A 72,089-nucleotide genomic window follows, 5' to 3' on the forward strand; every position below is an offset into this window, starting at 1 on the left:
TGTCACAGGGCAAAAAACGCAATGTGATCATGAGCCAAAATTTTGATGAATTTGATATTGACTTATTGACAGGGCAATATTCCACTAGAAAAGCCTTCCCTGCTACTTAGAGTGTACAATAGATTATGACTTGTTGGCTTAGTCAAGTGTTATGTTTGTGTTGTTGTTTACTTTTCTGCTGCAGAAATGACTGCCCTGTGTAAATGAAATGTGTTTATTACAACTACTTAAATAAATAAAAAAAGTTTAATTAGTTTTCAAATCATAGAGCCCCAACGGTTTACACCTATTTAAGCCAACATTTCGTGTAATCAATGTTTGTTATTGTTTTAATGGTTATATTATGTTGAGCTTTAAAAAGTGATATTGTGGTCCTTTCATTGATACCTATGTTTCGTAAAAGCTCTTGTTGATTAAAGTGATAATCCATTTCTATTTTAATATAATTCCTTTTTAGTTCGGCCTGAAGTTTGTGTCTAATGAGTTGTATTTGACGCTTAAAGCTATAACACACTTTGGAAAAGGTTTGCTAAATCACGTGAACTTTGTTTAAAGATCTCTAATGATGCCTTGATGCCTTTGTCTTTGTCTGAGGAGGTAATAGTTATCACCAGCAAGTTGTATAAAAATGGAAACTTCTGAGCTTTCAGTTACTTGCTAAGGTGTTTTAGCCCAATAAAGAGAACTGGTCCACCTGTTTTTGATTCATATTGTAGTAAGTGGTTGTGGATTGTCCATCCAAAAACTTAACTAAGCCTTATCCTTAATAGATACCCTTTGAGCTCATCTTAACAAATTAAGTGATGAGTGGGCATTAAGTGATTCACATAGGTGTCCCTTCCTTCATCCAAAATAAGTGATTATGTTGATTTTCTAATATAACTGTTGTAGCTTTTATGGTTAAGTGGCTGTTTAAGTGGCTGTTTAGGTGGCTGTCCACAAAAAGGTAAATTCAAATGTTTAATGTGGCTGTTTTATGTCTGTTTCAGTGGCAGAATTTGTCAAAATCTGTTATGGGGCTGTTTTAAGTATGTTTTAAGCTATTTAAGTGAGATAATTTCCTGTTCAATAATGGTGATAAATTCCTAACATTGTTGTCTTGAAGGTTGTCTCTATGGGTCGCTCTCTTTTCAAAAAGTTGCTTTTTGACGACTCAGACGAGGATGAGATAATGAGGCGAATTCTTAAGGGTTCAACTAAACAACGTAAACGTCGTCGGTATGTCGAACGTGATCGTTTGGCAGGCCATAAAAGACTTTATCTCGACTACTTTTCCGACACACCAGTGTATCCTCCTAATTTATTTCGGAGGAGATTTCAGATGAGTCGGAATCTTTTTCTTCGTATTCAGCATGAGGTATAGGCATATGAATCTTACTTTATCCAAAAAAGAGATAATGCCCAAAAATGGGGTTTATCCTCTCTTCAAAAGATAACAGCTGCACTTAGGATGCTTGCGTATGGAGTTACAGCTGATTTTATGGATGAGTATGTGCGAATTGGAGAATCCACTGCAATGAAAAGTCTGAAAAAATTTGTTAAAGCGGTGGTTGATATTTTCTCCAAGGAATACTTGAGGTCTCCAAACAACGAAGACATTGCTAGACTTTTAGCCAATGGGGAAAGACGTGGATTTCCAGGGATGCTAGGGAGCATTGATTGCATGCATTGGAAATGGAAAAATTGTCCGGTTGCATGGAAAGGTCAGTATTCTGGTCACATTCGTGAGCCAACCATTGTTTTGGAAGCAGTAGCATCATTTGATCTTTGGATATGGCATGCATTTTTTGGGTTACCTGGGTCAAATAATGACATTAATGTATTAGAACGGTCTCCTATATTTTCTGAGCTCGAACACGGACGTGCTCCTGCAGTTAATTACTCAATCAATGGTCATGAGTTTACAATGGGATACTACCTTGCCGATGGCATATATCCGAAGTGGTCAACATTCGTTAAAACAATTCCATCTCCACGAGGACACAAACACAAATTATTTGCAAAAGCCTAAGAGGTGAATAGGAAAGATGTAGAGCGTGCATTTGGAGTGCTTCAAGCAAGATTTGCAATTGTGCGTGGACCTGCAAGATTTTTCCATAGTGAAACACTTCAAGACATCATGAAAGCATGTGTAATTCTTCATAACATGATCGTTGAGGATAAACGAGATGTAAATGAAGCGGTGGAATTAGATTATGAGCAAGTTAATGACAATCCTACTATACAACTGTCACGAGAGAACACAAATACATTTACGGAGTTCATTGAAACCCATCAATGTATTCGAGACCATAAAAATCATTTTCAACTCCAATCAGACCTCATTGAGCATTTATGGCAATTACAAGGGGAGTTGTAGGAATTTAGTAAGTGTGTGAGTTATGCGTGTGGTGTTTTATTGTAATTTGATATATGTATGAATCTTCTAAAGACAACATTGGTAGTTATGTATGTGGATTCTATCTATATATATGTATGTGGATTTTTGGCAAGTTGTATGTATATATATGTATGTGAATTTAGGTTGAGTATATTGATATTTGGCAAATTCTTTCTATAAAGAAAAATTGGCAGGTTCTATATGTGTGTGTGTGGATCATTGACAGGTTCTATATGTGTGTGTGTGGATCAGAAAAATTGGCAGGTTCTATATGTGTGTGTATGTATTTGGCAGGTTGAATTTGACAGGTTCTATATGTGTGTGTGGATCAGAAAAATTGGCAGGTTCTATATGTGTGTGTATGTATTTGATAGGTTCTATATGTGTGTGTGGATCAGAAAAATTGGCAGGTTCTATGTGTGTGCATGTATTTGGCAGCTTGTTTGAATAGTTGTTGAATTTGACAAAAAAAAAAAAAAAACATTTGCTGGAAAGAAATGATGAAGGCCAGGGAAAGATATTTGATATGTTCTTTGGAATAGACGTTGAATTTGACCCCAAAAAAAAAAAATGGTTTGCTGGAAAGAAATTATATAAATGGTTGTGGTGCTTTAAAATCCCTACCAATGTCCAATTGTACATGTCTGGAATATGCAACTATTGAGAGTTGTAGTTCTTTGATGTTCATTTCAAAACGCCAGCTACCTCCAACTTTGAAAAGTCTAGTGATAAATGATTGCAAGAATTTGCAATTTTTGATAGACGAGGGAGAGGCTTCTTCTTTATTATTGAAAGAGGAGAGTATTAACAGTAATGCATCTCTTCTTGAGCACTTGGTTATTTAAAGGCCAAGAAAGAAATGTGATTGCTGGAAATCTCATAATTGTACTGTTGAAAAAAATTGGCTGTTGGAACTTGGAAAGCCCAGGAAAGAAATTGGCAGTTGGAAAGAAAGTGACCGTTGGAATCACCAAAATCTGAAAAAAAAAATTGACAGTTGAAAGAAATAATAAAGTAAGTTTAAAAAAATAATATTTTAATACAAATAGAAGTTTGGGATGCGAAGAATTGACAGTTGAAAGAAATAATAAAGTAAGTTTAAAAAAATAATATTTTAATACAAATAGAAGTTTGGAATGTGGAGGTATTGTAAAATAAGATGGTATAAATGATAAAGTGGTTTTTAGAATTGTAAAATAGAATAGCATTAGCATTTTCCAATGCTAATGCTCTTACATGCCACCAACATTGGGCAGCTCTGTGAGGGCCCTCCAGACCTCTGAATCAAAATTATTGATGATGTAGAAAGAACTATGTATATATTATGATTAAATGTGCTAGTCTTTAATGGGAAATACTAGTAAAAAGGCTTAAGTTGTTACAAATCTAAAGTGCAGGTGTTAAATTGTTCAAATAAAAAATACAAGGATCAAATTGACAGTGAGTTTTAAATCCAGGTTGACATTTGTATAAACCTCCTTATTTTAATAGGAGTAAACCTCAAGAATTGGTTAAATGAATTCTAAGGAGGCTATAGTTTATGTTCTAGAGATGGTCTATTGATCTCTAATATCTGATTCGAAATTAACAGTGGGCCATTCAATACTACAAATATGTTCCCCTCCTGACCAGAAGGATTGAGCAAATGACATCTATCTTCTTATTTTTGCATAATTATAAATAACTTTGTTTTTTTAAAGTATCAAACCAAGATAACAGTTCCATTAAGGTCTAACAAATGTAAACAAATGCAATCTGGCATTGAATTTCCTTCATGACTAATATCCTAAGCCCTAGAATTAAAGCTTTACTAGTATGATGAATAAACATGATCATCCTACAAAAAACTAGCAAGCTACGGTAGAGAGGCTTGACTAATAACCTGACATGCAAATTTGAATAGCAATGATAAATAGGTTTATCTATATCTATATCTATATATATATAATTGCAGAAACTGAGAGAAAATGAGTTCCTAGAATTAAGGAGGTAACGACAAATAGGAAAAGTCCCTACCTAAAATTTAGACATGTGTAACTTTTAGGTATGTGTAACTTTAAAAAGCGATACATTATATTGTTTGACAACGCTATAACACCGTTTAAAAGTAATAAATTGTAATTTTTCGCTACATTAAAACACTGTTTGGAACCCTTATTGGTATAAAAGGAAATTAACTGCTTAAGACATAAAAAAGGAAGATAGCTACACGGAAAAAAAAAGGAGAAAGAGAGACCGAGAGACAGAGAAATAGAGAGGCAGAGAACGCAGAAGGAGAGAGAGATCGAGAGATCAAAAACTACACGCTCTAAAAATTGAAACTCAAAACACACAATCATCCATTCTTTCCATTTGTTAACACAAACGGCCAAAAGAAAAGATTTTCCCTGCCAATGAAAAAGAAATAACAGAAGCCCATTGACATATTTCCACGGTTTGCAATCAAGAATGAAAAGAAGTCTCTCACTTTCCTGTCAGATTTCTTCATCTAACTATCCATTAATTTCTTTCACCGGTGAGTTTTTATCTTCGATTTAAGTTTGTTTATTAATTATGATTAGGTTTTGATATTTTGTTTGGATTGTTTTCAATTTTGGTATTTTAATTAAGTTTTTCTATTCGCTTTTCAGTTTGACATTCTCATCTGCACGCCCTCAAGTTCAACCAGGTACCAATTTCGAATCGATCAGATTCCAGATCGTTTAGATCTACTTTGATTTTTTTTCGTTTTTGTCAGATCTAGGGTTTGTAATCTGCTCTTTGGATGAATATATTGCTTTTGTTTATTGGTGGTATTAGTACTCTACTTTGAATATTCCGATTTCAATGTATTTCTCCCTGAACTGTTCACATTCTAGATTTCGGAATCGGAATGATTGTGTTAGTGAAATAAGCTGCATCACTTCCCAATGAAAACTTCAAAGTCACTGTAACTGAGACATGCTCTTCCACCTTGTTTCGTTTCTTCTCTGTAACTCCATACACACATGGTCAGAATAGCGTGGTTAATTTCCCTCTTTCGAATACTCTCTCTGATGATTTGGCCCACTTTTTAACTGTTTGCATGTTCCGTTCCAGACCAATAGACAGAGGAAAAAAGAAAATCCAAAAGGTTTGGCTACCTTTTTCCCTAATTTCCCATATAGTTGCTTTATAGATAAAATAGAAAAATTTATTATTGAAATCCATGACAGTTTGGCCATGTAATCCATAGAAAGTTTGGTGGTAAATCACTATTTCTATCTCCTCATAATCATTTTTTCTCTTCTTGGAAGAATATGAAACTTAATCTTAAAATGAACTTTTAGACTCTAATTCTTATAGGGCTCCCAAGTTGGAACCCTTCTATATTTTTCTCTATAAAATTGAATGACAATGGCCTTTAAGATTATGTATTTGAAAGTTAGGGGAACTATTATGTACTCTATAATGAATAGGAACTATTTGTGGTGCTTTCTGATAGCTTAAGCTTCTAGAGATAGTTGTGTAAAGCTTATTTGATTGCTAAAAAGAGTTTCTTAAATTGCCAGAATGTGTTTTGAATTTGTTTCTCAATATTGCTTCCTGAACATCTACAGGGCTTGATGATTAGTGAATAAAATTGAAATGCATCTTACATGATATTATAATGAATATGGATAATTCAAGTCATTTTGCAACAACGTATGTGAAATCTAACAGCATCTGATGTCCATAACTAGATTCTATAAGCAGCAAACCATACATTTGATTGGATTTGTGAATGCTAAATATGTGCTCTTTAATGAACAGGAACTAGATTCTCTCGACATTATTAGACTTTTCACTTTTGTTAGGTGCAAACTGGAATTTTGTGTATGGACATGATGCTATAGATTTCTGGTGGGCATCAGTATAGCCAATTCATATTTCATGGGGCTGGTATCTCACCCTTTCAATTGCCAGGTGCTCTATACAAAGGTCTGTTGTAATAAAGCTTTAGCATTTTTTTAAAAGCATGTTGAGTATGTTACTTTTGAGAAAACTGGTAGTAATAATGCCTTTATTTGTTTAATGACAGGCATATATTAATTTTGAAATATCAAAGGGTGTGGTTGAATGGATCAGAGAGCTTGATGAGAGACTTATAGACATATTAAAGCATTTGAAGGTCTGGATAAGCCATAAAAAGTTGGAGGTTACTTTTAACTTTGTGCCAAGATAGAGTAAACCACTCAAATTTCTTATATTGGTGTACTGTTTTAAGAGATTTGAGCTTTTATAGGACTTTGAACTTCTGTTAATATTCATGTATTACTTAAGGTTTTTTTTTTTTGTATGGAAACTTCCATATGGATCTAACATTTCTTTATTGTTATATTTTTTTTAATTATGTTTTAATTACTTGAATTTTTTCCTTGAATTAGAAGCATATAAGTTTGTGAACGTATAAGAAATCTTACTTTGTTCTGTATAACCAAATTTGTAGTCCAACTTGCAACAGATTTTGATTGCAAGGAGATATGGGTACACTTTTTGCAATTTCATATTCTGCCTTGCTGTTACAACTCCCCATACACTTTCAATAACGCAATGAATCTATGTAAAAAAAAAAAAAAAAAACAATCGGTGTATTATTTACTGGAGATTATGATCAAACTTTATGGTTTATATGCATTTATGATTTTTTATTTATTTAAATTTTATAGTTTCTTATCAAGCTTCTGAGATACATTTACTTTGTGCAGTATATAAGTGTTGGGGTTGAATGAAATCTACAAAGGTCTATATTTATTCCTCACAAAAGGGACATGATAGGTGAAAAATAAGAAGGGAAAAAAATATTTGGTTGATTGGAAAGGAGCAAGAACAAAAAGAACAACTGAGATATGAAAAGAGCATTAAGCACATAACCACACAAAAAACAATGTAGAGGCACATTGGAATTCAAAAGGAAAAAAAAGTTAGCTGATGCTGAATCAACATCTTCAAATGCACTTGGTTGGATTGTTTTAGATTTAGATATTTGAGTTAGATTTGGTTAAATTAGTTTTTGGTATCTGCCTATGGTGTTTGTAATTAGATTTGTAAATGGAGATATGTGTTAGGTGTGTAGTACGTGGTAAAAGTGTATTTAAATATTATTAAAAAAAATTTCTTTCTAATAAATATAAATAAAAAGTTTCCCGCACATAGTGCGGGTTAAAAAGCTAGTTTATATAAAGAAACAGCAGCCAATTACTATGTTATACTGAAATATTCCCAAACAAACACAGCTCAGAAAATGCTGCATAACATCCAAATACTGTGACTTTCCATTATCCCTAAACAGCAAATCACTCCCCATCTACTTCTTTGTCAGCCTTCTGTTCCAGGGTAGCCTTAGTGTCACTTTGTTTTGGGATTTCCTGTATTCTCACATATGGTTTCCTGGTCAATGTTTCTCCTCTCAGAGCAGCAACATAACGGTCGTTTGTGTCCTCTTTGCGCTGCAGCTCTCCAAGGTATTCTGCCAGTCTCTCTTGATTCACTTTCCCCATCATCTGATTGATTTGCAATTTCAAACAATTGAATTGTCATGATGTTCTTCCACTTTGGAAAGAAAATGCTTCAATGAAACAACCTCAAAATTGAGAACCTCATTGACTAAACAGTTGCAGTGAGAACTTAAAGAATGCACAATCCTTTAAGTATATCAAATTAGAAATGAATTGGGAGAATATCACCCACATACAAATACACTTAAAGCAAAAGACACAAATTAACTCCCAGCTATATTATTAAAAACTACTTATGTAAATCATAGTCGATTATAATACTTGTGTTCCTAATCTATAAGTCAAGAGAAGATGAATTAATTGACACAAAACTTAGGTACAATTCCTTAAATTCTATACCCAAGGTTCCTCAACGTTGCATTTACCAACCAATACAAATAGTGTTATCGTTTTCCAAGGAAAATTAAATTCAATGATTTAACTTATTGGCCAATGCAACCACATGGGTTGAATTTAGTTGGGTATTACAACTAAGTTTTACCTCAGACATGAAAACCCATGTAATGAATCTTACGTTATAGATCCATGTAAGTTTTTATTATCCCAATCCCTAAACTCAAATAAATCTTATTTTGCAAGGTGTGTCTGATAGTATCCAATACAAGATGTATTGAAATGTTGTAATACAAAATTTAAAAAGGAAATAAAGTTAACATTTGGGATATGTTTGACAAGTATTGCATTTGGTAGGAAACAAAGATTACTGGACAAATATACATGCATGAAACATATAAGGGTTGGTTTATAAGTATCAAATGCTCCATTGAATCTCAGCCTCCACAAAAAATCGGGATGGAGCTCAAGGCCAATTAACCCCCATAAGATTTTTTTTTCCTTAATGATTTCAATTTTGAAACTTTTTTTTTTTTTTTTAATTTTAATTTTTGATAGGTAACAACAAATATTTTATTAAGAAAAAACTAGCCAACCTGAGCACATTGGGGATGTACTGTGGGGGCAAAAATCAAGGACCAAAATTACAATGATCAAGTAAAGCCAAAAGGGAAAAACAAGAAAATGCGACAAAGCCACACTCCAAACAAGGAGAGTATGCAAGAAAAAAGACTTAATCTCTAACAAGAACCGTTCACATCCCTCAAAGTATCTAGCCTTCCTTTCTCTCCAAATATAGCACATCAAGCAATGCGGCACAAGTCTCCAAAAAACTAATTGCGATGTCGCCCGAATTTACCTTGCTAAGACTCAAACAACTCAAATACTATAAGAGGCATAACCCAATGGAGTCCAAACACCAAAGACTACAACTTAGAAGCTATGGGGCACTAAAGCAGAAGATGATCCGCCAACTCCCTATATCTCTTACACATATAGCACCAATCAAGAACAATAATCCCTCTTATCAGATGTAAGAATCTTACCTAAAGAGGCTGACCATGAAAAGAAAGTCACCCTTGTAGGGACCTTCGATTGCCACACCAACCTCCAAGGGAAGGAGAGAGTAGGAGGGTAGAAAGAAAGATAGAAAAAATTATTCATAACTAATAACTAATGTGACATTCACAATCCCTCTCATTCTCAGACACATCAAAATCATAAATCTAAGAATTTTGATTTTTTTTTTTTATTTATTGGCACCAGATGTCCAGAGCAAAGCCCCGACTAATCATGGGGATGCCCAGGCCCTCAGCAAGGAGTTTCTCGGAAGTGCACCTCGGGTAATTCAAGGGGCAATTAAATAAATCTAAGAATTTTGATATCAAACGATAAAAAGCCCAACAACCCAAAAAGCAAAACGATTAATGAAATGATGGGCATAGAAAGATTTCAAAGAGAACAGAAAGCGTATTATGATCCTAAACTTAGGTATAGTTCAATAGATACTGCACCTTAGGTTCCCCAATATTGCAATAATCAATGCAATACAAATAATGTTTTTTTTTTCTCCCCCAAGAACAATTAAATTCAATGATATAACTTATTAGCCAATGCAAAATTGTAACCACATGGTTGAATTTAATCAGAGAACCTAAGGTTCTACACTTACAAAACGTACCCAAATTTTACCCAGGTCGATAAACCCCATGCAAAGAACCTTTTGTTTATAGACCCATGTAAGTTCTTCATCCCAATTCCTAAACCTTAAAACAAGTCCTATTTTGCAAGAAATAAAGTTCACATTTGGGATATGTTTGACAAGTATTGTATTGGGTTGGTTTTAGAAGAACCAAAATGTTACATTGAATCTCAGCCTCCACACAAAATCAGAATCTAAGAATTAATGTCACAACCCAACAAAAGCATAAAATCTAAGAATTTCCCATACCAAATGATAAAAAAGCACAACAACCCAACAAGCAAAACGACGAATTGAAATGATTCAAAGAGAAGAGAAAGCGTGCGTACGAGAGAATCGGGGCGAGCGGTCTGGCGAAGACGAGCTTCGAGCTCAGGGTTGTGTTTGTTGGTGAACTGCATGACTCCGTAGCCGATGACTCCAGGAACGACGCCGCATATGGTAGCGAAGGCTATGAAGAATGGCTTCGACTCCCTCGTCCTCCTCACCAACCACCTCCACGACGTGCTCTTCTCCCACAGTAACGACATTTCTACCAAATCTGTCTCTGTCTCTGTCTGTCTCTCAATTTTCTCGACCTATTCCGACCAATTACTACATGGGCTTTCTATTTTTGTTTTGGGCCCCCCTTAGATTTGGTGGGCTGATATTTGGGCCATTAGGCTCCTTTGATCAGGCCCAATAGGACTAGTCTTTCTAGCCTCCCACAATACATTACAAATCTAAAGGTTTGTTCAATATCATGTAATTTAAAATTTTATATGATGTCATACTTTATACATGATTAGAATATAAAAAATAAAAACTAAATGGTGAGAATATTTCTAGTGCAATTGATAGATTTTTTTTTTTTTCCTTTTTTCTTTTTTTGTGTGTTTTGGATGGAATCTGCATTTGAGAGAAGGGAGAGAGTTACCTCCTATTAATTATTTATTTTCAGGAAAAAAACAAAGTGGGTTATATCCTTGACACTATATATATATATATATATTACAGAGAAGTAATTTAAACCTTGAACATTTTCGTGGAAAATTATAAGAGATAAATTGAAGTACAAGATTAATGGCATATATAGGTGTGTTGTTAGGGTTATTTAAAATTATGTTTTTACAATCTCATTTGTATGAGATTTACCAAAGATATTAGATATCACACACCTTGACAGTCCACATGGCATCTAATAATATGTTAGATGACTCGTGGTGTATGATTGGTGGTACTGCATACACTTTTTCTACTGGCATATAAATTGGACATTCGTGTAATATTTTTATTGAGGTTCAATTAAATACACTTCCAATAGTTTTTCATTTCATTTTATTTTTTGATTCTCTCTAAGGGCCCGTTTGGATTGAGTGGAGAAGGAAGGGAAGTAAAGTAGAATACTAAAGTTAGCTAAAAATAGACTAATTTAGGCCAAATCTATTTTACTCTACTCTACTTCCCCTTCCTCCTCCTCAATCCAAACAGACCATAAGTTTTCTTTAATGTTTGACAAGATATGAAAACAATAGTGTCCCAGTGCAGTATGGCCTTGGATTTCCTTCATGACTGGTGTCCTAATTCTCAGGCCTAGAATTGAAACTTTACTCGTGTGATGTATAACATGATCATCCTACAAATACCAACAAGCAAACAACAGAGAATTGTTTTGATTAATAAAACAGATATGCAAAATTTGAATAGCAACAATCAATAAATAAATTTATTTATAAAAAAAAATCAATAAACAGATTTGGCTATAACCATTATTCCTAAGCAATCAATCACTCTATTACACTGAAATATTAGCAAACAAACACAGCCCAGAAAATGCTGCATAACATCCAATAACATTGAAACTTTCCAATATTCCTAAGCAATGAATCACTCCAGGTTAATATGTGGGTTCCTAGTCAATGTTTCCCCTCTTAGAGCATCAAGATAACGGTCGGTTATGTCCTCTTCGCGCTCCAGCTCTCCAAGGAATTCTGCCAGTCTATGTCGATTCACTTTCGCCATTTTCTGATTGATTCACAAATATCAAGCAATCAAAAATTGACAGTAATAGGGATTATGGCAAAATTTAAGTATAATTTCTTATATGCTTCCCCCCACCCCCCCCCCCCCCCCCCTCCCCCTCCCCCTCCGAAGCAATTCCTTAATTATTGTACCTTTTTCTTAAGAATAAAGACACTTCTTTTTTATTTAATTAATAACAAGAAAATTTGCAACATAACAGTCATGAAAGTCTAGTAGAACAAACTCCATCCAAACAAAAATTAGAAAAGAAATCCTAGCTCTCTTGCCTAAGGCATGAGCTAAAGCTATTGTACCTTAGGTTCATCGATGTTATATTGACTAACACAATACAAAGAATGTTATTTTTTCTAAGAAGAGTTAAAACCCATGAAATGAACCTTTTGTTAAAGATCCACGTAAGTTTTTTATCCCAATCCCTACCTTAAAGAAGTCTCATTTAGCAAGGTGTTTCCAAGAGTATCCAATCCAAATAGTATTGAAATGTTGTAATACAATATTTGGAAAATGAAATAAAATTAACATTTGAGATATGTTTGACAAGTATTGTATTGGGTAGTTAACAAAGATTACTAGCCAAAATAACATATGGTCATAAAAGTACCTAATGTTACATTGAATCTCAACCACTTGTTTAATAACAATGTCACAATTTTACAATCAGAAAAAATCCCTCTCAATCTCATCAGTCTGAGACACAGAAAAATCAATGTTATATTGTATTATATATCAACTGATTAAAGCCCAAAACCCAACAAGCAAAGAGAAACGTTGAATGAATTGATTTTGGGATAGAAAGAGAAAAGCGTACGAGGGAATTGGATCGAACATTCTGGCGGAGATGGGCTTCGAGCGCAGGGTGGCCTGTGCTTGTGAACTGCATGGGCCTCTCCCTTTTAATGGTGGTTTTTCAATTTTTGTTTTGGGTTTATGAGCCATTCACAAGTTTTATAAGTCTTGTTTTGGGCCACAAAATATATAGACCTCAAATCCAATTCATCGCAAGTGAATATCTTTGGTTGGTGTTTTTTTTTTTTTTTTTGGTAACAAGGAAATTTCATTAATATTTTAAAAAATATATTATTTCTCTTAAATTATATCTCTTGTAATCATATGGGATTTAAAATTGAAGCCATATCTAGATTAAAAACGAAAAAGGATTATCTATCTAAAATTGATCCATTTTATAGTAAAAATTATATATTATAAATCTAAATTGTATCTAATGCCACATCATTTAAAATTTTAAATAATGTCAGAGTTTGTAAACTGTTTGAATCAATAAATAAAAACTAAATGGCGAGTATATTTTTAGTCTAATGGAGAAAATCTTGTTCTGCCATAACTGCATTTGAGTGAAGAGAGATAATTACTTATTATTTGCTATGTGTTTTCAAAGGATTAAAGGAAAAAACCAAGTGGTTTATAGCCTTGATTATATATAATTCAATAGTTGTAGATGATGGATTTAAACTCTAAACATCCACTACTGTTGGCTGAGTTTCTCCTATGTCAAGAGATTAATGAAGCCTGCCTGCCTAGTTGAGCTAAAGAGATATTTGAACACAATAAGTTTAGGGGCAATATTTTTTTCTCAGTATTAACATGGTTTATTGTGATTAGTACATAATAAAAATGACAACGATAGACCTAAATGTAGGTGACGTTACACCAATCACAAAAGGTCATTACAACATTTTTTTTTTTTTTTTTTAATTTGACAATTACAACAATGAAAGAGAATGATTTAAACTTTGGACATTTCCATTGAAAGCACTAAGAGGTGTTTGTTAAGCAACAAGACTCTTGGGTTCATATGTGTGTGAGTGTATATATATATATATATATATATATGGAAAAAGATACACCAAACTTCTGGTTGAGTTTCTCATATGTCAAGAAAATTATGTAGCCCACAAAAATGAATAGTCTCTACCTAGTTGAGTTGAAGAGTTTTATCCATATATTTGAAATAATAAGTTTAGGGACACAATTTTTTATTTTTATCTTATTTAACACTTGTTAATATAATCTATCATGATTAATGCATAATAAAAATAATATTGATGGCGAAACAAAAAAAAAATAATGTTACTTTATTCACATCAAACCATATCAACAATAGTAAAACAATTGTCCCTAACAACACTTTGATTGAAATGGCTTTGCACTATTGTATCAAATTGTAGGTGCAATACAAAGGCACTTGGTTTTCTCTATGGGGGAGTCTGTGGGAGAGATGGATGAGGCAAAGAGTTGAAATTATGGGCCAAGACCTTAGGCCCCATAGCTTAAAGATGGATTCTAGGATCAAACTGATTCAGCCAATGATTAAGTCTCGGAGGCCTTCAATAAAAAGCATTATTTAGACTTAAAAAAAAAAGAAAAAAAAAGAAGGTTTGTGTAATAAATATAACGAGCAATGGCCAGTGGAGGACCGTCGCTGGAGCTTGAAAAGACTTAAAAGTAAACAGGATAAGCTTTATTTTCAATCTGGTTATTAAAATGACTGCTATAACAAAGATCATTGGGCTTAAAAAAAACACAAAAACAAAAATAAAGATCTTAGCATTTTTCTTTTCAATTAGATAGAATAGAATTTTAAAATATAGTATTCGTTATAAGCGTTTTTTTATCGAGAGACTTTATCGTAAATAACATTTTTTTATTTTAAGTGACTTAATTAGTATATATCACACAATATGTTGGCCAAAGTTGAAGTTTACACTTAAATGTGACTTTTCCTTTTCCTTTTTTATAATCAGACTTGAATGTGATATTCACACAATCCCTCTCAAATTTCAGACACATAGCTAAAACTTCATATAAGAATTTATACTTATCAAATGATAAAAAGCCCAACAACCAACAAGTAGAATGATAAATTGAAATGATGGGCATAGAAAGATTTCAGTGAGAAGAGAAAGCATACTCGGGAATCATAGCTAGCATTCTGGCGAAGACGGGCTTCAAGCTCAGGGAGGTAGTCGCTATTGATGAACTTCATCGCGGGGTATCCGATCACTCCCGACATGGCGGTTAACATCAACATCCATCTCTTCTCCCCTAGTAGCGACATTTTCTCAATTGATCTCTCTCTCTCTCTCTCTATTTCCCCAGAACTGACTCACTGCATGGGATGGTTTCTAATTTTGTATTAGGTATTTTTGTGAGCCTTTGTTTGACAAGTTCTCTATAGGCCTTGTTTTGGGCCACAAAATATGTAGCTCTATTCCACTGCATTATAACAAGTGGATTTCTTTGGTTAGTCAACTTTTTTGGTTAGAGCAATAAGCATTTACATCGGGTCAACATAGATTTATCCAAATTTATTTTAAAATTATACTTTTAATAAATTTACATGATTGATTGTAATTAGAGAATCTAAAGAATAACACTTAAAAAAAACTTACAATTTTCAATGAGATAATTACTTTTTTTTTAATCCATAAACATTCAGCCATAATTCAATAAACCACCACCAAGTGACCTATTCATTTTGTACCCCACGAAGTTCAAACAAAAAGTACTATATATATATATACACACACTATAAACTAATGTATTAATTTTGAAACACGTGGGTTCTGTTAAATTTCCAATCCTATTGTATCTATTAAAATATCTCTTTAGCATAAAAAGATAATTTAATAAATTTATTTATCAGTCATTTTCTAGTTTAAATTATAAAAGATTAATGCAATCATGTAGGAAGGGATACACCACACTGCAGGTTAAGTTTCTCCTATGCCTAGAACATGATGCAGCCCACTAAAACTTTGGTCCCGGCCTAGTAAGTTGAGCCCAAAGAGCTTTAAACAATGATATTTTTTTTTTTTTAACATGGTCTTACAGTCTTACATAGGTACAATAGAAAAAGGCACTTCCTTTCCTCTCTAGGGAAATGGATGAGACAAACAGTTGAAATAATGGTTTATGATGGATTCTAGGAGCAAAATTGTTTCGGCTAATTTTTAGGTTTTGGAGGCCTTCAAAAAAAAGCTTTGTTTAAACTTAATTTTACTTTCTTTTTTTAAATATATTATTTTTATAGATGTACGACTGTTGCTAGAAGCTTGTAAGGAATAATAGGATACACATGATAAGCTTTATTTTCAATCTGGTGATCAAAATGACTGCTATAATAAAGATGTTTGTCAACAATATCATCCAATATGTTGGCCAAAAGTTGAAGTTCACTTCGGAGTAAGCTTGGTTTTTAATGTTGTTGAGGATTTTGTGGGATTATGTTTTATGTTGAATTACTTTCTTTATTGTAGCACTCTCTGGAGGCCTATTTAAAAAAAGTCTCCAATAAACATGTAAAGGAGATTTAATGAATGAAATTTGAAATTGGAAAATTTTCAATTTGCTGGATGATGAATCCTAGCAACTTTGGTGCTGAGTGATTCCTAAGCTTTCTTTGCTTGGTTTTGATTTTAGAAAATGCGTAAGTGCTGATTCTTAGTGTTTATCATTTTTCTTATTGTTCAATTTTCCCTTCATCCTGCATTTGATATTGTTTGGCGCATCAAAGCCATGTACTTCTTCATACTTTTATAAGTTTTCATAGTTGTTTGCAACTAATCCTTTCATCTCAAATTGTTTAGTCTCTATTCTATTTTGAGATGTCCTAAAATAATATCCTATTTCCTATTTGAAATGTCATACCAAAATAAATAAATTTCCTAACATACCCTTCACTATATTTTAAAAAGTCAATATCTTTATTTTACTAAAGTTTTTTTGTTAAGGAGAGTAATTTTGGAAATTTGTACATTTTTATCTAAAAGATAATGCATTAAAAGATGTTCTATTAAAAAATTGAATTTTCTAAATTAAACCGAACAAACTAAATGGGATGGAGGGAGTATATTTTAAATTATTAATTGATACATTTCTCACTTTCTATTCATGAATAAGTTCTTTTGATGCATATATTTCATGCCTATGTTTATATGTATATAAAGTCCTCGCATATATAATGATATAAATTGGTTGAGCCTAAGAAAAAAAAATCTTGGATTCTTTTAGCAGGTTTTGCTCTAGGGAAAAATGTTAAATCTTTGTATAGGATTTTTCCCTCTTTATGTGACACTCATCATAGCGCAGTTGGAAAAACTTTCTCTACAAAAATTTGTCTCCATACTCTAGAGCATAGCTTTAATCATTTCTGCATTAATCTTCTTATCTATGTAGTTAGATAAGATGTATGTGACACTTGATTTATTACGTTGTTTATGTCGGGAGCTCAAAGGCCAACATACCTTTGATTCGCCATGATGTTACATTATACCATAATATATATTACATTATTAAAATCTTACATTAACATAATCTTAATAAAACAATAAATATTATATTATTTAAGAAGATGGTGAGATTAAGATGATGTGATATAGTTTGTAATTTTAGATTATGGTAATGTTATAAAAAATAAAATAAATCAAAATTTTTAATATCACATCATTATAATGTAAACTAAACGCCCTCTTACTTGTGTGTGAGTTCGAACTTTTATTTAGCACTATTTCCTTTATGTTATTTGCATCCCACGGATTTAGGTTAAGTTTCTTGTTTTCAAATACAGTCAAGTCAGGGAGGCCTAGACTAGACCTTGACCTCCAAAACTCAGTTGTGCGCTGGTCCAACTTGCCAAAGTGCCAATAATAAAGCATGAGATAAAGCATCTATTGGGAAAAAAAAAAAATCAAGCTCAAGACCAAGGGCAAATCAGGAATTTAAATATATAAAAAAAAAAAAAAAAAAAACACTAAACTGTTGAAGCCAAATGACAGATGTGACCTCAGAACAGAACCCACATGAAAGCTACATCTCATAACCTGGAATGAAAGAGGAATCTGAACATTTGTCTTTTGTGCACAAACTAAAATAATAGACAAAGCTGACATTTGGGAATCTAATGCTCTCTATAGCCAACTACCACTACTCTACAGTCTTCCCCATCAGCCCCTCCCACTATAACCCTCTTTGCTCTTTTGAACTTTATTTACTTTATATTTTCCATCCTCTAAGTTCGTTTGAAAGGTTGCATGGCTTTAGAACCCCCATTTAACACACACACATCTCTCTCTCTCTCTCTCTCTCTCTCTCTCTCTCAAAAATTGAAAATGATTAAACCCCATGTGAGTTATAGAGCTGGAATGGCAAACAAAAGTTAGTCTAGCTCAATGAGGTTCATATAATGTAGGTACTACGTACTACTAATTAGAGCTTAGAATCAAGTTTGCTTTTTTTTAGGAGAGTATGTATGTGATTTGTCATTTGATTGGCGAAATGGATGAGTTTGGAATCTCTTTATGCAAATCAAAAGCTCTTCCCTTCAGGGTTTCACATAAGGATGAGAATGTTGTTCTTAGGAAATGAAAATTGTCCAGGACGGTTGGGAAAAAGGATGCATGATAAAAAGGGATAAAAGAGTCTTTCGGCAAAAGATCCTCCGAACAAAACTCTTTGATGATCACTCTCTTTCCATCTCTATATGTAATTGGTCTTGCACAACTTAACACCTCTCATGTTTGAGGTGTAAAAACCATAAAGCAAGCCAAAGACACGCAGTAAAGGTCATAGAATGTGGCTGAGCTACTGTTGAATATGCTGTTGCCTTTATCTTAAATAGATAGAAATGGTAGTTTGTAAATGACTCATTTGATGAAAACAAAATATACATAACGATCTTCTTATAAGATATCCTTAAATGGGTGAAAAGGGAAGTTCAAATTTTGAGGAAATTTTTTTAAAAAAAAATGTTAAAAATACTACCAATTTGATTAAAAATAGTTTACAAATTGACATAGGTAATGTGATTGGTACCACATTATCAACAATAAATAAATTTTTATAATTATTTTTATTTTGTGTTCAAAGTAATAAAGTTGATACAGTAATTTATTTAAAAAATTTAAAGATAGCTATACAAATTAAAATGGATAAACTCCTTTAATTATTTAAAATTTTCATACATTATTCTGGAATAGTTTTTTTTTTTTTTTTTTAAAAGCACTCAATCTAAGGAATCTATTAGAGGGAAATCATTTATAAAAAGGGATTGCAAGGTCACTTCTTGATAAATGGGGGCTCCCATAACACCTAGGACCAGAAAGTACAGCTATCCAATGAATTTTATATACTACTATTTTGTTAATTTATAGAGATATTCTAATCTATATAATCCCTAGTTCTAAACACATGTCAAGTTTCATCAGCAAACAGCTGCTAAAGTTGTTAATGTAAGACTAATCAATCATTATACATTCCATCAATTAATGTTGTTCTAGAAAACAGTAGCAAATGTTGTACACTACATAGTATAACATATCATGAGAGAGAGAGAGAGAGAGAGAGAGAGAGAAAACCAGTCAAAGATTTTGTATAGTAATCATTAAAGGTTAGTATGTCTTTACCCAAATCAAAAAATGATATTTTAAGAAAAGGCAAAGGAAACTAAATAGCAACCAAAACAAAAAAAGAAAAGAAAAGAAAAGAAACAGTAAAGAAAAAGTAACTGGGGAATTTGGATGGCATGGCAAGGAAAAAAGAAAAAGGAGACTGTGACAGTGAGCCAAGTAGATTGATGGGCCCATCTTCAAGCCATCAACTGTTGAATGATAAAGTGTGCTTTTTTCTTTGGGGACGAAAATATAGAACAGAATAAAATTCTATCATTCTTGGCCCCATTTACTCATTTTTCTGATACGTTATGTCTTTGATTGAATGCCCACGATCCGATTAGAAAGGCATGGTTATGTAATCTACAACTATCTTTTCTTTTCTTTTCTTTTTTAAGCAAAGGTTTATGTCAAATTTGTCTAAATGAAAATTGAAGGCACTTAATCTACTTTCTTATATAAATGTTAAGATTAGTCTAGTTGAAAAACTTAGGAAGGGTGTTTAAAATAAAGGTTATAATATTAACTTGGTCCACTAACATTGGGCTAAAGTTCAATGTGGTCCCTTAACTATCAATTTAGTGAATTTCATCATCTAAATATATATATAAAATTATGTTAATTTAGGTCATTAACTTTCAAAATCAAGTCAATTTCAATTTCGTTTGAATTTTAACACAATTAATATTAATTATGAAGAAATAAAGCATATGTTATCGTGGAAAGAATACCTAACGATAACGATAATAATGACATTGATTTTTTATTTATTTATTTTTATATAGTTTGATAGTTACAAGGATATTGACTTAATTTTAAAAGTTGAGAACCTAATTTGATAACATTAATAGTTGAGGGAATGAATTAAAATTTTGTCCAATAATTAAAGAACTAAATTGATAATTTAACCAAAAGTAAAAAATTAGTTCTAAATTGTATTGAATATTTTTTTTAAAAAAAAATTTATATTGAGCTTGTCTAAAGTCATCCAGGTTCATTTTATCTTAATTACTTTATTCTTTACTGATCAAGTTTTATGATATGTCAAACACCTCGTTAAAGATTTATATATACTGTGAGGTTTCTTTTGAATGGTCAAATAAAGATGATGGTTTGGAAGTTTGTGAGAGACACAAGTGCTCCTTTGCACAGTAGTGGCAAACAAAGGCTTAATTTGGATTTGATTTTTTAAACTAATTTGGATTTGATTGTTTTCTTTTTGGTCCATTCTATACAAGACAGATGTAGTCACAGGCAAATTTATATTTTTTTTTATTATTCCTTTTTTTCTTGCCTATGCTGAACGCGGTATTGGATAAAATAATCAAAATTTTATAATCAATTTTGATTGAGTATTCAAAGATCAATCTAATTTAAAATGGATATATTTTGGAACATAGAGAACCATTCACTTTTTGGAAATGATGATCGGTCCCCTGTAGCTAATCGAATCATGTGAACGTAGAATGAATTATTCCAATATTCATACTTGAAACATTCTACTGCATGTGTCTTCAATACGTATGCCAACCGTCATGGAAAAAACTCAAAAAGCAAGTTATGAGTAATCGTATATATTACAAAAAGGATAACACGTTTTTATATTATTTCGCAAAAATATTATAATAAACCTCTTTTGAAATAAAAAAACGTAGTGGATGTTTCCTTTAATTTTTGTTTGATTGTTAAGATATCATAATTATTTATAATCTTTCCTGCATTTATTTATCTTGTTCCTTCCGATCTGTACAACGATTACCTAAAATACCTTTCAACTTAGGACTAACATTTCTCCTTTTGATATGTGAACTTATTGACGTATAAACTAAGGTCGGTTATGGATATCTAAAGATCTAATAGGAAATTCAAAGGAACTTGTTGATATGTAAACTTGTTGATGTAAAAAGTTAATGCAAATTCAAAGGAACTAGAATGTAATCAAAGAGTAAGAAACTAATAAACTACAAGTTATATACTTGTATGAACACCTTACAAAGATCCTACCAACTAAAAAGGAAATAAAATTACAAGAGATAATTTTCAATACAAGTCCTTTGTGAGTGGAGAGTTGTGCTCTTCTTAAATTGAGTCATCCATTTATATTTGAGGTTTTTGACGGTTATCGATGGTTACTCTTTTTGAATGGCACTCGTTATGCCTCGATACCACTTGTGCTTCCAAGCACTGCTTGAAACCTCTAATAACTACTTTGTTGGCACTTGTCCTTGTTTAAGGTGTTATACCAAATTCTAATAAATTGCTCTCTACGTTTTTCACGTTTTTCTCGTGTCTATTTGTTGGTCCCAATAGCATGAATGGTAATCCTATTAAGGTGGGAATCACTAACATAAAATAGAGAGAATAATTCAACATAAAAATTGAATGAAGAATCCCAACATTTAAACTCCTTCAATATCCTTTGATAAGAGACACATCTCTATGTTAAAAGATAATAGTAATCCTAAAGACAACTCTTTATTTAATAACTGACCTAATGTTAAATATATATTTCTACTGAAATGTTGATGAAGCAACATTATCTACCAAGTAAGAGTTATTACATAAGTGATCGTTCACAATGATGTGGTGTGATCACCGGTCACTTTTATAAACTAACACTATCACTTTACAAGTGTAACCAACAATGTGGACTCAACATTCTATTAGTGTAAGGTAGACTTAATATATAGTGTTTTAACTTAAATGAGAGGATAATTACTGAGACAGATTTATATTCAAAATTGCTTGATTTGATATATATTTCATAATAATTTAGTATGTATCAATTTTTTTATATACAATAGAATTTCAATCTATGGTATCTATTTATTGAACTTTATTTACACCAAAAACCAAATAATGTCTTGCTTAATGATAAAGATCAATTATTATAAAGTGGCAAATCTTTTATTTAATAACAAAAAACTTTATCAATTAAGCTAACTACTATAATCCACCCAAAAAATTTAAATTAAGGGGAGTAATAAAATTTAATCATTTTATAACTATTATTCTAACACATGAAGCAACTCAGCTGAGCTGGAAAAAATTCAGAACCAATATAGTTTATGTTGATGTATTGTAATTGGACTATGATCACCTTATATAAATGCCCTAATCATACATATTACTAAAAAAAAAAAAAAATTCATTATTTTTTTCTGTGGTAAAGTCATTTCCACTTTATCTAATCTCTATTTATATATCTTTGTTCAAATTTAAAAATGCTTAATGATAATTAGGGCCTACCATATTACCAAACAATATCTTTGGAGCTCGGACTTGGAACATAAGATACTAGGAGAATGAAAATTTGAACTGCAATCCCTAGGCTAGCCACAAAAACATTATCAACAAAATGGACACAGGAGATGAACAAGTTTGTAAGTGCATTAATTTTCATGCTTCAACACATCCAAACTTGTCAAGTAATTTGGATCCAACTGGAAGTTTTGTCTATCATTTTCTATTGTACTTTATTTTTCCTTTTAACTTAATTTTCTTGTGTTCTCTAAACATGCATAAGGCAGATAATATTATTGTGTTAAACCAGTTCACAATGGCACATGACATACCAATACAGAAGATTCTATACCATGTTCCTCTGCAAAGAATATAAGGAAGGAATAGCAAAAAAAGCCATGACGTCATGAATGATATATAATGTTATATTTAACTATATAGTAATACATACAATATGATAATAAATATCATATCGTATACTACTACATTATTATTTTGAAAGAGTGATTAAAATAAGTAGGAGGGCCTAGTATTGCGTGTTGTAGGGTATGGAAGGTTAAGTGTCCTACACAGCCTTTTGAGAGGGCTTGTGTTTTTTTGTTAGTTTATGAGCAGACAAATTAAAGCAGAAGCTTCTCATACTCCCTCTAGGTTTCACACAATACCTTACACATAGAATCTCACCTAAAGCTAGCCAAAGTAGTACTATTATATCTTATATGATATTCCCAATCGATCTCTTTTTTTTTTTTTCTTTTTTTTCTCACAATTCTTTTACATAATATTTACTGAATCTACTGCACCTTGTTAATACTATTTGATCACTTAAAGCAAAGTTGTTAAGGACAAAAGAGTGTTAGAAAAGACAAGGATTGGTTTCAGAATCTGACAAGTAACAGAGAATGGCAGTGGTGTAATAAATTGCAAAGATCAGGCAATTAATTTCATGGCTTGGATCCTAACTGTGGCCTATATAGTTCAATAGTACAAGCCATTTTAGTTCATGTTCTGTGCTCTCTCTTTTCAAATTTGGTCTCTCTCTCTCTCTCTCTCTCTCTCTCACACACACACACACACAAATCAAACAGTGTGCAATGGCACCCATGAGTCTTCCTCCAGGTTTTAGGTTCCATCCAACTGATGAGGAGCTTGTTGCTTACTATCTACATCGAAAAATTAATGGCGGCACGATTGAGCTTGAAATTATCCCAGAAGTTGATCTCTACAAATGTGAACCATGGGATTTACCAGGTACATAAATAATTCTTTTCTATATGAAATCTTTTCTCTTTGTCTACTGTATCAATGTATTCTGGGACTAAGGCTCATTTGTTGTTGTATTAATTAACAGAGAAATCATTTTTACCAAGCAAAGATATGGAGTGGTATTTTTATAGTCCAAGGGATAGAAAGTACCCTAATGGATCAAGAACCAACCGAGCAACACGAGCCGGTTACTGGAAAGCCACTGGTAAAGACAGGCCAGTGCACTCTCATAAGCACCCAGTTGGCATGAAGAAGACTTTGGTGTATTATAGAGGTAGAGCTCCCCATGGCATCAGAACTAACTGGGTGATGCATGAGTACCGCCTTATCGACTCCATGTGTAGCAGTTCTGCATCATCAAGTTTGAAGGTATGTAGTGCTTGCATCTTAGTTCAACAAATTTTATATAAATGAATAATTTTAGAATATCGAATTGAATTTTCAAACAAAAAAAGAAAAGAAAATGTTCAATTGATATAAACTCAACAATGTCAACATGTAACAATTTGATTATATGACCTTTATTCGTTAACTGTGCCAAAAGTTGGGAGGTGGGAGGGGTGTGCTAAATTCACTGTGCTAAAGTTGGATCTGCAGTTTTTGATGAAATTCAACTATTCCTTGATAAAGATGAGTCGTTATTCAAAGTTAAAACATAAACGAAATATATTAACATTAGGGTTTAGAGAGATTTATGTTCTAGGAAATGATAAAGGGAGGGATAATATGTTTTTTGAATGTCATTTTTGTGTTAGAGAAACGTGCACACTTTTTGATTGATGTAGATAGTCTTTGGTGATTGTAAACAGTGTTAATGAAGGAAACCCTAGAAACCCTAAAATTTACAGCCCCCAAAAAAGAAAAGGTTAAATCATAGATGCATGGAGTTCAGTGAACGAATTCTTTATTACAGTAGCTGGAGTGAAATGAGGAACAGCCTAAGATTGGACTCTTCATGTGAGATTTTGTCAAGTTTATAAGAGCTATCATTGGTTATGTGAATATCTTTATGCAATCAGACATAAAATAAAGCAAATCTCATATGTTCTTCCTTTTCTTCCTTGTTAAATTTTCTTTTCCTTTTGAAAGTTATAGCTTATATCAACATCATGATGAAAGAGTCTTTGGTTATATGACTTTAGTTGTACTTACTATTATCTTTCCATCTGTTTCTAGTTCTTTTTTTTTTCCCCTTCTCTTTCCAAACTCACTTTTCTAGATCTTTGTATTATACTCTTTTCTTAGGTATGTGATTTAATCATGGAAGGTTAAGCTGTGTATGGTAATTTTGCATTTCAGGACTCTTATGCATTATGTCGCATTTTCAAGAAAACAATACAGATTCCCAAAGCCAAAGAAAAAGAACAGACTGAGAATTTAGAGAATGGTAATTCAGTCTCAGCCTTGGATGAACAATTATTGGGGGATGATACAAGTGGACCTGAAACTTTCCAAGGGAGAGAAGCTGAGGATGAGAATTTCATTCAAGACTACTCTAAGTTTCCATCAGACACTTCCTCTTCAGATCTCACTCAAGGCACACCTGCTGAAACTGGCATAGCTGATGATTTACAAGCTCCATTTGCTTCAGATGAAGCAAATAGTGCTGCTAATTTGTATTCTCTTGGTGTGGACTACCCCTCAAATCTAATTCAGGTAAAACAATGAGAAAAATGGTCTTAATTAGAATTCGTTTCTAACATGGCATGAGATTAGATATACATACATAGGAGATGTTAATTAGCATGAGGTAAATTCTAATATGTGGTGCATCATAATGATTATTATAAAAAGGTTGTAGTCAAATACACAAAATTCCAACTTATATAAGCTTTGGAAGAGGTATTTTTTGGTAGTCTTACCGTCAAAAAAAATTTTTAGGACCTGGTTAATTCTCGAACTATATTAATGATTATTATATATAATAAGAATAATCTGCTTTTACCCACTTCCTTTGTTCAGGTATGATTATATACTTTGCTAAGACTACATTTCCAGCGAAATTCTGCTTTATTCCTGCTTTGTCACTAGGGCTTCATGTTCACACCACTTTTTGATTTTTAACAACAGTTTTACATTCTTTCATAAATCATCATATGGCAGCATATCCATGCATGCACCAACGATGGTACAAGTTGGAACTGGCCCACAAGACAAGCCCTTTGAGTTTCTCTTTTGATCTTAAAGTAACAAAAGTTGGAAGCAATGAACTCGCTGTCTTTTTCTAAAGCTAGCTTCCTTCCAAAATCTATTAAGACTGACTTCAATGACTTTCTTCACCATCTTCCATAACTTCTTTTGACTGACTCAAACTTCGTTCAAAGTTCAAACATCTTTCTTCCCTGTTTTCCTCATGGTGACCCCAAAACATTTCTAAAACCTATGTCTCCGCCTGACTTTCTTTTCCCGGGTCTCAGTAATGATTGACATATTTCCCATTCTCAAAATTTTTAGTTTTTCTATTCTATTCATTTAAAAAAGCTTTGGAAAAGAAGCTCCATTGGTCTTTTACTTTTATCATTTAAAATTTTAGCCATATTAGCCAACAAAAAGAAGTTCCAAGTTTTTCAATTTTCCTATTTGATTATGTTTTTGGGAAAAAACTAAAGCAAAAAGAGAAACTGTTCTCTTACCTACTCTACGACCTTGTAAGTTGTAGTTATCCGGAAAAACTTCTTAGTTGTCACTAACAAATTGATTAGACACACATGAGTCAAGGCATGATGTGCGCTAATATCATCTGATAACTGATAATATATTCGAAAGAATAATTACCTTCTATAAAATGAATACTACTCTTTGTTCGGTATATATATACATATACTTTAGGTTCTTATATGTATATAAGAACCTAAAGTGTATGTATTTACTCTCTCTCTCTCTCTCTCTCTCTCTCTCTCTCATATACACACATATATGCAAGCCTTTATACACAGCTGATTGCTACATAGTGTTTATGTTTACTTGTATATTTGTGTTGGTTATTATTTATACTATGTATTTATTAATACAGGATATGCAGATACAAAGTTACACAAGTTTGGATTATCAACTTCCTTACCCACCTTTAGAACTTGAAGATTTTCCACAGATAAATTTAACAGAGACGAAGCCTGTGAAACCTGAAATCATCGACGAATACATGTCATATGACAAGATCCGGGATTGTATGAATGGAACATTAGAAGAAATTTTCTCTTTATGTTCCTCTTTAGACAACCCTGTTGCCCTTTCCTTGCAAGAGTGAGTAAACTAACTAATATGACATCCGCAAATATTGTATTACTAAAATTCATTGACACAAAGGTAGAATATTGTGTTTGGATAAAATAACCAAAAATGGGGGATTATTTTGCCAACCATGAAGATGATATGGATCGATATATCATGCACTACACTATAGAATGATGACTGAAGGCATATATATGAGTATTTTTCTTTTTCTTTTTTCTTTTCCCTTTTCTTATTGTTTTCTTCATTTTTCCCTATTACACATTGGTGTTGGAATATCTTGTGAGTTTTGGAAAAGAAATGAAAAGCCTAATTTGTTATGGCGTCGTTTCATCTGACTTAAATACATGTATCCTTTTTGTATGAACATTATTATGGATCGATATATCATGTACTACACTATAGAATGATGACTGAAGGCATATATATGAGTATTTTTCTTTTCTTTTTTCTTTTCCCTTTTCTTATTGTTTTCTTCATTTTTCCCTATTACACATTGGTGTTGGAATATCTTGTGAGTTTTGGAAAAGAAATGAAAAGGCTAATTTGTAATGGTGTCGTTTCATCTGAATTAAATACATGTATCCTTTTTGTATGAACATTATTTTCTCTTTCAACCATAATTGAAATTTATTATTAAGGCAAAGTAGAATCGGTGCTAAGGTCACGATCCTCCAAACTTCTTGCAATACTTTAAATTTTTCTGACATTAAGGAACAAGTTTTACTAAATTAGATAAATTTCCCCCAAAAAAATTTATCTAGACTCAAGGCATAGGCCACTCTTAGACTTAGGCCTAAGCCCCGATTATAAAAAGGACTTGTACCATTTATAAAAATGCTCTATCCCCATTATAAAATTACCAAAATTTTATAATAATAAGGGTATTCACTTCAATTTGTGCAAAAATTTCTGCCTATTTTTGCACAAAAGATCTACTTTTTTCTATTTCACATGCTCACTTTTCAGAATATTTTATATCAGATAATCTATTTTATACTAAAATATCAATTTTAATATCTTGATTTTTTAATTGTTTCTCTTTCTTTATACACAACAATTACCGTCTACTCTTTCTTTATTTTTAGGATACATAAAGAAATAAAAGCTAAATGCAAAATAAATAGTATTAATGTAAATTTACATATATAATTAGTGTAGTAATTATGTATTTTTACACAACTTTGCTTCACCTAATGTGGATAAATTTTGGGTTTTGTTAGCTAAAATGTGGTCATTTTTTATATTATACAAGTAGTGATGCGATAAGTAATTTAAAAAATAAAATAAAATAATGGTTGTTCACCATTTTTACCTTAACCAAAAACGTCTCCAATATTAGATCAATAGAAACTCAACTCAATTGAAATCTTAAAATGTTTTGGGGAAAAAATGTTGTAATTAATGTGTCAAATCATCAATGACAATTAATTTTTCCTAATGATTTAAGGTTACAACTTTTTATAATTAATATAATACAAAATTAAAAATTAGATTACAACTTAACCAGCCTTAACCAAGAAAAAGAAAACCTCATTTAAAAAAAATAATGAAATTTCATTTATTTATGATAAATTTTGTACCCGAGCCATGATATTTGATTCTATATTTGAAGTTAATCTTAATTTGGTTAATAATAATTCATGAAATGAATCCTGATTTGGTTAGTACAATTAAAGTTGGGCAATGCATGAATGCCGTAAATGTAAAGCTCACCACACCGATGCTTAATTATAGTCAGCCTGGATGCCTTGAAACCTAGTCTTCATAGTGATATGACACCGGATCCTAGTGCAGCCGCATCAGCAAGGTCTTTAATCCCACAGAATCTGATTCTACAGCTCTTAGCAACATTATCTTCGCCTAGATGGTCTCTCACTAGAATTCCTAGTCCCATGCTCAGCTTATCTACTTGATAGGGTCCCTGTTATAGTAATAGTTGAGTACTCATACAGCCAAGAATTAAAATTTTCAATCTAGTATGCGATTTACAAGAGCCATGAGGTACATGTGTTTTCAACTAATGTTGTAGATGAAAGACTTGAACAAAATCACAAAATGTGCCAATTGATCAGGTTCTCTTGAATGTTAATGATTTCCCTAATCTTTGAGTGGGAAGGAAATCCTTATTTAAGTCATCTTCGCTAAGAGAATTGCTTTAGGATATCATGGTAAGCTAAAATATCTCTCTCATTAGTCATAACATCACACGAACGTGGTGTTGATCGATACCTATAGGAGAATGGGTAAAATCTTTAACACACGGTGTGTTTTCATAAACTGAAAACATGAGTTAACAGTGCGGCCTATTTGGATGTCTTTTAGCTGTTTTGGGCTTCTAAAGTTTGTCTCCTATTGGGCCTCTACACTTTGTCTTTCATTGGAGGCTGAATTAAAAGTCTAAAAGGAAAAATATAGATGACTTGGAGTATGGCTGTGTTTATATTTGAGCCCGAATGTTAATTGGTCATGGTTACTGATGATGCCGAAAAAATCACCAGTAAGCTACACGGTTCCAACACGCTCGATACCAAACCTGCCCAACACAGAAAAAGACCTTACAGAGAGTACCAATGTGGTACCGGCCAAAGACACTCCGAAGGTTAAGTCAGAAGAGAGCTCTAACAATGTTAGAAAGTATGAGCTTTAGAGAAATTGTGTGTATCTTCTTCTTGAGGGTCTTTGGGTTTTTACAGTCGCATAGGGCCAGACTCCTTTGCTTGCGGAACAAGTCTTTTCCTTATGGGAAAGATACTCATTAATGCGTGTATATTCTAGAATTCTACTCATGTTGGGATTCTACAAACCAGGGCTAATCGTGTGTTGCAAGTATTTTCCATTTAAGATTTCTAGGAGACCACATAATAATGGGCTGGATGCCACGTGGTCGTTCAGTCTGCACATGCCACGTCTGTCCGTGCCACCTCCATCCAAATAGCTTTGTCATGCATAATTTTTCCTCTTCAGTTGCCCCCTTCATCCTATAGGTCCGTGATCTCGGAGTGGAAGGACCCGTGAGGTGACGGTTCGATTTGGATCCTGAGAGACTTGTCAGTCTTTGACAGACTGGCCAGAAATTATTTATGGCACAGCAGACTTAAATTTTGACCAAGGCCCTTTTGGGTGACATGGCTCGTCTGTCCTCCCGTAGGTAGGAAGATTTCGAATTTTCACCAAGGCACTCGTGGGCAACTTAGATGGTCCTTCCACCCGTAGGTAGTAGGACTTAAAATTTTCATCAAAGCACTCATGAGTGACTTGGTTCCTCCTTCCACCTGTAGGTAGAAGGACTTAAATTTCAACTAAAACACTCGTGAGTGACTTGGTTCGTCCTTCCACCCGTAGGTAGGACTTAAATTTTGTACCAAGGCACTTACTGGTGGCTTGGTTAGTCCTTCCACCCGTAGGTAATAGGATTTTAAACTTCAACCAAGGCACCCGTAGGTGACTTGGTTCGTCCTTCCACTCGTAGGTAGAAGGACTTAAATTTTGACCAAGGCATTTGATATGGCTTGGTTCATCCTTCCACCCGAAGGTAGGAAGACTTAAATTTTGACCAAGACACTCGTGAGTGACTTGGTTCGTCCTTCCACCCATAGGTAGAAGGACTTAAATTTCGACCAAGACACTCGTGAGTGACTTGGTTCGTCCTTCCACCCGTAGGTAGAAGCATTTAAATTTTGTACCGAGGCACTTGCTGGTAGCTTAGTTAGTCCTTCCACCCGTAGATAGTAGGACTTTAAACTTCGACCAAGACACCCGTAAGTGACTTGGTTCGTCCTTCTACCTACAAGTAGAAGGACTTCAATTTCGACCAAGACACTCATGAGTTACTTGATTCGTCCTTCCACCCGCAGGTAGAAGGACTTAAATTTTGTACCAAGGCACTTGCTGGTGGCTTGGTTAGTCCTTCCACTCGTAGGTAGTAGGACTTTAAACTTCGACTAAGGCACCCATAAGTGACTTGATTTGTCCTTCCACCCGTAGGTAGAAGGACTTAAATTTTGACCAAGACACTTGTGAGTGACTTGGTTCGTCCTTCCACCCGTAAGTAGAAGAACTTAAATTTTGTACCAAGACACTTGCTGGTGGCTTGGTTCGTCCTTCCACCTGAAGGTAGGAAGACTTAATATTTGACTAAAGCACTCATGAGTAACTTGGTTTGTCCTTCCACCCGTAGGTAGAAGGACTTAAATTTTATACCATGGCACTTGCTGGTGGCTTGGTTAGTCCTTCCACCCATAGGTAGCAGGACTTTAAATTTCGACCAAGGCACCCGTAAGTGATTTGATTCGTCCTTCCACCTGTAGGTAGAAAGACTTAAATTTCGACCAAGACACTTGTGAGTGACTTGGTTCGTCCTTCCACCCGTAAGTAGAAGAACTTAAATTTTGTACCAAGACACTTGCTAGTGGCTTGGTTCGTCCTTCCACCTGAAGGTAGGAAGACTTAATATTTGACTAAGGCACTTGTGAGTAACTTGGTTCGTCTTTCCACCCGTAGGTAGAAGGACTTAAATTTTATACCAAGGCACTTGCTGGTGGCTTAGTTAGTTCTCTCATTCGTAGGTAGTAGGACTTTAAATTTCGACCAAGGCACCCATAAATGACTCGGTTCGTCTTTCCACCTATAGGTAGAAGGACTTAATTTCGACCAAGACACTCGTGAGTGACTTGGTTCGTCCTTCCACCCATAGGTAAAAGGACTTAAATTTTGTACCAAGGCACTTGCTGGTGGCTTGATTCGTCCTTCCACCTGAAAGTAGGAAGACTTAAATTTTGACCAAAGCACTCGTGAGTGACTTGGTTCGTCCTTCCACCTGTAAGTAGAAGGACTACATTTCGATCAAGACACTCGTGAGTGACTTGGTTTGTCCTTCCACTTGTAGGTAGAAGGACTTGAATTTTGTACCAAGGCACTTACTAGTGGCTTGGTTTGTCCTTCCACCCTAAGGTAGGAAGACATAAATTTTGACCAAGGCACTTGTGAGTGAGTTGGTTTGTCCTTCCACCCATTGGTAGAAAGACTTAAATTTCAACCAAGACACTCATGAGTGACTTAGTTCGTTTTTCCACTCGTAGGTAGAAGGACTTAAATTTTGTACCAAGGCACTTGTGAGTGGTTTGGTTCGTCCTCCCACCCTTAGATAGGAAGACTTAAATTTTGACCAAGGCACTTGTTGGTGGCTTGGTTCGTCTTTCCACCCGTAGGTAGAATGACTTAAGTTTTGACCAAGGCACTCGTGAGTGACTTGGTTTGTCCTTCCACCCATAGGTAGAATGACTTAAATTTTGTACCAAGTCATTTGTAAGTGACTTGGTTTGTCCTTCCACCCGTAGGTAGAAGGACTTAAATTTTGTATCAAGACACTTGTTGGTGGCTTGGTTCATCCTTTCCACTTGAAGGTATGAAGACTTAAATTTTGACCAAAGCACTCGTGAGTGACTTGGTTCGTCCTTCCACCCGTAGGTAGAATGACCTAAATTTTGGATGAGAATCAGGTGCCGTTGGCATCCTTGATCATCGGTACCCTTGGTTGTCTATCCATCCCATTGGGATGAGGATTAGGTGTCCATCGGCTTCCTTTTGTAGTGTTTAGCCCTGAGGTCTTGCTGCAGCGTTGGCATTTGTCGTATGCTTATACGTAGGATTGGGCATCCTTCTACACGGTAGGCCATTGATACACTGCCCCCGGGACGCGTCATGCCCGAACTTTCAACCTTCGGGACGCATTGTAGTCCTCTATTAGCGTCTCATTCTTGAGGTATTTTGTCCATCTACTTTGGGTTGTGGACTTGCTGACGTGACTGAGTGTTACCGCGTCATCAATTTTTTTTTTTTTTGTCCGTCCACTTTGTTCATGGACATGCATCGTCAATTTTTTTTTTTTTTTTTTTTTGGTGTCTGCCTACTTTTGTTCATGGACATGCATCCGTCCTTTTTTTTTTTTTTTTTCTTTTTTTTGTGTCTGTCCACTTTTTTTTTTTCATGGATATGCATCCTTTCCTTTTTTTTGTTTGTTTGTTTTTTTTTTTGTTCGTCCACTTTTTGGGTTGTCATTTTTGGTCTCGGATTTGTTGAGGTGACTAAATTTTACCTCGTCACCTTGTTGGTCGTTCGCTTGGGGTCGTGGACTTGTTGAGGTGACTAAGTGTTACCTCGTCACCTTGTTGGTCGTCCACCTTAGGTCGGGGACTAAGTGTTACCTCATCACCTTGTTAGTTGTTCACTTGGGGTCGTGGACTTATTGAGGTGACTAAATGTTATCTCGTCACCTTATTAGTCGTCCACCTTGGATCGTGGATTTCTTAAGGTGATTAAGTATTACCTCATTACCTTTTTGGATGTCCACCTTGGGTCATGGACTTGTTGAGGTGACTAGGTGTTACCTCGTCACCTTGTTAGTCGTCCACCTTGGGTTGTAGATTTGTTGAGGTGATTAAGTGTTACTTCGTCACCTTTTTAGTCATCCACTTGGGGTCGTGGACTTATTGAGGTGACTAAGTGTTACCTTGTCACCTTGTTGGACGTCCACCTTGGGTCGTGGACTTGTTGAGGTGACTAAGTGTTACCTCATCACCTTGTTGGTCATCCACTTGGGGTAATGGACTTGTTGAGGTGACTAAGTGTGGCGACCGTCCACCCATAGTCGTCTTTGGTCATGCGTTTACCTGTAGATGACTTAGCGTAGTGACCGTCCATCCGTAGGCGACTTTGACTACGTATCTACTCGTAGGTAACTTAGTATAGTGACCGTCCACCCGTAGGCGACTTTGGCCATGCGTCTACCCGTAGGTAACTTAGTATAGTGATCATCCACACGATGCGTTGTACAAATATTCCTCGTCTATTGCCCCCCCTTCCATGTTTGCCTTTGCTACTTGAGTTGATCATCTCTCAGATTGTTCGTCACCTTGGCGACTTTGATGATTGGTACTACCTCGGAGATATTGTAGAAGGGTAGGCAGTATTGGTTGTTCGCTTTTTTTTAATTGCAAGTAGAGTAAATATTCTTCAGGCATTCGGTATTCTAAGGGTGAGGTAGCTTATGCCCATCAAGTCTCTCTTGTAGGGTGGTTGTCGTCCAAAAGGCACATTTTTCGTGGAGAATTGGTCTTCCGTCTTGTTCGGTTGCTCCAGTTCGCTGCAACTTCCCTTGGCCTATAAGGATCTCTATTTGTTGTTTCAGATCATAACACTCCTTTGTGTCATGTCCATGTTCATGGTGGTAATGTCAATATTTGGTTCTTTGATCGCTTGCTTGGATCCCCATTCATCCTTCTTGGCCATTCCAACATGGGGTTGTCTTTGATAAGTGTAAGTATATGGTTGATAGGAGCGTTTAGTGGGGTGGAGCAAATGGGTCGGCTATTAGAGTGTCTCGGCCTCTTGCCTTCTCTTTGGCAAATCGTTCATCGTCCTACAGTATTGTAGTCGTCAGTCTTCTCTTCTATTTACTGTTCCCTTCTGTAATATTTCGAAGGGGTGGATAGTGATTATGACCACTTCTACGTTGATCATGCAATAAGACTTGATATTCTTGCGGATGCTTAATTTGTACTTCCAACGCTTGGTTTTGTAGCATAAGAGCTTTATTTTGTTGAGTAAGTCGCTCAATCACAGCCGAGAGTGTTTGCAGTTGCCATTCTACAACAATGGGGGGATTTCCAGTTTCTTGGTTGGCTGATGCCATCGATCGAGTTTGGACCGTACGACCTTTTGTCTCAAGGATAAAACAATGACTGATTACTCGTATTTCCCACAGATGACACCAATTGATAATGCCGAAAAAATCATCAGTGAGCCACCCGGTTTCAACACGCTCGATACCAGACCTGCCTAACACAGAGAAAGACTTTACAGAGAGTACCAGTGTGATACTAACCAAAGACCCTCCAAAGGTTAAGTTAGAAGAGAGCTCCAACAATGTTAGAGAGTATGAGTTTTAGAGAAATTGTACGTACCTTTTTCTTGAGGCTCTTTGGGTTTTTATAGTTGCGTAGGGCCAAACTCCTTTGCTTGCGAAACAAGTCTTTTCCTTATGGGGAAGATACTCATTAATGCGTGTATATTCTAGAATTCTATTAATGTTGGGATTCTACAAACCAAGGCTAATCGTGTGTCGCAAGTATTTTTCATTTAAGGTTCCTTGGAGACCACATAATAATGGGCTGGATGCCATGTGGCCGTTCGGTCTGTACATGCCACGTCTATCCGTGCCACCTCCATCTAGATAGATTCGTCATGCATAATTTTTCCTCTTCAGTTACTATATGGTAGTTCCATGATTGTGTTTAGCTTAATTCTTTTTGCAAGTGATTTCTATAGGAGTTTGACAAGCTTGTGGTGTCCAATTTGCTAAATGTGTGCGTCACAAAATTATGTAGTAAAAAATAAATACATCCAAGCATGAAGTTATCGAGACTTGACCACTTTCTACGCTTCAAAACATAGAAATGTCCAAGTCAATTACATAGCATCATGTCTAATTTAGTGACAAACTCCAAATTCATTTGTCACTAAATTAATTAAATAAAATAAATTGAGTGTTGAATATCCCGTTGGCAAATTAAAATTTGCCACATATCCCTTGGGCCCATAAAATAAATATAAAATTTTTTATAATTATATTTATTAAAATAAATATAATTAGAGACAATTATTAACAAACAACAAGTCTGATGGGGACTCTTTAATTTTGGGCCAATTAGAATTCACCATTTATTCTCAAGAAGATCAATTTAAAGTGGAACTTATTTTGAGAAACCACTATTGATATACAATTCCCATAATTTGTTCTTGACCAATTTTTCTATATGTCAAAACTTTGAAGAAATTCTCCCTCAACAATAGATGAAGATTATACAAAAAAATTCATTCGAATAATTTTTCCAAACTTTGATTTGAAGTAAACCTAATTGAACTAAACAAGCTCAAATTGCATCATCTAAAAGTAAATTAAATTGCAACAGTCGCAATTAAAGCCTAAGTCATCATTCTAAAATAAAATTGATTTCAAGAAAGAAAGAAAAAAAAAATCAAACATTAAAAAAAAAAAAAAAAACCTAAATATTGCATCAAACTTAACAAATACTTGATTAAACAAGTGTTACGAACCATATAATAATTGTTGTAATCCATTTAATTAGTTTGTTAGGATTTGAGCACATTTATAGCTCATTTAGTGGGCCAATGAGATTGGAGCTAGTCTCCTATAAATACATAATTGTAATTCAGCATTAGATATTGAAGAATAAATCAATTTATTATTTAGTGCATTTCCTCTCTTTCTTAATATTTCTCTATGGAGGGTGACTATCTCGAATTAGGTCGATTCTCGTACATTCCCCTACTATTCCCATTAGGAACCATCGGGATCCTAACAACAATATTCTCCAAAAAAAAAAAAAAGTTCCTAACAATAAGATAGCAAATACAAAGGAAGTAACTTACAAGCAAATAGTCATTTACAAAGCATAAGAACTACTAGATATCCTAAAAACCTAAGCACAAATGGCCTCAAAATTGTTCTCTAGTGTGTTCTCAATGGTAGGTTGTGTCCTTCCTAGTAAAATAAGCCTCTATTTATACTTGAAACTTTGGTAGTTATGCCTAATTCAACTTTCTACGTGTTGCTTTTTTTAGGGAGAGAAACACAATTGGAAGACTTCAATTGAGTGGTTAATATAATATATAAAGACACCAATTGACCCAAAAGGCTTAAATGCAATGGGTGAGCTCAATTATGGTTTATTAACCATTCATTATTCTTATTAATATCCAGTGTGAGATTTCACTATCCAATGGGAGTCAACAATACACAATCACCTTGACTCACCACTTGTAGAACCCTTACTCAACCATGAGAGAAGGCATAAGAGACTTTCTTATTCTACTTGGTGGGACCCACTAACGAGCACTTGCCCTCAAAGCATCAGTTTTAATACCACTTGTTGGGAAGATAACACATTGAAGAGACTTCTTGAGTAATTAATAAAGCACATAGAGACACCACTTTACACAAAAGATTCTAGTTGTGTTTGATGATTCAGTTTATGACTTGACCTGACTTGGAAGCATGACGGTTTTAAATGGGAAATTCTCTAAAGCTTAGTCCATGGAGAGGAGAGTGCTCATGGATATTTTGGCACCATTGTTTTAAGGAATTTATTTGTTCCTTCAAATTAGGGTTCACTATTGTATCAAAAAATTGTACTACACAGAAACTGCATGTATGTAAGCAAACCGTTGAAGCATCTAAATGTTGTGTCATGTGATTGTTTCTCTTTGCGCATATTTTCTATGTTTTTCATGTCTCGCAAATTCTAGGAATTAGGTTAAATTCCTAATAGACTCCAGATTAATTTTCTCTACCAAAGTGTCTCGCTGTTAACAGAGCCTGGTAACCCTTTATAACTGCTTTAAGGCAATTGTCACCTTTCTGCTTGTAGCTAATTGGCACGTGTCTCTATTTCCGGCTTCGTTTTCTAAATGCTCAAGGTAACTATCAGTAACTCCTTAAGGTAACTGTCCATTAACTCACTAAATACCCTCGAAACCACAACATTAATGTCACTTGTCATCCATTGAGCTTATTCCTTACTATAATTAAATCCAACTGAGAAATTGTTTTATTGCCACTTTTCCAAATGGATGTGTCACATTTTTCCATGTGTTTTAGTCATTAAATTAATTTTTTGACCTTTTTTATAGAAAAATTAATTACTTGGCCTAGTTATACTTCTTGAGTGTGAATGTAATTTTTTTTTTTTTTAACCTTTTTAATAAACAATAAGAAGTGGAATTTGTCTCTTTTCTTGTTTCACTACAAAACGCGGGGGCCTTGGGCCGCGTTTTTTAAGCTGTGGCTATAAAAAACGCGGCCCAAGATGGACTGAAGCCGCGTTTCATAAAAACGGGGCCATAGACATTTCCTTAGGCCGCGTTTTTTAAGCGTGGCCATAGACGGGCTCTTAGGCCGCGTTTTTTTGAGCTAGAAACGCGGCCTAAGGACCTCTGTACTTTATTTTTTGGCAAATTTTTTTTTTCTTTTCCTTAACTGTGGCCGCATTTTAAAAATGCGGCCATAAACAGGTTCTTAGGCCACGTTTCTTAAGCGTGGCCATAGACGGGTTCTTAGGCCGCGTTTTTTTGAGCTAAAAACGCGGCCTAAGGACCTCCATACTTTTTTTTTGGCAAAATTTTTTTTTCTTTTCCTTAACTGTGGCCGCATTTTAAAAATGCGGCCATAGACAGGTTCTTAGGCCACGTTTCATAAGCGTGGCCATAGACGGGTTCTTAGGCCGCGTTTTTTTGAGCTAAAAACGCGGCCTAAGGACCTCCGTGTTTTATTTTTTGGCAAATTTTTTTTTTCTTTTCCTTAACTGTGGCCGCATTTTAAAAATGCGGCCATAAACAGGTTCTTAGGCCACGTTTCTTAAGCGTGGCCATAGACGGGTTCTTAGGCCGCGTTTTTTTGAGCTAAAAACGCGGCCTAAGGACCTCCATACTTTTTTTTGGCAAATTTTTTTTTTCTTTTCCTTAACTGTGGCCGCGTTTGAGAAGCGTGGCCATAGACAAGATCTTAAGCCGCGTTTTTTTGAGCTAAAAACGCGGCCTAAGGACCTCCGTACTTTACTTTTTGACAAACTTTTTTTTTTCTTTTCTTTTCCTTAACTGGAGCCATTCAAAAACATTTCAACCCAAAAGAAACCCAAAGCCACAAACATTTCAACCCAGAGCCATTTCGGTCAAAAAAAAAAAAAAAAAAAAACACAAACCACATACACCGTCGCCGTTGAGCTCAGCCGTCGCCGATGAAGCTCAACGGCGACGCCGATCGCCAGCGCTGAAGCGTCGATCGTGTCGCCAGCGCTCAACGGCGTCGATCAGCGTCGATCGTGTCGCCGATCGCGATCAGCGTCGATCGTGTCGCCGATCGCGATCAGCGTCGATCGTGTCGCCGATCGCGACGCTCAAGCGTCGCGATCAGCGTCGATCGCGACGCTTGAGCGCCGCCGTTGGCGATCGACGCCGAGCGTTGGCGATCGGCGTCGATCGCGACGCTTGGGCGCCGCCGTTGGCCTACTGAGTTTCTAGAACCTTTTCATCTCCTCTATTTGTCTGGTTAGTATCTCTTGCCCTATTTTCTTTTGTTTGATTGTGTTTTGATTAATTTTTTGTTTGAGCATATGGACTTTTTTGGTTGTGTTTTTGTTATGGGGATTTTTGTATTTTTGAGCTTGTGCTTTTGTTTTCCTTCAATAGTTTGTGTTCAGTTTGGGTTGATTTCGTTGAAGGAGATGTTTTGTTTGTGTTCTTGTACTGTTGTGGTTGATTAATTTTGAAATTTTCTGGGTTTTTGTTTGAATTTGAATTTGCTGGGTTTGTATTTTTGTTTTGAATTTCTTTATTTATTTAAAATTGAAATTTTAAAGTTTGAAAGTATTAATTTTAAAAATTTTAATTTTAATTTAAAAAAAAAAAACTTTTGATTACCGAAAATTAATTTTTGGTAATCAAAGTTTTTTTTTTTTAAAAAAAATTTAAGGGTATATAGCCGCGTTTTAAACGTGGCCTAAGGTTAAACCTTGGGCCACGTTTAAAACGCAGCCCAAGACCACAACCTTAGGCTGCGTTTAAAGTGCGGCCCAAGACCACAACCTTAGGCCGCGTTTTAAACGCGGCTATAGGACCTGGTCTTGGGCCGCGGTTAAAAAGTGTGGCCATAGGACCGTGAGTCCTATAGTCACAGGTTTTAGGCCACACTAGAAAGCGTGGCCTAAAAAAACGCGGCTATAGGCTATAGCCACGTTTTTTTGACATATAGCCACGTTTTAAAAACGCGGCCATAGAACCTTTTTTTTGTAGTGTTTCTTTAAAGCATGAAAAATTCTTTAGTCTCCCAAAATCAACACCACTACGGATGCTTGAAAAGGTGGAAAAGGTATCACTAGACAACAAGTCCTTGATAAGGAATTCATTTATTTCCACTCTTTGCTTAGTTGTACGCTTCAGCATGATAATAAAATGATTAAGACTCTTCTAAGAAAAAAAAAATCAAACAAAAAAAAGAAAATGTTGAGTTTTTACATACTTCTTCCCGAGTTAAACCCATGTAAAACATTTTTAACTCTCACCCTGTTGCTTGTAGCTACTTGGCACCTATCTCTATCTCTAGCTTCTTTTTGTAAGTTGTAACTGTATTGAGATGGTGAAGGCTGTAATCCATTATGTCCAGATTCACCATGCCCTGTATTAGGTCGTGAAACCACAAGATTGAAGTAAACTTCCTCAAGGTAAACTATCCATTTTCTCACTAACTATCCTTGAAACCACAAGATTAAAAGCCACTTGTCATCCATTGGGCTTTAATCCTTAGTTTAAATAATTTGCAATTGAGCAATTGTGTCACTATCTTATTCAAAATGGATGTGCCTCATTTTATCACGTGTCCTAGTTAATAAATTAATTGATTGAGCTAGTAATACCTCATGAGAATGAATGTATTTCTTTACCTTTTTTTTTATAAACAATAGGAAGTGGACTACTTTATCTCCCTTTTTTTTTGTATCTTTTAAACCATGAAAAATTCTTTAGTCTCCCAAAATCAGATCCCACTGCAAATGGTTGAAAAGGAGGAAAAAATACCCTTGGACAACAAAGTCCTTGATAAGGAATTTATTTATTTCAAATTTTTGCTTAGGTATACGCTTTAGCATAATGATTAAGACTCTTATAAGAAAAAAAAATCAAACAAATAAGAAAACGATGAGTATACTTCTTCCACAATTAAACCCATGCAAAGCATCTTCAACTGTCACCTTGCTCCTTGCTACTACATGGCATGTGTCTCTATATCTGGCTTCTTTCTGTAACCGCTCAAGGTAATTGCCTGAAATTTTCTCGAGATAACAATCCATTTACTCACTAACTACCCTTGAAACCACAGGATTAACGCCACTTGTTGGGCTTTAATCCTTACTTTAATTTAATCCAACTAAGCACTTGTGTCACTACCACTTTTCCCCATGGATGTTCCCCATTTTGCCCCATGTCTTACACTTCGGTTGTTTCACCGTAAAATGTTTTACGGAAAAAAATTTCAGCATTTTACAAGTTTTTGTTTCATTGTAAAATTTGGTCGAACTTGAAAATATTTTCCATTAATTATAAAATTCTTTGTAAAATGTTGTAAAGCGTTTCATCTTCAAAAACTTAGTAAAATATTTTATAAAAACACACAATGGTTCCCCCTGCCCCCCAATTTGATAGTTGGGTCACTAGTCCAGTGGCCACTGCTAGAGAACCGCTCACTAGAGCTTCCGATCCAGTGTTTATCGCTAGAGCTGCAAGTTTAGTGGCTGGACTTCTAGCACCACCGACTCTAGTGTCTAAGCCACCGGTTTCGGTGGTTTCTATTTGAAAAGGTTTACATGTAACACCAAAATATTATAAAACATTTTACCTTTTAAAACTTGCTAAAGCATTTTAGAAAAACAACAGTGGTTCCCCCCATCCCATTTAGTGGTTAGGTTGCTAGTCTAGTGGCTGGTGTTGGTGGCCTACTCACTGTAGCCTTTGATCTGGTGTCAATCACTAGAATTGCTAGTCCAGTGACTGGACCTCCAGTACCAGTGACTCTAGTGGCTGCGCCATCGGTTTTGGTGGTTTGTTTATATCTCATACCAAATACTTAAAAATTTTTTATTGAAATATTTTCCAGCGAACCAAATTTAATGTTAGTTAACAAATTAATTGTTTGACCTAATTATACCTCTTGACTGAGATTATATTTCTTTACATTTTTAGCAAATAAATATAAGTACGATGATCTCTCTACAAGTATAAATGCTTGTGAGGTTTGGGTTAACGGCCAGGGTCTAAGTCTTCGAGAGAGGGCTTCACACACATATTCACTTAAATTAGATTAGAGTAAAATTTCTATCTTATATAAAAGAATAATAAAATAAAATAAAACAAATAAGAAGTAAAGTTTACCCCTTTTTTTTTTTTTTAAACCATGAGAAAATCCTTAATCTCCTAAAAGCAACACCCATTGCGGATGCTGCTTGAAAATGAGGAAAAGGTACCATTAGCAGGGGCGGCTTGATGCATTTGGGGGCCTAAGGCGAAAATTAATTATCTTGTTTTAAATGCAAAATTACTACTAATTAACATGAACTATGTAAAAAATTTTCTTTTTTCAAAAATTTTATAGATAGAAAAAATTTGACAAATTTTTTCATACTTATTGATGAGGCAGATTGTAGTAGTAAGTAAAAGAGTGGTGTTAGTAGTAGACTTAGATGAGAACTAGTAAAAGTTTGCTAACTCAACTCCTATTATTATTCTTTTTTTTTTTAGAAGTGCAACATTCACAATATTTTTTTACAAAAACTCCTAGGTTTTAAGTTACTTTTTGTTTTCTACTTGACAATATCACTATAATTATTTTTTTGTCATCAATAACAAGTTGTAACAACCTACTATTTAGCATTAATTGTAAAAGTGTTGTGAAAAATATTGTGAACGTTGCATTTTTCTCTCTTTTTTATTTGTTTTTCATCTGGGAAAAAAAATATTATTTTATTTATTAATTATAAATAACTCTATTGGTTAAAATTTGGGGGCCTATTTTTTACTTGGGGCCTTAGACGATTGCATCTTTTGCTCACCCATTCAGCCGGCCCTAACCATTAGACAACAACGTCCCAGGTAAGAAATTTATTTATTTCAACTTGTTGCGTAGGTGTATTTTTTAACATAATAATAAAAATTCTTAAGACTCTTCGAAATAAAAAATCAATCAAACAAATAAGAAAAAGCTAAGTTTTTACATACTTCTTCCACAATTAAACCTATACCATCAATAAGTTCATCCATTTCCTTTCCTTTCCTTCAAATCCAAATATAATAACAGTTATTTCATCAAGGAAAAATGTTCCCTTCAGATTTTGTTTAGTTTAGGATCTGATCAAAACTTTCACTCTCTAATCATCATCTTGCCTATAATTTTGACCATAACTCTCAATATTTATGTATATATATACATCCTCCATTTCATTCCAAGTTTTCCACTTATAGTTTATATTTTACAAATTGTTGTATATGACGTTTGATTTTTCTTTGTTTTAACTTTGATTATTTTATTTGGAAAAAAAAAATGCCCCAATTGTAGTAGATTGTCTTGTTTTGTCTTTTACTCTATCTTTTTTTTTATCTTTTCTTTTTTCTCTCTTTGTCTAGTTTTTTGGCTCTCTTAGATATATAGGTATATATATGTTATTCTATGTTTCTGTTTGAATTCTCATTATAAGTCTAGGTTCATGCATCCTTTTATAGAGGACTTACCGATTCAAACATATGGGTTTAGCTGGAAAATCTTGAATTCTACCTAGAAAAACAATTTAGGTTTATAACCTTAGAGTCAATGTTTAACGGTGTCGGCTTTTTTCCTTTTAATTTTCGTATTAAGTAATACATGCTTCAAAACTTATGAAAGCCTAGGTTCTATTGCTCAATAAGACCATTATTTAAGACACCTCCTAGTAACCTAATTGACGGAATTCCTTTATCCAATCCATTTCCATAACCAACGGTAGGAGGGGAAAAAAAAAAAAAAACAAAACAAAATTACAAATTACAAAAACAATTTTGAAATAGTCAGATTAGGCCCATTAGGGACACAACATATATATCATTTCAACAGTTTATGAAAATAATTGTTTTCCTAGACATATTGATTTCGAAATGATAAGGTCATACAAGTAGAGAAATAGTGCAAGAAGCATTATGTTGATTTGGAAGTTTTGATCTAAATCTACGTAAATTTGGATGGAAAATTTAGTGTAAGAGAATACTACCATATATATAATACCACTCATAAAAGTGAGATGCCCATGATTTATGCAAATAGTTTATGTTAGGAAACATATATTAGCGATCAAATCTACTATCAAGTATCAACAGGGAGCGGAATAGTCTGGTTGAAAGCTGGGACACCAGTTTGTTATATTAAAGAATTATATATAAATAGGATTTAGAGATCGAGATTATATTTGCTTAAAATTATTTATCGAATCAATAGTTTGTACATAAAACTACATTTAAAGGAGCATTATGTGGTATCTCAAATGTTTTGGGGGACAGTAGATACCATAGAGTTATGTTTATCTAAGAAAATTTGATAAAACTATTATCATATGTGACTTTGTTACTATATGTCTAAAATTACTTTAAAAATGAAAAATAAATAGGCTTTCATGTGATATAGTGGATCTAGCATCATATTTGATGATACCACATTCTAACGGAAAAGATACAAAACAAACTATGGATTCTTACTTTTTTTTTTTTTTTTTTTTTTTGGGAATCGAGGTACTATTTTGATAGGAGTGGCAATTCGTGCTCGCCTGTCAAGTTCATGTTGTGTTGACTTATGAGTATATGACTATATGGGTGTGTCAACATTAACCCGACCAATATGTTTATTAAATGGATCAAGATTCCTCAACTCTAACATGACTCATTTATTGAACGGGTTAATCATGTTGATTTGTTTATCAGATTTTATCAAAATGAAAAAAAAAAAAAAAATAGTATTAACCAAATTGAATTATGAAAAACCAAAAAAATAAATATTTTTAATTAAAATTCAAAATTAACAAGTAATTGCATCACAAATAATCATTCAAAACTAAAACATATCTCAATATCACAAATAATCAATCACAATATGTCAAAAAAAAAAAAAATAAACCACAACAATTAATAAGTTTAAATACCTAGAGTTTGAAGGATATATTGGTAAAATGTCATTTAATTTAATGGGTCAGACATGTTGAACGGGTTCTATGGATTGGATATTAACTCAACCTGTTTATTAAACGAGTCAATCATGTCAACTCCAATATGACACTAACCTATTAAATCTCAACTCATAGCATGCTAATTTCATGTCGTATTGTGTCATGTTGGGTTCGCAAGTTGTGGATCGTATCCAATTTTGTCACCCCTATACTTTGATATGTGAGTTACCAATAGATGTAACAAAATATTGTCTAAATTACTAAATTAGTGCTTGTCTAAAATCGAAAAAATAAAATAAAAAATAAAATAAAAAATAAAGAAAAAGAAACATGGGTTATCATGTGACATGAAATCTACTATTAGATTTAATACAGACACTATATTATTTAATCTATCACAATCTAATAGAAATTAAAATAAAATAAAATGTACTAAGAAACTGTAGAGAGTTAGCTTTGATGAAAGTGGCAACTAATGGAAGAATATAACTCTAACATATAATCTTGTTATGAGTAGAGATAACTTACCCAAAAAATAGTACAAATATAATACAATTACCCTAATTTTTTTTTTCTAAAAAAGGACAATCATTTTTGTCTACAATCTTAAAAGCAACAAAACCTTGTTGAACCTTTTGATTAGTTTTTATATGGTATTGATTATCGGCAAGAGAGCATTGAAATTGAAGTGTGTGGATGAGATTCCACACCTTACTTAGCAAAACCTAGTAATGTACACTTGAAGACCTACGAGTACTAGTTCCATGCAAAATCATCCATAGAGATGAAATCATGATGCATAAAATCAGAAACAAAGGTCGACTCCACAAACCGCAGATCAAAGCTAGAGCTATCAAACGAAGTATCCATGTTCTGAATAACCATATTAGTTCCCATCTCAGAAACCTTTTCCTTCTCTTGCAGTACTTCTTGTCTCATTGGTCGCTCTCCTTCCAATATTGGGGCTTCAAAGGGTGCAAAAGTACTGTCACCCCAAACACAATTCTCATTGTTTAAGAGCCCAATCCTAGATAGATTCACTAAAGAAGAAGAAGAAGAAGAAATATTGGGTGTGCTCTCAATGGATGATACGTGAGGGAAACTGGTAAAGTCAGTGAGACTCTGATTCCAAACAGGATTAGGGTTTTGAAGCAATGGAGGCTGATTATCAGGTACTGCAAAAATAGGTGTTCCCATTTCCAAGGTGTAAGCATTTGTAATCTGAGAATTCAGAGTGAAAACTGAATTGGATAGTTCATGGTTTGGTGATACATTGCATTTGCATGCAACCTCGTTATAGGCTCTCTGATGAGAAGGTATGAGATTGTGAGTGTTTGGGTCCAACCCTTGTGAGATAGCATTTTCTTGATGCATGAGTTCCAGATATTCTTCACCTCATTGTCTGTTCTTCCTGGGAGATGCTTAGCTATCTGTGCCCATCTGTATACCCAAACAAAATTCTCTTGAAATTTACTCCAAACCAAAAGGAAAAGTAGAAAGAAATGATGAGCGACTTCAAAATTACGTTCTTTTTTTATTCATTTATTTTTTTTAACTTCTTTTGAAGTTCATTTTATTCCAATAACCTTATTATCCAAAGGGAAAATGTTGTTGTACACAAGCTGATTGAGGTAGTTTTGCACACTCGCCCAAAAAAATAGAACTCTAACTTGAAGTCATGAGTTCTGTTATTTTGGAGCATGCATGCAAAACTGTGTGAATTATAGTGTGTAATAAATACTACTCTTATCAAAATGATAAAAAAATCATTAAACCAAATAAGCACTATTTTTAGAAATATATATCCGTACTTGTTGCCCAAGATCCTATGAACATCAATGATAGTCTGTTTTTCCTCTGAAGTGAAGGAACCCCTCTTAAGATCTGGTCTTAGATAGTTTATCCATCTCAATCTGCAACTCTTTCCACACCTATGCAGGCCTGCAATCCCAAATCCACTTAGCAGCCACTTAGGCTTTGCATGTGTATATATGTGTATAAAATTTATTGTGAGTACAAAATTTAGTCACTCTTAGATGGATCCATTATAGATACATGTTACTGTTATTAAGAGCAAGTACAAAATTTTGTTACTCTATTATAGATCCATTACATGTATACATGTTATTGTTATAAAAGAGCGAGAGAGAATTGAAGCAATATTTACCAGCAAATTTTGGGACAGAGCTCCACTTTCCATGTCCATAGGTGGTGATGTATGTGAAAAGCTTCTCATCTTCTTCAGGAGACCATAGGCCTCGTTTGACATTCTGTTTGGTGCAGCAGCGATGGCCATCCATCTTAGTGCTTATGATGAGGGCTAGTTTATTCTCCTGAAGAGTTAGGTTTGGTGTTCATCATGAGAGCCTTCCTGCACTCCTTTATCTAGGGTGTAATTGGGATTTGGGTTTCTTGAGAGTGTTCTTGTGCACTATTGTAGTCTCCCTGATAATAGTGAAATCCCTGCAACTCCGTGGACGTAGGCAAATTGCCGAACCACGTAAATATTGTCTTGTGCGTGTGATTATTTTCTTTGACGTGTGTTTTCTCTATTTATTTTGTTCCTCATAGGTTGGGAATTTTGGTTAAATTCCCTACAACTGGTATCAGAGCCTAGGGTTAGGTTTGAGTGGGAGCAATGGCAGAGGAAGAAGGAAAGGCGTCTGGAATAGAAAAGTTTGATGGCACAGACTTCGCGTATTGGAGGATGCAGATTGAAGATTATCTCTATGGGAGGAAATTGCATCTGCCTCTTTTGGGGACAAAACCTGAGGCTATGAAGGCTGATGAATGGGCTCTTCTTGACAGACAGGTACTAGGAGTTATCAGGTTAACTCTATCTAGGTCTGTTGCACACAATGTTGTAAAGGAGAAGACCACAGCAGATCTGATGAAGGTTTTGTCTGGTATGTATGAAAAGCCGTCAGCAAACAATAAGGTGCACTTGATGAAGAAACTGTTCAATCTGAAGATGGCAGAGAATGCATCAGTAGCACAACATCTGAATGAATTTAACACTATCACAAATCAATTGTCGTCTGTAGAAATTGATTTTGATGATGAGATTCGTGCTCTAATCGTCTTGGCTTCTTTGCCAAACAGTTGGGAGGCAATGAGGATGGCAGTAAGCAATTCTACAGGAAAAGAAAAGCTCAAGTACAATGATATACGAGATTTAATTCTGGCTGAGGAGATTCGCCGAAGAGATGCAGGCGAAACTTCAAGATCTGGTTCTGCCCTAAACCTTGAGACAAGAGGCAGAGGTAATAACAGAAATTCAAATCGGAGCAGATCAAAATCCAGAAATTCTAATCGGAACAGAAGTAAATCTAGATCAGGCCAACAAGTACAATGCTGGAATTGTGGGAAAACAGGTCACTTTAGGAATCAATGCAAAAGTCCTAAGAAGAAGAATGAAGATGATTCTGCTAATGCTGTAACAGAAGAGGTACAGGATGCATTACTTCTTGCAGTAGACAGTCCACTTGATGATTGGGTTTTGGATTCAGGAGCTTCGTTTCATACCACTCCACACCGAGAAATCATACAGAATTATGTTGCAGGTGATTTTGGTAAGGTGTATTTGGCTGATGGTTCAGCCTTGGATGTTGTGGGTATGGGAGATGTTCGAATATTATTGCCCAATGGGTCTGTTTGGTTACTGGAGAAGATTCGACATATTCCTGACCTGAGGAGAAATCTGATTTCTGTTGGACAACTTGATGATGAAGGACATGCAATACTATTTGTTGGTGGTACTTGGAAGGTTACAAAGGGAGCTAGGGTATTGGCTCGTGGAAAGAAGACTGGTACTCTGTACATGACCTCAAGTCCAAGAGACACAATTGCAATTGCTGATGCAAGTACTAATACAAGCCTATGGCACCGCAGACTTGGTCATATGAGTGAGAAAGGGATGAAGATGCTGTTGTCAAAAGGAAAACTACCAGAATTGAAGTCCATTGATTTTGACATGTGTGAAAGTTGCATCTTAGGAAAGCAGAAAAAGGTGAGCTTCTTGAAAACTGGCAGAACACCGAAGGCTGGAAAATTGGAGTTAGTACACACTGATTTGTGGGGGCCTTCTCCAGTTGCATCCCTTGGAGGTTCAAGGTATTACATCACTTTTATTGATGACTCAAGCAGAAAGGTATGGGTTTATTTTCTGAAAAATAAATCTGATGTATTTGAAACCTTTAAGAAGTGGAAGGCCATGGTTGAGACAGAAATAGGTTTGAAAGTAAAATGTTTGAGGTCAGATAATGGAGGAGAGTACATAGATGGAGGGTTCAGTGAGTATTGTGCTGCACAGGGAATTAGGATGGAGAAGACCATTCCTGGGACACCACAGCAGAATGGTGTGGCTGAGCGCATGAACAGAACTCTCAATGAGCGTGCTAGGAGTATGAGGTTGCATGCTGGACTACCAAAAACTTTTTGGGCTGATGCTGTTAGCACTGCAGCCTACCTGATAAACCGAGGACCTTCAGTTCCCATGGAGTTCAGACTTCCTGAGGAGGTTTGGAGCGGTAAAGAGGTAAAGTTTTCACACTTAAAAGTTTTTGGTTGTGTTTCCTATGTTCATATTGATTCTGATGCTCGTAGTAAACTTGATGCAAAGTCTAAAATATGTTTTTTCATTGGCTATGGTGATGAGAAATTTGGCTATAGGTTTTGGGATGAACAAAACAGGAAAATCATCAGAAGTAGAAATGTGATATTTAATGAACAGGTTATGTACAAGGACAGGTCAACTGTAGTGCCAGATGTTACAGGGATAAATCAAAAGAAATCTGAGTTTGTCAACTTAGATGAATTGACTGAAGGTACTGTCCAGAAAAGGGGTGAAGAAGATAAGGAGAATGTAAATTCACAGGTAGATCTGAGTACACCTGTAGCTGAAGTTCGCAGATCTTCCAGGAACATTAGACCTCCACAGCGTTATTCACCCACTCTAAATTATCTCCTGTTGACTGATGGTGGTGAGCCAGAGTGTTATGAAGAAGCCTTGCAAGATGAGAATTCAAGCAAGTGGGAGTTAGCCATGAAGGATGAGATGGATTCCTTGTTGGGGAATCAGACATAGGAACTGACTGAATTGCCAGTAGGAAAGAAGGCTTTGCACAACAAGTGGGTATACAGAATAAAGAATGAGCATGATGGTAGCAAACGTTACAAGGCCAGATTAGTTGTTAAAGGGTTCCAGCAGAAGGAAGGCATTGACTACACAGAGATATTTTCTCCAGTTGTGAAGATGTCAACAATCAGACTAGTACTGGGAATGGTGGCTGCAGAAAACTTACATCTTGAGCAGTTAGATGTGAAGACAGCATTCCTTCATGGTGACTTGGAGGAAGACCTTTACATGATTCAGCCAGAAGGGTTCATTGCTCAAGGGCAAGAGAATTTAGTTTGCAAACTAAGAAAGAGCTTGTATGGCCTAAAACAAGCTCCTAGACAGTGGTACAAGAAATTTGACAGTTTTATGCACAGAATTGGGTTCAAGAGATGTGAAGCTGATCACTGTTGCTATGTTAAGTTTTTTGACAATTCTTACATCATATTACTGTTGTATGTGGATGATATGCTTATTGCAGGGTCTAGCATTGAAGAGATTAATAATCTGAAGAAGCAATTGTCCAAACAGTTTGCAATGAAGGATTTGGGAGCTGCAAAGCAAATCCTTGGTATGAGAATCATTAGAGACAAGGCTAATGGTACATTGAAGCTTTCACAGTCAGAGTATGTGAAGAAAGTTCTCAGCAGGTTCAACATGAATGAAGCTAAACCAGTGAGTACACCCTTGGGTAGTCATTTCAAACTAAGCAAAGAACAATCACCGAAGACAGAAGAAGAAAGCGACCATATGAGCAAGGTGCCCTATGCCTCAGCTATTGGCAGCCTGATGTATGCTATGGTGTGTACAAGGCCAGACATTGCACATGCAGTGGGAGTTGTGAGCAGATTCATGAGTAGGCCTGGAAAGCAGCATTGGGAGGCAGTCAAGTGGATTCTGAGATATCTGAAGGGTTCATCAGATACATGTCTTTGCTTCACAGGTGCAAGTTTGAAACTGCAGGGTTATGTAGATGCTGATTTTGCTGGTGATATTGATAGTAGAAAGAGTACTACTGGGTTTGTTTTTACTCTGGGTGGTACAGCTATATCATGGGCTTCAAATTTACAGAAGATTGTTACTTTGTCTAGTACAGAAGCTGAGTATGTTGCAGCAACTGAAGCTGGAAAGGAGATGATTTGGCTACATGGTTTCTTAGATGAATTGGGTAAGAAGCAGGAGATGGGCATTCTACACAGTGACAGTCAGAGTGCAATCTTTCTTGCCAAGAATTCGGCTTTTCATTCAAAGTCGAAGCACATACAGACAAAATACCACTTTATCCGTTACCTTGTTGAAGATAAACTGGTAATACTTGAGAAGATTTGTGGATCTAAGAACCCGGCAGACATGTTGACTAAGGGTGTCACTATTGAGAAGTTGAAGCTGTGCGCAGCTTCAATTGGTCTTCTAGCTTGAGGACAGGAGGACGAGTTGCAGGGATGAGGGATTGTGTTATGGAGGATTGTGGTTGATGTTTGCAGCTTGTGAGCCCTTAAGGGCTAAGGTGGAGCTGATGGAGGAGTTTGCTAGTGTAGCTTGATCAATTCAAGCCAAGGTGGAGATTTGTTGAGTTGGGCCCGTGTGTGGCTTGAATTGCCACAAGCCCAAGTCAAGTCTAAATTCTCCTTTAGTTGACCAAATCCTATTAGTAATAGGAAACCTTTTTTGTGTCTCTGCCGACTTTAACATATACATATATATATTGTATTAAGTGCAAGCAAGGGGCAGCCGTGAGATTAAAAAAGAGAGAAATCCTAATTAACCTAGTGAGCAAGCCGCATGAGAGAAAATAGAGAAAAGAGAGGCAGTCAGCTTCTATTCTTATTTTTTCTGTGAGAGAGTGCTAGGGTGTAATTGGGATTTGGGTTTCTTGAGAGTGTTCTTGTGCACTATTGTAGTCTCCCTGATAATAGTGAAATCCCTGCAACTCCGTGGACGTAGGCAAATTGCCGAACCACGTAAATATTGTCTTGTGCGTGTGATTATTTTCTTTGACGTGTGTTTTCTCTATTTATTTTGTTCCTCATAGGTTGGGAATTTTGGTTAAATTCCCTACACTTTAAACTGACGAGTTTCACTATTTCTTATGTAATTATCAAACACTAATGTGTTGTTTATTACATGTTTTATGCAGAAGCTGCGCAACAGAAATGAGAGAGATAGATGATTTGACAAATAAAAAAACCTCTGTAGTACATTTTGGCTTCTAATTTTTATATCACTAAACACATTGATTCTCAAATTGAATCAACCACTAACATCATTTTATTATTAACAATTAACAACTTGTCATATATACAATTAATTGTGAAATTTATTTTGAAGACTCTAGACATATCGTCGAAGAAAGGTTGCCTAATGTGATTAGTTTTTTTTTTTGAAAGAATGTGATTGGTGATTTAGTGTTTTGTTATCATCTTTCGGGGCAAAGCTCCTCTACAATGTCTTTGACCCAACTATTTCGAGGAAAAACAAATAAAACTAAAACCCAAAAGAAATTTCAATTTATACATGAGTAAGAATGCAATCATATTCTATTTAATTATTTTCTGAAATATAGAGAGAATAATCCTTTTAATAGTTTAGATTTTATTTCTTGAATGTAATAATTTACAAAATGTTTTATTATTTAATGATGTGATATTAGATAGATATTTAAATTTATAATATTTAATTAAAACTATTAAATAAATCTATTTTAAATAAAGGAATCTTTTTTCCAAGTAAGAACAGTGTTATTCACTAAAGCATCTTTATTTTATTTTATTTTTTAAAAATTTACAACCCCAAAATCATTTTCTGGCTATTATTTACTATAAACCTTTTGAATTTCGAAACAAAAATACTGTTTTGGTAATGAAGATGAAAGATCCATTTATTTTTCTTTAAGATGGGTTTTGTGTCTTAAATCAACAAACCTATCTGTCATAAGTCTCCACAAACCACAAAGGAATAAGAAGAAGAAAAAATTGGATAACTTATTGCCTCATTGGTCACAGAAGAAAATTCCATGAGAGAAATGTGCTGGAAGTTTAACTTGAGGTGCACTCATGAGGACCACACTATACAGGGTCTAATTGAGTGTTCTGGTGGCATTCACTTCAGCCAATGCTCATCAAAACTCTATGTATAATCACTTTTCAAACAAAGCTCCATAATTATATTCAAAAGAATGAATAACATATGACATCAATCAAGGAGATGCCCCAAATGGATTTTTACCCCACGTCCCCACCCTATCCATATATATTCTTTTGTGATAGTGCCATATGCCATCAATCAATCAGAGGATATTTGTAATATTCATCAGCACGAGTGCAAGAATTGACTTAGATGGAATAGATATCTAGAGTCCATTTGAGAACAGTTTATTTAGTCGATATTGAAAATATTTTCTTGAAAGTACTATAGATAAAGGTAAAAACTAGTTGAAATACTACAGTGGAGCCCATAAATAGTACCAAAAACTAATTGGTGTATTGATTTAATGATAAAGAGTTATCATCAAGAAAAAACGCCATATGTTGAAACTCTCAATTGGTGTCTTGTTTTAATTGCTGAGTTGGTTGATTTGTTTGTTTGGTATTTTTTTCCAACTTAGAAAGCTGGAATGTCAAATCAAATTTAGCATTCTTTCTTTGTACCCAAAACAACATAAAGTTTTACCGACTTTCTTTATTTGACCAAACACCCTAAATAAACACTGCAGGGTTCTCTATCCTTTCAATTATTTCCTTTGCTACGTTGTACAGAGTTTCCAAAACCAACAAAGCAAAGGAAATATATGGAGGTTTCTGTTGCGCTCTCTGCAGCACAACAGAAACCTCCATGATGTTTTGGTTGTTTTCTAGGGACCCATGGTTATAGTGTTTATTCTCCTGCTTAGAAATGTCTTTCTTTTATGATGTTGTCCCTCATTTTTTGTTCTTGTCTTTTCTTGTCTGGGCAAGTTCCAGACCCCTTTGTATACATATATTTACCTTTTGATGAAATTTCTACCTTTAATCTCAAAAATTAAAAAATTAAAAATTAAAAAAAATTTAAAAAAAAAAAAAAAAAACCAACAAAGCATTTAGGAATTGAAAATCCAACAGGGAACAAAAACGAAGTATCCGTATAGTAAAATGCAATTAAATTTTGAATTACTGCCCCCTCCCCCACAATGTTTTCCAAGGAGGTTCAGCCAATCTGAAAGCTGGGGCCTTCAAGTTCAATAGCGACAAGTGGTTGCGTGTTTTGCATCATTGACGACATATGTGAGATATGATAGTTGTGAATCTTGTGATGACCAAAGGTGTCGATCAATGGTGTGGTGTCACGGGCAGTGGATATCTAGAGTGTTTGGTTATATATATATCTCGAAGAATCTATTTAATTTTGTGCCACGTATCCTATTTAATTTTTAATTTTGTGTGAAGTAAATTATTAAGTGCAAAAATCGAAGAGTTCAAATCTAATTAAATTCTAAATTGAATTTCAATTTTTCGCCACATATCCGTTTATTTACTTATTTTTTGTGGCAAGTGAATTATTAGGTGAAAAACCGAAGAGTATAAATCCAATTAAATTCTAAATCATATATATATATATATATATATATATATATAAAATGAAAAACCATTACATATTTTTAAAATGTATAGTTTAAAAAGAGTATAAGCTAATATTATGTATAATTTGAATCTCTTCTAAAAAACAATGTATAATCGTGATTGTTTTTAATTGTACCTACGCATAAGCACAGAGCTACATACTAGTAAAAACATATGGTTAAAGTTATAAGTTTATTTTTCTTGGTAATAAAGAAAGAATTTGGATTTGTTTGACACATCATAAGGATTGCATATCACCTAGTTGCAGGTGATATGCTCCCATAAAGGAGATGTATTGTAGGCATGTTCTTCTCTCTCTCTCTCTCTCATTAGAAGATAAGAAGTGGAAGATTCAAACCAATTATTGGTTTGATGAGGCATGGTCCTAAGTTTTGTGAGAGTCCAAGCCCCCAGTTCAACCTGTTGGTTAGAGCCAAACCTGGCGAATAGATGAAGTTGTGTTGATTCCTCTCAAGAGCCAGTTGAGTTTCTACTGATATTATCATCCCTCATAAGTCAAGGGTTTTATAATGGAGTCACCACTTTATTTATTGTAAAAATAAGAAAACCACAATTGAAAAATACTTCTTTATTGAATAACTCTAAAATTTACTTTTTTGTTAAGTAACTAAATATTACGTGGTTTTGGTCCTAAATACAATCTAAAACAAAGTAAATGGCTTTGATTCCTAATCACATTCTACAAAGACAAAATTACATGGAAATGAATTGATCTAGAACTCCTAACCTAAGTTTAGAGACTAGGTTAAAAGATAGGAAGATATAGGTACCTGCCTTGCCTAGTGAAACAAGTTTTTTAGATTTTGGTGGCCAATTAAATAACACATCATTTAACAACAGTTTTATATCATCCAATAACATGTAATGAAAGATTGAAACAAACATTCATAAGCATGGTGAAAACCCTATTCTTGGCATGCAAATATGAATTGAAATCAAAAAATATAGTGAATATGTGTGTGATATGTGATCAATTCTAATCTAAGAACATGTAATCATGTTATTTGAATTGAAAACCCCTAAAATCATGTTCAACATGAGAAACTAAGGACAACCTAGATTTAGCATGCTAACATTCAAAAACATATGAAGAATTAAAAAATAAAAACATACATGATTTTGAAGAACTATGGCATAATTAAAAAAGAAATGTTAGAAACATTATCTACATGCATTAGCACTCCTAAACATTCCAAGAAAGAATCGTAATAAGAAGTTGATAGCTTAAGACCAAGAGGACCAAATTACCCCTTTAGTGAATTGAGGCCAAATGGACCCAAACACCACAAGTGAAAAATTCGAAATCTAAGTGAAAAACGTAGTGGGCTAGAGTTTACTTGAGTGGGGAGTAAGATAGGCCGAAGAAGAAAATTTGGAGATTTTGGAAGTCCAAGTGCACTTGGTCCAAATCTTTCCCTTTTACTGTCGATTCTTTCCACTTTTTTTGGTGCTTTTTCACTATTTCAGACTTTCCTTGGACCCCAAGTACGACCAATTGACTCCAAAATAATTAAATTAAATTAATTAACATTTAATTAATTAAAATTTAACCAAATCTTAGGAATTAATTGATTGCTTTGTCTCCTTGATTTAATCAGGTGCATGCCACTCCACAATAAATTAAATCTGCAATCAAGTGGTATTACATTGTAATAAACTCAATTTGGACTAAAAAGAGACCAATTAAAATTAAGATTTCATAGTTTCTCAAAAAAATAAGATTTCATAATCACATGTGCTTAGTACTTAATCCATGCTAATGCATGTTATCTTTAAACTTGTTTCTATGATATCTTTTAATCTGGTGGTAGGATTAATGCTCACGAACTATCATTATGATTGTTATAACTTTAAGGGTCCGTTTGGATACAGCTGAAAACTGAAAACTAAAAATTGAAAAATATTGTAGCAAAATAATTTTTAAATTTGTGAATAGTACCATGGGACCTATTTTTAATGAAAAAGTTGCTGAAAAGTGAAATTTGTGAATCTGTGAATAGTACACGATATACACTAATTGGCTAAAAAAAAGTTTGAAAAGTCAAACTTTGCGGCTACTGTTCATTGAACAGTGCATGAATAGTAGCCGCAAGGCTCAAAAACGCGTGAAAAAAAAAAAAAAAAAAAAGGAAAGGAAAAACACAGACGCGTTGGAAATCAGCGTAATCCAAACGTACTCTAAGACTTATTTGATGCAATGCAATTGGAAATCAAAATAGATTTTTTTGTAGTGGTATTTTGTTTATGTAATATATTATAAACTTGTTTAAAAAACTCTATATACTATTTTCATGCTTGTGTGTTCTAATAAGTATTACTGTTTCCTCAAATATATATATATATATATATATATATCAAATCAAAATTACAATTTTACCCTTGTGAGTTGACGTGATGATGATATGCAATGAGATGCAAATTAAGAGGTTAAATGGAGAGAACTAAAATTTTAAAAAGTTATCAAACTGACATGTAGAGAATAAAATTTTCAAAAAAAAAGTGATATTTTTTGTTTCCTTGGTTTACTCTGACACAAACACATGCTGAGATAATAATTTGGAAAATTTAAGTTTAAGTGCATGTTTGGATAGTGCTGAAAAGCACTTTTTAGTTACGTCTCACAATTTTTAGTGGGTCTCATGTTTTATTTACGGAACTTGCAAGTATTTTTTTGAGTAAAAACAACTTCAAAACTGGGTCCCACGACATTATTCACACATTTAAAAATTATTTTGCTACAGTGTTTTTAGTTTTCAGCAATAAGCGGTATCCAAACACACCCTAAGTTAATCACAATCCAAGAGAATGAATGGATGATAAAAAAAAAATGTTAGAATAATTATTAAATGGTTAGATTGCACTTTTGAAGGTTTTTTTTTTTTTTTTCCTTTTTAAATCTAATATATATATATATGTATTTATGTATATTTTATAACTTTAAATATCTTCATTGAAAAAAACCTGAAAATGTGAACAAATTGAATTACAAAACAACCAACAAGTAATAATTTAAACATGTTTATTTATGCAAAATATATTTAACATATAATATTAATTGGATGAATGCACGACCTCACTATTACGGAATCGAACCTAACTTCTTTCCTGAGATATGCCAAGAATTGCAATCCAACCTCGCCACCACGGCGATCATAAGATAGTATTGGAATGTACATAAGTACAAATTTTTTTTGTCCAGAATTAATGCCTCTCAAAAAATACGCATCATGTCATAAATGACAAAGTGAGCCAGAGGCATAGACTATGTGGCACACTAGCTACACAGTAATTTCATGTGAAACATATGAGGAATTTGAGTTGGGCAGCACATAATTTTCAATCTTTTTCAAAAGGAAGAATATAAAGAAGCTCAATCATTTTGAAAATGGCATATACTGCAGAGTTTTTCATTTTTTTTTTTTTTAAATGATTAAAGAAATTTAAATTGGTGAGGACTCTGAAAATATAATATATTCACTCATCTTTTACATGGGTGCCTGACATCTAAGTTGTACGGAAAATGTTGATGATGCAATAATGTGTCACCATTTTTTGGTTTTCATATTATAAACACTCTTGTCAATTTGTTGTATCTTAGATTAAAATTCTCTAAAATTCTTATAGTAAATTTATTATAAAATCCTAAAATTTTATCTATTTATTTTAACCTAAGTGAATTCGATTTTACCATATCATTGATAATTTAAATAGTGTAAAAAAACATTAATATTTAATATTGTGGTGGTACCTTGGGTTGATTAGGCCCAAACCACAAATTTATTTGTATCTTAAATTGGGCTTATCCTATAATGGGAGGTCCAAAGAGGAAGTAGATGGTATCTTTGATTATCCTACAGTGGTGCCTAATCACTGAGTTGCTTTAGCTTTAACTTGGCCATGAAGGCTGTCAAACGACCGAGCTCCCTGTGATAAGTTCGAGCAGGACATTGTTCGGCGGGCAGATTCCCCTAAAGCATTATCTCTTATTCTCGGCATATCTTGGATACTTCCCTAACTACTCAGCTACCTCCCTAACTTCTCGACCATATGAGCCCATGTTAGGCTAAAGTAGTCCTAGTGGACATGGGGCCTGACAGTTGAAGAGGTAGGCCTGCTATTCCCGGTCCGTACAAATATTTATTTAAATGTTGATGATAGCCCACATGGGATTACAGGGCCGGCTTTGATACCATATGTAACGACCCAAGGAAAAGCGCTAACCACATCTGCGCTATACCTCAAAAGGACTAGTCGCAATTGAGGCTTCTTGTAGTTGTTAATATAGCCCAACTCAACCCAGTAAATACCCGATGTGGGACTCATTACACACCCACACACATCACACAATCAATCAAATTGGGGCATCACAATCTCCCCCACTTAAATCCCTAACATCCTCGTTAGGGCCCACTATGTGGGGTAGTGTCTCCGAGCCCACATGGGATTACCGGGCCGACTCTGATATCATATGTAACGACCCAAGGAAAAGCGCTAGCTACATCTGCGCTATACCTCAAAAGGACTAGTCACAATTGAGGCTTCTTGCAGTTGTTAATAAAGCCAAGATCTACCCAGTAAATACTCGATGTGGGACTCATCACACACCCACACACATCATACAATCAATCAAATTGGGGTATCATGACAAAATCTTATCCAGTCATTTAAATAAAGATGATAGGATTTTAGAAATTCAATGTAGAATTACCTAAAGAATTCTAATCTAGTTTCTCAAAATATGGTCATTTTCTCTTGGGAGAATGAGCTCTTACTTCTTGTTGTCCTTTAATCTAGTGCTATTTATCCAATCACTACATGCCATGTCAATAGTTGCAAAATAAATTATAAATCATTTTGTGTTCTTAGCATTATTCTTTTTGTTAAAACAAAAACAAAAACAAAAAACAAAACGACATCTTGTTTAGGCAAACCTATTTTCTGCATTAACAAGAAAACAATACTTGAACTTTAAAAGAGACATGCATCATATACCTAGCAAAATACAAATCAATGTTTGTCCATAAATTAATTTAAAACGATGTAGATATAAATTGCTTGAAAATGTATTAAATCTTTAATTTGACTTAAATTAGGGCATTGTGTGTGTGTGTGTAAGGGCATTCCTTGTCCATTAAAAAAATGCATCCTTTGTCCATCAAGAAATAGGTTTTGAAGTCTTATAAATAGACAATACTAGAAAGTATTTGATGATTTGGGCCCAGGTATCATACCATATAGGGGGAGACTTTGAATTAATTTAAGAAAGTCTTAGGGATATTTTGTTATTTGTAATTCCTCATTCCCTTGATGAGGAAACACTTTATAACCTCCCTTTGATAAATATCAAAATCATCCCAAACTACATGTGGACATAGGTCAAAGGTTGAACATGTAAATTCATGATGTTTTTTATTGAGTGTGATTGTGTCTATTTTTATTTCTAGTCATCTTCGTTCCTATTATATGCTTGAACAATCTTTCTCAAATTCATGATAGTTTTTATAATCAATCTTGTCTGAGAGAGCTATTCAAATGCCCTTCGCGCAACAATTTGACATGATAGCTTCCATTACCACACATAATGTCTCAACCGAAAAATAAAAAATCACATTGTGAAGAGAGCCAAAGTTAAAAAGATCATATGTGAATAGAATATGGAAGTATGTACATGATGAAACCTAGTCTAATATTAATATGAAAATAAATGCTAAATTTTTAATTGATTTAGTGTTCACTCAGTCACTACAATTTAAAATCATTTTATCCATAATTTTTTGTTAATTTAAAATAATGGAAACCCTAATTGATAAATATTGTGAATATAAAAGAGTAATTATGATAAAACAAATGTCATAAATTTGAAATTTTGTTATATTTAGCACACACCAAAAATGGAAACATACTCTGTTCGTATCACCATAATTTAATTTATTAAGTTTGTATTCAGCAAATAAATATATAAAAATGTTTGCATATGCCACAAATTAAGATTTTTTTTTTTTTTTTTTTTTTTAAGTTATAGGATTTGAATCCAGATCCTCTCCATCATGAAAGAATGCGAATAATGGACCACGTGACTCACAAATCAATAATTAAGAAGGCCAAAAAGCCGTATTTGGTCATGCCTGGATATGGAAAGTACATGACTAATTAGATTTTTATTACACAACACAGACAATTTTGTTGGGCATTTTAACTCATATATGTCCCTCGCATGCAGTGAAATTAAAATAACTCTGCCTTTTATGTATAGTAAGATACCTATAATCCCTTGCACTGTACGTTGTGAACTTCAAAATTCAAATAGCTTTTTCAAAGCTATGCAAAAGATAATGAGAAGAACATCATCAGTAATCATAAAACCTGATGATGCCGTAAATATCACCAGTAAGCCACACGATCTTCGCACGCTCGTAACGATACCTGCACAGTAAAGAGAGAAGACCTAACAGAGAGCACCAGTGTGGTGCCAACCGAATACCCTCCAAAGGTCAAGTTAGAATAATTCTCACAATTCTAGAGCGCTAGAGAAGGGTAAATTATGCGTACCTTGATTTGTGAGAGTATTGGGGCTTTTATAGTAGTAGAAGGTTGACATCTCTTCCTTGGTGTAGAAGTCTTTTCCTTATAGGAATCCTCTTGAATAATCTTAAACGTGATGGACAAGACATTTCCTTATAGAGAAGATATTCATTAATGCACGTATCTTTCAGAGTCCTCTTTGTGCTAGGGTTCCATTTACCTTGGGATCCTGTAATGGTTAAGTGTGTGTCGCAAGTATTTCCCATCTAGGATTTTTGGTTGCCACGTGGGTGCTTGATCCATTCCTGTTGCTCTAGTTATGCAGAATCTGTCCATAACAGACTTTTGCACCAATTGGGCTCGCCCTCTATCGGACCTCGGATGTGGATCCGTCAGGCCCACTTCATGGAGATTCGTCAACCTAAATTTTTACCCTCTTCAGTTGCCCCTTCACCCCATGGGTTCGTCATCTTTGAGTGAATGGACCCGTGGGGTGACGGTTCAAGGTTCAATGGATGACAGTTCAAAGGCCTATGGGTTGACGGTTTCAATACGGATGTCGTGAACTGTGCCCACCCCTGACAGGTTGTTCGGTAGCCATTTATGATGCATGACACGTGTCACTCTTTCATTGGATTTTATCTCGGATCGAAGCATCATTTCGTCTTCCGTGCACTTCCTCTATAAATATCACACTCCTTCTCCTCTCATTTCTCTACTTTCCACTAAAACGCACTATCAGAGCACTTCCGTCATCCTTGTCAAAGACCACTCCATTCAGTTTCGGTGTCAGTCATCAACGCCCTTCCTCCATTCACTCACTAACTTGGTAAGTACTCTCTTTTTCACAAGTCTCTCTTATCTTTGGACATACTCTTTTTTATTTTTCTAGACTTTATACACCGGTCACCCCTTCTAGACCCGTTAGAGTCTTAGGATTTGTTGTCACGTGTAGATAATGTCTAGTGCATTAAGTAATTAGTCAATTGTCCATGACGGGGTGGATTACGAGGAAGTATACCCATCAAGTCACAAAGACCAAGAGAGTCCAAGCGAAGAGAGGAGTCCGTCCGCCTCTTCCTCGTTCTTAACAAATGAGGATATGGAGATGGCTGAACTAGAGGAGGTTTCTGATGACGGAGAGGAACAACCAATAAAATCTGTCGTAGGTGCTGATGGACTTAGGGAGTTTATCATGCTACCGGAATGAACGGTGAATAATTTTAAGTCCACCATCAAGGAGAAACACTTCAACACTCTTAGGGCTAATTTCCAAATTCCAGATAAAATCCACATCCATCTGCCCTATAAGTCAGAGAAATGCTACTATGAAGGAGTAGAAGGTGTCGAGGTATACGAACAGATGCTGAAGGCAGGACTTAGGTTTCCACTAAGCCCCCTTCACCCTGAGCTTCTCAAATACCTTGGCCTGTCCGTCAACCAAGTATCCCCAAACGCCTGGAGGGTCTTCATAGCAATGGAGGTCCTATATGGTGCTATGTGAAATGGTGCTAGGAGGCTGACGATGCGGGAGTTCCTTCACTGCTACCGTCCAAATGAAATAGACAAATCAAGGGGGATGTATAGTTTTGTACCTAGGAGTCTGTTGTTGAAGGTTATATTTGAAACCCTAGACTCTAATAGGGATTAGAAGAGCCGTTATTTCTTCCTAGAGGGTGACGAGTGGATGTGTCATCCAGGGGACACAGAACACATGCCCGTCGACACGACTTGGGGCATATTGCATCCGTCCAGTATGCTCACATCCTAGTTTGTGAACTCTTTACAACTGTTTAGTTTTATTATAATTTTTAACACTTTTAACCGTCTTCTTCCTTGTAGTTAGACGGCGTCCACAAGTTGAACTTTAGGAGTTCAGCTTTCTCAAGAGAATTTTTGCCAAGACCAAGCCGGAGGAAAGGACCTGGGCAAAATTAGTCACACTTGATACCATCCATTGGTATTGTAATGGACCTGAACCAACGCTAATAGCCGTCAAATACGACGCCAAACTTCGCAAATGTAAGTCTGTCGTCCTCATTCTATTTGAATGGTTTTAATTTTTATTTTAGTAATTAACTTCATCCGTCCACCTTTACAGAAATGGACGATGCTAAGAGGAGAGCAATGATTAAGGCACAGACTGCCAAGAAAAAGGAGACCAGTGATGTGGCTCCTAAGGGGACGGGCTCGGGTAACCCGTCCACAAAAAGGAAGTAGCCATCCAAAGGGGACCGTCCTCCCAAGAAACCCAAGGTCCCTTTGGAGCCCGTTGTAGGGCTAATGGCTGAGGGTGCAAAGATAGTCACCCCAGCGAAGCATGGGGCTGGCAAAGGCACTATGAAGGCTCGGTCCACTAACCAGGAGAAACCACCCCTCCTTCTCCGTGAAGACTCCAAATATGCCTTGGAGCAGCTTTCATCCATCATAACGTCAGAGGATTATGAGGACTTAGGCAATCACTCCATGGAAGCAATAGGGGAGACGGGTCTTTTTGCAATCGTTCAGGTAATCTTGCTCATCTACTTTCCATCCGTCTTTTCCATTTGGCTTTCCATCTTAACACCCTTTTTTATGTTTCAGGCCATGATTATGATGAAAGGGCCGATGGGACGGTGTCTTACCCATGAGACAACCTTGGGATGTGTGCTGGCAAAGGCTGAGTTGACAGAGGATGAACTGAATCAACTCCAAAACTGGAAATCCAAAATGGAGAAGAAGTTTGAACTTTCGGAGAGGGTGAGAATAGTGCTCAAGCAGAGGATGGAGGAGGCGAAGAAGGCCTTTGAGGACAAGGATAAGGAGCTCCGGGACCTAAAGGATCAGCTTCGTCAGGCTAAGGAGGTGGCGATACGTGAGTACCGCGACTCCAATGCCTTGCTGTCCGAGCTCGAAGACTCTTATCTACAGGGTTTTGACAACGCTCTCCATCAGGTTCAGAAGGCCTACCCTGACCTAGATGTGTCAAACATTAAAGTTGAAGATCAAGCTCAAACCTCCGTCATACCCATTGCCTCAGAGAACACTGAGGATCTTTTTGCTGAGGATGTAACTAAAGGCAACGAAGAGTCAGCCCAGGCACAAAATGCTCAAGGTCAAGTCTAACTTGTAGCTGATGACACCCATCAGGAGAAAGATGCAGACCCTTAGGAGTAGTGGTTTTATTTTCTTTTTTTTTGTAAGTTGGGAGAACAATCCTTTAATTTTATCCGTCATTATATTTTCCATGTCAAACGACTTCCCTTCAAGGGTTTTATATTTTTATCTGGCTATTTTGGTTTAACTGCTTGTTTTCATAGTCGTTATGAACGCAGTAGGTCCATTCTATTCGACCCGTCATTTAAATCATGATGGAAATTATGGGGTTTGAATTTGGCCGGACCCGTCCACTATGCACTTTAAAGGCCTTAAATTTTATGACCATTGAGATAAAAACCCGTCTCGCAAAATGTGTCTGTCCACATTGTGTTTTAGACTTTAAGTTGTGTCCGTCTTAATAACTAGAGGGACTGTCCTCCTTATAGACTTGGTTTAGACTTTCATCCTCAATGGACGATCCGTCCACTCCCTTGTATGGACAGTTCACCTTATATGCTTAACATTTAATCATTCAAGGATTGTCTGTCCACCAAATGGACTAAAATTTTCATCTCTCCTAGTAGAACCGTCCACTTTAGGGACTTGAATAGAATTTACATCCTTCATGGGTGAACCGTCCACTTTATGGACTTTGTAGTATTTTCATCCTTCAGGATGAACTATCCACTTTTGTGGACTTAATACAATTTTCATCCTCTGTTGATGAACTGTCCACTTTAATGACTTCGTAGAATTTTCATCCTTCATGGATGAACCGTCCACTTTGTGGACTTGGAATTTTCATCCTCCTGGGATGATCTGTCCAGTCTGTGGAATTTAGTTCAGGTATAAAAAACATAGTGTCTGAATATTCTTCTTAAAAAAAATGCGTTTGTAGAAAAGTACCTGCCCCCTTAGACTTAAAAAGATAAATAAAGTATTGTAGCAAAAAATTGTCTAAGTAAAACTAGTAACTATAGTAAAACTAAATAAACTAGGAAATTGGGAAGCGTCGTTGCTCTTCATATTATCTCTACTAGTAGTATTTCCGTAAGTGCTCCGTGTTCCAAGGGTGCTGAAACTTTTGCCCGTCTAGTGTCTCGAGGTGGTAGGTGTCTTTCCTCTACCATGATGCGATCCTATAGGGTCCTTCCCAGTTGGGGCCGAGCTTTCCTTGCGAAGAATCTTTAGTAGCGCCCATTACCTTCCGTAGTACAAGATTTCCAACCTGAAAGTCTCTATGTCTAACATTGGAGTTGTAGTATTTCGCCATGAGATTCTGATACCGCGCCAACCTTTGTTCCACTGTCACCCGAACTTCGTCCACTAGGCCGAGTTGAAGGTGCATGGCCTCTTCGTTCTTATCCTCGTCGTAGTTCTCCACCCGATAGCTTATGAGCCCTACTTCTGCCAGGATGACAGCGTCACTTGCGTATGCTAGTCGGAACGGCGTTTCTCCAGTGGTTGTTCTTGCTGTAGTTCGGTACGCCCACAGAACGCTGGGTAGCTCATCCGGCCAGATACCCTTTGCCCCCTCGAGCCGGGTCTTGATGATCTTGAGCAAGGATCTGTTCGTGACTTCAACTTGCCCATTGGCCTATGGGTGTGCGGGTGACGAGTAGTGATTCTTGATACCTAGCTCCAAACAGAAGTCCCTAAATGCGCTATTGTCGAATTGCTTTCCATTGTCGGAGACAAGTACTCTGGGTATCCCGTACCTGTAGATGATATTCCTCCAAACAAAATTTCGAATGTTCTTCTCCGTGATAGTGGCTAGGGCTTGTGCTTCCACCTACTTAGTGATGTAGTCGATACCAACCACCAGAAACTTTAGTTGCCTAGTTGTTGTCGGGAAAGGGCCCATGATATCTAGTCCCCATTGAGCGAATGGCCAAGGGGCCGTCATGGGGGTCAGCTCTTCGGACGGTTGCCTGATGAAATTACTGAACGTTTGATACTTGTCGCAGGCCTTGACATAAGCTTGTGCGTCCTTCAGCATTGTGGGCCAATAGTATCCTGCTTGGATCAACTTGTGCACTAATGACCGTGCCCCCGATTGGTTTCTGCAGATACCTTCATGGACTTCTCTCATTACGTAATCTGTTTCCTTGTGGCTTAAACACCTCAAGTACGGTCGAGAGAATCCTCTTTTGTATAAGACATCTTTTATCGGCACAAATTGTGATGCTTGGACCTACAGCTTCCTAGCGGCATTACTCCCATCTGGTAATACGCCAGTCTTCAGGTATGATATTAATGGCATAGTCCAATTGTTTTCAGAATCTACTTCCTGCACATTTGTTCCGTCATCAATAAGTGAAGAGACTTGAACAAATGACAATACCTATTCGAGGACAAGCATAAATTCTGCCGAGGCGGCTTTTGCTAGACTGTCGACACACTCGTTTTCCCCCCTTGGGATTTGAACGAATCTGACTTCGAGGCTGCCGATTCAATTCTTCACCTTTTCTAGATACCTCTTCATCCTTTCATTCTTGCACTCGTAGCCGCCATTAATCTGACTTGTTACTACCTGTGAGTCATAATGTACGACCACGTTTTCAGCACCTGCAACCTTTGTGAGGTTTAGCCCCGCCACTAAGGCTTCATATTCGGCCTCGTTGTTGGTCGTAGGGAAATCCAGTCAAATCATGCATTCGATCTTATCCCCCTCCGGGGTTTGGATAACCACACCGGCCCCTCCTGCTCATCTATTGGAAGATATGTCCGTATAAATATTCCACTGTCGGATCTTTTCTGCGTAGGGATGGCAAAATGAACCCGACCCGCGGGTACCCGGTCCGACCCGACCCGTTTAACATTAGGGTCGGGTCTGGGTTTTCATTAAAAAACCCGAAGCAGGTTCGGGTCGGGTCCGGGTATTAGGCATACCCGGCCCGAACCCGACCCATATATATAATATTAAAAAAAAAAAAAAAACCCTAACTATAAATACTCATTTTTCCCCCAAAATCCCTCAGAGTCTCAGACCCATTCTCTCCCAAGCCGCCTCTCATTCTCTTCCTCACCCTCACTCTCACTTAAGCAAGACCGCCGGCGCCGCTACTCCTTGCATACCTCACCTCGCCGACGCCGCTGCTCCCTGCCTCCTTCACCTTGACGCAGCCTGCAGACACCACTGCTCCTCCCTCACCTCGCCAGGCCCTCCTCCACCTCACAAGGCCACGACTCTCTCATCTCCCTCACCTCGTTAGGAACTCAAGCTTTTGCAATGAAAATCGTTCTTTTTGTTCAAAGATTCAAATTTGTAATTTCTAGTTTTAGTGCTATTTTGGTTGAATAGATCGGCTTGTGTGAATTGATTTTGTAGGGTCTTATTGTTCAGACCTAGGGTTTGTATGTTAATTCTTCTTTTTGCTTTTGATGTGGGAAAATATTGTAATGAAAAAAAAAAGGGTTTCTGATCTGTTGGTTGTTAAGAAAATAATGAGTTTTGTTGGTTTCCGATTGTTCAGATCTATTGGTTGCTGAGAAAATAATGAGTTTTGTTGAGTGTTCTTTTTCCCCTCCTGTTTGGTTGCTGAGAAAATCAATGTTAGGCTAACGGTTTTTTTTTTTTTTTTTATTGGGCCACAGAATGGGCCCTGAAGTACCACGGCCAAACGGGGCCTGTGGAGCCCGCGGGGCCCGGCGGGGGCGGGTCTGGGCTTCGAGAAAAAATTCGTTTAGTAAACGGGCCGAGTCTGGGCCACTAGTCTTGACCTGCGGGTCGGGTCCGGGTATGGAAAAACCCGGCCTGAACCCGACCCGTTGCCATTCCTATTTCTGCCCCCTAGGCGACCCCAAGGGTGAATTTGGCGATGAAGTCAACCACTACTTGCCCTTTTATAGCTGTTCGCAGATGGTACTGTATATCAAACTCACTAAGCTCCACACCCGACAAAGCCATCCGTCCTACAGCCTTGAGGCTACTCATGGCTCTTCTCAGGGGCTTGTCCGTCAAGACAACGATGATATGTGCTTGGAAGTACGGTTTGAGTTTTCGCGCTGCAGTTATCAACGCGAATGCCAACTTCTCCATCTGAGGGTATCTCTCTCCTGCTCCTCAGAGCGCTCGGCTTGTAAAGTAGACTGGTCTCTGAGATCTGTCTTCCTCTCTTATCAAAGCTGCGTTAACAGCAGCTTGTGAAACAGCTAAGTATAGGTAGAGTTCTTCTCCTGGCTTGGATGGACTGAGCAACAAAAGAGGTCTTCTCTTGATCGGCTTCTTCCATTTTGATCTGGTTATGGCCTGAGAAAGCGTCCATGAAGCTTAAAAGCTGGTGTCTTGTGGTTGAGTCTACCAAAATATCTATCCGAGGAAGTAGATAGCTGTCTTTAGGGCAGACTTTATTGAGGTCTGTCAAATCTACGCACATCCTCCATTTTTCATTGGCCTTTTTAACCATGACCATGTTTGCCAACCAATCGGGGTAATACACTTCTCGGATGAAATCTGCCTCAAGTAACTTTCGAACTTCCTTGGCAATGGCTTTGTCCCGCTCCTGAGAGAATACTCGTTTCTTCTGCCAGATTGGGGGAAATGAGGGCGATACATTCAACCTATGAACTATGATTGAGGGGTCGATTCTTGGCATGTCCTCGTAACTCCAAGCAAACACGTCTTGATTGTCTTTTAGGAATACCGTGAGCGCTGGGCGTATCGGCTAACTTCCCAGTGTTCCCAATCTAGTCATCCGTTTTGGCCTTAAGCCATCAAGGATCACTTCTTCTAATTCTTCAACCAACTCCGCTATTGCCCGTTGTTCTCCTATGCACATTGTTTGCTGATGATCATCCATCTCTAACATAGCAATATAGCATTCTTGCACTGCCACTTGATTCCCGCGCAATTCTCCTACTCCATAATCTGTAGGGAATTTGATCATTAAATGGTAGGTTGAAGTTACAGCCTTCCATGAGTTAAAGGTGGGTCATCCGAGAATGGCATTGTAAGCGAATGAGCATTCGACCACTAGGAACGTTATGTCCTTCGTGATTTGCTAGGGGTAATCACCTACCGTTACTGACAACGTGACGACACCAATGGGGAACACTCTCATCCCTCCGAAACCAACGAGAGGGGCATTTATTGGGACAAATTGTTCTCTATCAATCCTCATCTGCTGAAAAGCTGGGTAATACAAGATGTTTGTTGAACTGCCGTTGTTGACCAGAACCCGGTGCATGTTGTAGTCTCCTACTTGTAGGCTGACAACAAGCGCGTCATCATGCAGGTGGTACAGCCTTCGAGTATCTTCTTTTAAGAATCCAATGACGAGGTTGTCGATCTGTGCCATCTTGGGTACGACGCCCGTAAGCTGGACATTCTGGACCGTTCTCAGGTAGGTCTTCCAGGCTTTTTTGGACAACCCAGAAGTTGTCGTGCCCTCTACGATCATCCTTATGTCTCTAATGGGCGACCTTGGGTGCTCATTCTCCCGTCGCAAGGCCTACTCTTGAGGTGGATCCGTTCTCTCCTTGCTAACAAACCTCTGTAGCTTCCCTTATCTTATAAGAGCCTCTATCTACTGTTTCAAATTGTAGCAGTCAGCTGCGTCATGCCCGTGGTCTCGATGGAAACAGCAGTACTTGTCCCTTGGCCTCTTACTAGGATCTTCTTTCAGCTTGCCGGGGAACGTTAGGGTTCTTTCGTCTTTGATCTGCATTAAGACCTGATCTATTGGAGCAGTTAATAGGGTGAAGTTGGTGAACCTCCTAGTGGGGGGTTTGGAATGTCTATCATCCCGTTGTTCTCCAGTTCTAACTATCTTTCGCCCCCTATCCTGCTGTGTGTCCTCCTGTCTTTCCCTCTTTCTAGGCTTCTCCTCGCTGGCCAGTAGTGTGTCTTCCGCATTCATATATTTGGTGGCCCTGTAAACCACATCCGACATGGTCTTTGGATCGTTCTTGTATAGAGAAAATAAGAACTTACCCTTCCGCAACCCATTAGTTAATGCTGCTACAAGTATTTTGTTGAATCGAGTTATGTAGGACCTCAGAGTCTCATCCTCCCGCTGCTTTATATTCATCAGACATGCCGTGGACTTTTTATACCTGTGTCCCCCGATGAAGTGCGATGCGATTTAGGCGCTTAGCTCCTTGAAGGAGCTGATGGAGTTGGGTGTCAGCCTGCTGAACCATATTCTTGCGGGGCCCTTCAGTGTGGTGGGGAAGGCCCTACAAATGATCTCGTCTAGTATCCCCTAGAGGTGCATCAGGGTCTTGAAAGACTCCAAGTGATCCAAAGGGTCCTTATTTCCGTCATAGTTCTCCACCTGTGGCATTCGAAACTTCAACGATAGGGGAAAGGAATTGACGGATGTGGTGAAGGGTGAATTGATTCGGTGGACCAAGTCGTCGAGATCACTAGAGACTCTTCCCTTGAGCGCACTCATCATGCACTCCATCCGTTTTTTCATCATCTGCATCTCCTCGACGATGTTGGGCGAGGCCGTATCGGCGACGAATGGCCGGCTCACATCTAGTTTATTCGAGGCGTTGCTTCCCTCCGGTCCCTCCTAGTTCCTGTGATCAGCACTAGCACCTTCTTGATCTTCCTCTTGGTTTCCCATCGCCACGCTCTTCTATTGCAATTGCTCTTCTAGGGTTTGGTTTTGTCTAGTGAGGCGTTTCACGGCCGCGATTAGGGTCTGTACTTGTCTCTCGAGAGCAGTCGGGCGTGGCTCGTCTCCCTGAATGTTATTGGTGGTAGTCTCCATTGAGCGAGTAAGAACCATACAACTCTTAGTCCAGGAAGTGTTTGTTATGGCTTATAAGTCTCACGCTTTGTTCCCACAGACGGTGCCAACTGATGATGCCGTAAATATCACCAGTGAGCCACACGATATTCGCACACTCGTAACGATACTTGCACAGCAAAGAGAGAAGACCTAACAGAGAGCACCAGTGTGGTGTTGGCCGAATACCCTCCGAAGGTCAAGTTAGAATTATTCTCATAACTCTAGAGTGCTAGAGAAGGGTAAATTATGCGTACCTTGATTTGTGAGGGTATTGGGGTTTTTATAGTAGTAGAAGGTTGACATCTCTTCCTTGGTGTAGAAGTCTTTTCCTTATAGGAATCATCTTGAATAATCTCAAACGTGATGGACAAAACATTTACTTATAGAGAAGATATTCATTAATGCGTGTATCTTCCAGAATCCTCTTTGTGCTAGGGTTCCATTTACCTTGGGATCTTGTAATGGTTAAGTGTGTGTCACAAGTATTTCCCATCTAAGGTTTCTAGCTGCCACGTGGGTGCTTGATCTGTTCCTGTTGCATTTGTTTATGCAGGATCTGTCCATAACAGACCTTTGCACCAATTGGGCTCGCCCTCTATCGGACCTCCAACGTGGATCCGTCAACCTAAATTTTTACCCTCTTCAAAACCTAATGAGAGAGAGAGAGAGAGAGAGGAATATGACAGGACTAATTAACATCCCATCTTAAGTTTTTTCAGTGCATTTAGGAACACATATAGATTATTTGCAGTGGCAGACTACCCCTGGACCAAGGGGGGCAATGGCCCCCCCTATATATATATATATATATATATATTTTTTTTTTTTTTTAAATTATTATATATGTGTGTATTAATTTTAGTAATTTTGTTCTATAAAATTACATTTTATTTACCTTTAACAATATCATTGATTCTTTTAAGAGTAATGCTATACTCACAAACTTTTTTATAACATTTTTACAAACCTTTAAGGCAGCAAATTCTTATTGGCACACCACTCACATCATTTTTTTTACTTACCAATAACCACTTGTTACATAAGTAATTTATGAAAAACTTCTAGCATTTTCCTCATTTTAGTGACCATAAAATTTTTTTATAGA

At 35.9% G+C, this 72,089-nt stretch overlaps 2 protein-coding genes, 1 long non-coding RNA gene and 1 pseudogene across 5 annotated transcripts; 2 read left to right on the top strand and 2 right to left on the bottom strand.

Moving 5' to 3' along the window:
- Positions 1-5,398: 5,398 nt before the first annotated feature.
- Positions 5,399-6,739, top strand: LOC126724335 (uncharacterized). 3 transcript variants are annotated; one of them, XR_007654934.1, is made up of 3 exons: positions 5,399-5,492; positions 6,196-6,319; positions 6,420-6,739. It is a non-coding gene; the product is annotated as an uncharacterized LOC126724335 (long non-coding RNA). The 3 variants fall into 3 exon arrangements; XR_007654933.1 differs by having other exon boundaries at positions 5,404-5,492; positions 6,152-6,319; XR_007654932.1 differs by lacking the exon at positions 5,399-5,492 and having other exon boundaries at positions 6,100-6,319.
- An 813-nt stretch (positions 6,740-7,552) lies between these two features.
- On the bottom strand, positions 7,553-10,495 carry LOC126720325 (uncharacterized). Its single transcript, XM_050422659.1, has 2 exons — positions 10,261-10,495; positions 7,553-7,881 (listed from the first exon to the last, which is right to left on the bottom strand). The coding sequence occupies exons 1-2, from the start codon at positions 10,459-10,461 to the stop codon at positions 7,675-7,677; spliced, it is 408 nt and encodes a 135-aa protein (XP_050278616.1). The 5' UTR covers positions 10,462-10,495; the 3' UTR covers positions 7,553-7,674.
- A 12,956-nt stretch (positions 10,496-23,451) lies between these two features.
- On the top strand, positions 23,452-27,521 carry LOC126720326 (NAC domain-containing protein 54). Its single transcript, XM_050422660.1, has 4 exons — positions 23,452-23,853; positions 23,954-24,237; positions 25,168-25,524; positions 26,882-27,521. The coding sequence occupies exons 1-4, from the start codon at positions 23,697-23,699 to the stop codon at positions 27,113-27,115; spliced, it is 1,032 nt and encodes a 343-aa protein (XP_050278617.1). The 5' UTR covers positions 23,452-23,696; the 3' UTR covers positions 27,116-27,521.
- Positions 27,522-45,665: 18,144 nt separating this feature from the next.
- On the bottom strand, positions 45,666-47,209 carry LOC126720229 (transcription factor MYB41-like; annotated as a pseudogene).
- Positions 47,210-72,089: the final 24,880 nt, after the last annotated feature.

This window comes from Quercus robur, chromosome 4 (assembly GCF_932294415.1).
Source record: "Quercus robur chromosome 4, dhQueRobu3.1, whole genome shotgun sequence".
NCBI lineage: Eukaryota > Viridiplantae > Streptophyta > Magnoliopsida > Fagales > Fagaceae > Quercus > Quercus robur.

What these genes read in the sequence shown, in the direction of transcription:
- LOC126720325 (XM_050422659.1), bottom strand. Translation starts at nt 10,461, where the DNA reads ATGTCGTTACTGTGGGAGAAGAGCACGTCGTGGAGGTGGTTGGTGAGG. An exon ending in CCGCTCGCCCCGATTCTCTC is followed by an intron (nt 7,882 to 10,260) that starts GTACGCACGCTT and finishes CAAATCAATCAG; the next exon opens with ATGATGGGGAAAGTGAATCA.
- LOC126720326 (XM_050422660.1), top strand. Translation starts at nt 23,697, where the DNA reads ATGGCACCCATGAGTCTTCCTCCAGGTTTTAGGTTCCATCCAACTGAT. An exon ending in TGAACCATGGGATTTACCAG is followed by an intron (nt 23,854 to 23,953) that starts GTACATAAATAA and finishes ATTAATTAACAG; the next exon opens with AGAAATCATTTTTACCAAGC. An exon ending in ACCCCTCAAATCTAATTCAG is followed by an intron (nt 25,525 to 26,881) that starts GTAAAACAATGA and finishes TTATTAATACAG; the next exon opens with GATATGCAGATACAAAGTTA.